Raw genomic sequence first — 72089 nt, forward strand, 5'->3', positions numbered from 1 at the left:
CAGGGGACGCACGGGGGGTGCGTTCCCTGGTTAACACTGACAGACATCTCAGCCAATCAGGGTTACTTGTTCTGGTTACCGGTAACCTGATTGGTTGAAGCGTCATCGAGGGCAGGAGAAGACATCGAGGGATCGTGGAAGGAGGATGGCTGACCCCAGAAAGGTAAGTGCCGGGCGGGGGCAATATGGCAGCATTTTACAGGGCACAGTGGCGACAATTGATGGGCACAGTGGTGACAATTGATGGGCACAGTGGTGACAATTGATGGACAATTATGCACATTATATACAACAGCAGTATTTGCACTGTAAACCTTTATTATTTATATAAAGTGTGGGTGAACTTACACTGTGTCGCAATGCTGTGGTTCTTGTACGCTTTGCGTGCATGCGGGTTGGGGGGCCTCCATGTCCATTTTGCTTGGGGTCCCCAAATTTCTTCAAATGGCCCTGGTTAAGCCTATAACAAGACTTACCTGTATATACCTTGAATATTTCCTAAACTTGCACAGTTTACATGATATTCAGTATATGTGATGCTATCGACATCATTGGCGCATGCGCACTGAAGAAATAGGTCGCTGGTGCAGTTCCTTCAGTAGCTGTGCTGTGACATGTGTGGGAGTGACGTCATTGCAGTTCCAGCCAATCACAACGTCAGTGCCGTGAACCCGGAAGTAACTCCGGTGGAAGATGTCCGCACTGTACTCGGAGGGCCAGCGCCAATCCAGGGCATCGTTCTAAGGTAAGTATTTCATAATGAGCTAGTATGCGATGAATACTAGCTCATTACGCTGTTGATTTGCAGTGTTTGTTTTGTTTTTTGTTTTGTTTTTTTTCGAAGTTTACAACCTCTTCAACCACTTGACAACTTAAACCCCCTTAATAACCAGACCAATTTTCAGCTTTCTGTGCTCTCCCATTTTAAATGACAATTACTCAGTCATGCAACACTGTACCCATATGAAATTTTTGTCCTTTTTTTCACACAATTAGAGATTTATTTTGGTGCTATTTAATCACTGTTGTTTTTTTTATTTTTTGCGCTATAAAAGAAAAAAGACTGAAAATTCTGTAAAAAAAACGATTTTTTCTTTGTTTGTTATAAATTGTAGCAAATTAGTAATTTTTCTTCATACATTTTGGCCAAAATTTATACTGCTACATATCTTTGGTAAAAAATAAGTACAAATTGGTGTATATTATTTGGTCTTTGTGAAAGTTATAGAGTCCACAAGCTATGGTGCCAATATCTGAAAATTGATCACACCTGAAGTACTGACGTCCTATCTCATTTCTTGAGACCCTAACATGCCAGAAAAGTACAAATACCCCCCAAATGACCCCTTTTTGGAAAGAAGACATTCCGCAGTATTTAGAAAGAGGCATGGTGAGTTTTTTGAAGTTGTAATTTTTTTCCACAATTTTTCTCACAAAATTGTCATATTAGCAGGTTATTTCTCACACACAGCATATGCATAGCACAAATTACACCCCAAAACACATTCTGCTATTACTCCTGAGTATGGTGATACAACATTTGTGAGACTTTTACACAGCGTATGGCAGGGTATTGCAGAGTATGGCAGGGTATTGCAGAGTATTTCAGGGTATTGCAGAGTTGTGCAGGATATTGCAGAGTATGGCAGTATTGCAGAGTATGCTAGGGTATTGCAGAGTATGGCAGGGTATTGCAGAGTATGGCAGGGTATTGCAGAGTATGGAAGGGTATTGCAGAGTATGGCAGAGTATGGCAGTGTATTGCAGAGTATTTAAGAGTATGTCAGGGTATTGCAGAGTAGTTCAGGGTATTGCAGAGTATGGCAGTATTGCAGAGTATGGCAGGGTATTGCAGAGTATGGCTGAGTATTGCAGAGTATGGCAGGGTATTGCAGAGTATGGCTGAGTATTGCCGAGTATGGCAGGGTATTGCAGAGTATTGCAGAGTATTGCAGTGTATTGCAGAGTATTTCAGAGTATGTCAGGGTATTGCAGAGTATGTCAGGGTATTGCAGAGTATGTCAGGGTATTGCAGAGTTTTGCAGGGTATTGCAGAGTTTTGCAGGGTATTGCAGAGTATGGAGGGCATTGCAGAGTATGGCAGGGTATTGCAGAGTATGGCTGAGTATTGCAGAGTATGGCAGTGTATTGCAGAGTATTGCAGAGTATGTCAGGGTATTGCAGAGTATTGCAGGGTATTGCAGAGTTTTGTTCTGTTACATTGGTAAGAAATCACTGCTATGTTAGAATATATTGAGGATAAATCTATTGGTCAGCAGTTTGGTGGACTGCATTCCTATTAGCGTTGCTGCCTAATGATGCTATAACCTCCCACTTGGCTTGCTGGCTGCTCTATCACCCACTTAACTGCATGGTAAAAACCCTTATTTAGGGCTTATGACCTAATGGACTTTCTATCAATGTCTATGCATAGAGTAGTTGTTTAGTGAATATTGCCTATATAACTATCAGCCTTCCTTGGACGTTTAGAAGTGGTATTCCTGGACCAGTAGCCCGGGCGCAACTTAACTTTTCCGATTTAAGTTACACCGCCGCAAATTTTCTGCCCGATCCACAAAGCACTTACCTGGAAATTTGCAGCGGTGTAACTTAAATCCGTCCGGCGCAAGGCGGGCCCAATCGAATGGGGCGAGTCCCATTTAAATTAGGCGCGCTCCCGCGCTGGACGTACTGCGCATGCTCCGTCGGGTAAATTACCCGACGTGCATTGCGCTAACTGACGTCGCACCGACGTCATTTGCTTAGACGTTAACGTAAATGGTGTCCAGCGCCATTCACGGACGTCTTACGCAAACGACATTGATGTTTAAATTTCGACGCGGGAACGACGGCCATACTTACCATGGCTTAAGACAACTAGGGCTCAGCCCTAGTTTTACGCGGCGTAACTCGACGGAAACTACATAGATTTAGATCGACGGGCCGTTCGGGACGTTCGGGGATCGCCGTAAGTCTTCATTTGCATATTCTACGCCGGCCGCAATGGCCTCGCCACCTAGCGGCCAGCCTAGAATTGCATCCTTAAGATCCGACAGTGTAATTCAATTACACCTGTCGGATCTTAGGGCTAGCTATGCGTAACTGATTCTATGAATCAGTCGCATAGTTAAAAACAGAGATACGACGGCGTATCAGTAGATACGCCGTCGTATCTCGTTTGTGAATCTGGCCCCCTGTGTCCATTAGTAATGAGTATATTTTTGACATATGTGAGGTGTTTTTTAGCATTCTGGGTATTGTGTTTAACTACTTAAGGACAGGAAGGATTTGCCCCCTTAAAGAGCAATGACAATTGCGCTGTCATGTGACACTGTACTCAAACGTCCTTTTCCCCCACAAATAGAGCTTTCTTTTGGTGGTATTTGAACTAAATATAAAATATAAATAAAATATAAAAAAAAGAACGAATTTCTTACTCAGTTTAGGCCGATATATATTCATCTACATATTTTTGGTAAAAAAAAAAATGCAATATTGATTGGTTTGCACAAAAGTACAGCGTCTACAAAATAGGGAATAGATTTATGGCATGTTTATTTTATTTTTTATTAGTAATGGCGGCAATCAGTGATTTTTATCAGGACTACGACATTGCGGCAGACAGATCGGACACTTTTGACAAATTTTTGGGACCATTGACAGTTATACTGTAAATGTATGCTGTCCTGTGCAAATCCACTGCTCAGAGGAGGTAAGTAAACCATGTTTGTTATTTTTATGGGGGGAAAAAAAATACTTTTCAATCACTTTAACTTGGCTTTGAATCGGATCAAATTCCCCCTGTACCCGAGTAGAAACGTTGTATTTATTTATTTGTTTTTGTTGGTGAACTTGAAAGTGTGCTGGGAACCCCATCTGTACTGCAGTAATTTATTTTACTAACCCCTGAAAGACAAAGAGGATTTAAATTGAAAGAATCTTTGATTTGTATTGAAATAAGTATGCTCTATGTGTGTTTAAAAAAGTAAATCTGTACTGAAAAAGTATGTCTCCTTTTTAAATGTATGCTAATCCAAAGGCTGCAATATTTTCAGATTTTCTAGGGATTACTGACTACAGGAGAAGACAACAAGGTTTATAAAGTGAATATTCCCTTTGCTATGGAAGGTGAAGCTCTGGTAACTTTGAATAATCAATCATGTGCAAGGGAAATAAAAACAATGCACATGATTGGATAGTTGAAGGAAACACAACTTTAGTTTATACACTAAGTTAAGTGACTATCCACCATGTAAAATCATTATTTTTTTCTTTAGTAAATGGACCCCCCTGGCTAGGAACAAGTATGCAGATTATGAGTTCTAATTAGCTGTAATGTTGTGTTTGGTCAGACAATTCTAGCGGCATCAACAGCCACATAGCTGGTATTTGGTCAGCAAAGGTAGCCTATATATTTTTCTCAGTACAGGTTTACTTTAAGAATTTGTATTGCTATCCATAAGCTGGTAAAGATACTGCACTAATAAACTGGGCGATCTTGGCCCCTTGTCTCATTTCAGACATTCCTAGATTTGCACCACAAAAAGCTGAGGGTATAATACTGTTATATCTGTACTTACACTGCCAGGACTCCTGCTGGCAAAGTGGCACAAAACCATGACGCTCAAGGCAGACTGGACCCAGCTGTCAAGACCCACCAAGAAGGATACTGTGCTGGAACCAGGTGGCAGCAAAAAGAGTTTTCAGCATATTAATTTACGTATTATGTGGATTATGTGTCATGGCATACATGTAGATACATGTCGTTTTTAAATAAAACTTCTATTTACTAATCAGTAAGTAAAATGTGAAAAATAATGTTATGGATTGACAAATTACTTATTTGAAATATTTTACAGAATGATATTCATCTTGTAAAACCTACCAGTGAAAGTAAAATACACAAACATCACCATGCACAGGCATCTTGCATTGTTTCAAATTAATTAGTGTGCAAAATAATTGCTGAGACTACAGGAAAAGCTATATGGGCAATATTGGGAAAAGGTGGCTTGCAAGGTAGGGGATTTGTGGCCCCTTCCAATGAAGGCATATGATTTAGTATAGTTAAGGGGCAGGACAGGCGCATGCTTGACCCCCCCCCCTTCCATTTCCTAGCCATCCACGCTGTATGACAGGCTAATGATCCTTTCATAAAGGATCCAGTCATGCAGTCTAGGTGATTAAGAAAGGGGGCAGTTAGCATTCACCCCCTCCTATACCATACCTGGCCCCATGCCTTCAACCTTGCAAGTCCCTAGTGCTTAATGTCCCTAAAAAGGGATATAGGGTCTGCGGAGGGGGAGAGCCTACTGACACGACAATCACTGACACAATGGCCCGCTAAGTCCAATGATGTTCTCCTGCCACAACTCCTGTCACAAATAACAGATCCTTGGCCAACTTCTGTATGTGAAAAAATTTGCTGGAGATACTGAATAACCAAATATGGTTAATAATTAACAAAATAACCATATTTGGCCAATAACGTCACCCAGGAGCCTTAGCCTGTTTGTTAAAAAAAATCTAAATTAATGAAGATCTGTCACTTAGGCCCGTACACACGATAGAATCCATCCGCTGAAAAATCCCAGCAAATGGGGTTCAGCGGATAGATCCTATGGTGTGTACACTCCAGCGGATCTGTTTCCGCGGATATTTCTCCCCTGGGATGGATTCCAGCAGATCGAATATTTGCTGACATGCCAAACAAATCCATCTGCTGGAATCCATCCCAACGGATGGATGCGCTGGTCTGTATAGACTCACCGGATCCATCCGTCCGAAGGGATCCCCCGCATGCGTCGTAATGATTCAACGCATGCGTGGAATTCCTTATATGACAGCGTCGCGCACGTCGCCGCGTCATAATCGCGACGACGGCGCGACACGTCATCGCCAGAGGATTTCGGCGCGGATTTCAATGCGATGGTGTGTACACGACATCGCATAGAAATCCGCGGAAATCCTCGAGAGGATTTATCCGTGGAAACGGTCCGCTGGACCGTATCCGTGGATAAATCCTCCCGTGTGTATGGGGCCTTTGCAGCAGGAGTGCTACAACCTCTAAATGACAGATTCCTGTCCCTATTTGTAAACAATGTCACTTTTACAGGAATACATCCTACTGCATCCACAAATTCATTTGCAGGTTAAGACACCCCCAAAGAATCTTTAAATGATTTGTATATTTTAATGTTGACATTTAAAAGACCCAATCCCCACTGAATGCTGCTTAAAAAAAATCTTGCATTGGTACAGGTACCTTAGTGGTCAGAAACCCATGACCTTTTTTTTTTTTTTTAAATAAAAGCTTGCATATTAGCCCTGGAAAAGACCAGATAAAATTAAAAAAAAGATTTGATTCCCATAGACTTCAATTGGCTTCAACACTATTCTGGTATTTGCGAACTTCCTGACATATAATATAAATTACTGAGCACTGAATTTCTAATAAACAACTAAGGTTTCTGCAGAGAATTTAAGAGCAATATTTTCAGAACTGAACCAGAATCTACAGTTCAGTGTCCTTGGTTTTCAAGAATACTACATAAGGGAAATCAAAGTAATGCCTTGTACACACGACCGGTTTTCCTAGCAGGAAAACTGCCATGAGAGCTTTTGGCCGGGAAGCCCGGCCATGTTTATGCTCCATTGCAGTTTTCCCGACAGGAAAACCGCTGGGAATCCCAGCGGGAAAAAAGAGAACATGTTCTCTTTTTTCCCACCGGGATTCCCGGCGGTTTTTAAGCCAGCAGTTTCCCTATTGGGAAAACCTGTGGTGGAGCATACACACGGCCGGGTTTCCCAACCAAAGCTCTCATGGCAGTTTTCCTGTCAGGAAACCCGGCTGTGTGTCGGGGGAAAAAGCTACCAAGCAGGTTCTCAGTTTTCCCGGCTGACTTTTTACCGCCAGGAAAACCGATCGTGTGTACAAGGCATTAGGGTCAAAACTTTTAAACCCCATTACATCCTTCTGCTGTCCAGGTCAGTTTTCAATGCTGTGATACTTTAACTAAAAATTACTACTTCATACAGAACTGTACCTAAATACATTTTGAAATTCTTTTTCTAGACAGATAAAGCTTTCACTTGGTGGTATTTTATAACTACTTTTTTTTTGTTTTTTTTTTATGTCTAGTATAAAACATATCAAATACAAATGCCAGGACCAGTATAAACACCACCAAAATTAGCCTTTTTTGGAAAGTGCATTGTTTGTAATAGCTAGATGACATGGGTAAAAACAAAACACTTTAAATGCCCCTCCAAAACAATACCACGATTAGGTCTCATTCACTGTGTCAATATCAAATATGCATTTGTATGTGCTTAGAAGACTTTCCTAAATGCATTTAAATGTATTAAATGATTCTTCAATGGTACCATTTACACCGTGCATTTATCTGTGTTTAGGTACAATGGGCCAGATCCACAAAGAACTTACAGCGGCGTATCTATTGATATGCCGCGTAAGTTCTACGATGCGCCATTGTATCTTTGTTTTGTATCCACAAAACAAGATACGACTGAATGTGGGCTAGATCCGACTGACGTACGTCTTAGTACGCCGTCGGATCTTAGGTGCATATTTACGCTGGCTGCTAGGTGGCGCTTCCGTTGATTTCCGCGTAGAGTATGCAAATTAGCTAGATACGCCGATTCTCAAACGTACATCCGCCCGGCACATTTTCTTACGCCGTTTACGTAAGGCTTTTTTCGGCGTAACGTTCCCCCTGCCTCTATGAGGTGTACGCAATGTTAGGTATGGACGTCGGGACAGCGTCAAATTTTCCGTTGTTTGCGTAAATCGTTTGCGAATAGGGCTTTGTGTAAGTTACGTTCACATCGAAAGCATTGACTATTTGCGACACTGGGATACGTCCACGGACGGCGCATGCGCCGTTCGTAAAAAGCGTCAATTACGTGGGGTCATACCAGATTACCATACAACAAGCTTACTTTGAATTATGTGGGCTTACACCGACAGATTTACGTTACGCCGGCCCGCATATGGGAGCAAGTTCTTTGTGGATACCCTAGGAGCCACTCTGATTTACGGCGGCGTAGCGAATATGAGATGCGCTACACCCGCCTAAATATACGCCCGTTTTTGTGAATCTGGCCCAATCAGTTTAGCTGTGTTTGGAGATAATAGACTATGGCATCTCCAAGACTCAAAACATGGTTAAACCCACATATACATGGTTAAGACTGCTTTAAAGTGTTACTAAACCCACAACAGGAAAAACAGTCTGTATATGCAGTAAAGCATACTTGTTATACTCACTTTGTAACCCAAGGGGTTAATCATGTGTATTGTGTAAAAAGGCTCTTTAAACCAGTCTTTTCTGATCATCCCCTTTTTCCACAGTGCCCAATCCATCTCCTGATAGTACAGAGCCTTGGGGGCACTCTGCACATGCTCAGTTTGATGTGTATTGCTAGAGAGTTTTTATTTTATTTTGTTTTTTTGGTGGGTGCATGTGATCAGCACAGGGCCAATTAGCACTGTCCAGACAGAGGGTCAGGGGTCCTGCAGCCTCATAGAACAATCAGAAGAGAATGAAAACTCCTACTACAAGCTTTAACTAGTGCTCGGCTGGACACAGACAGAAGTCAGAAGTCACTGCTTTATACTTTATACTGCTGATAAGAAAACTTGTTCAGCAGTTACTAAAATAATTGCATTTCCATTGACTGTGTAATGTGGCAGACCCGATATAGTGAATGCAGGGTCCTGGGCTTATGTTAAGGCAGGGACATCCAAATGCAGGAAAAAGTGATCCAGAAGGCATAAAAGTTGCTTATACTTCCCAAATTATTTTTTCTATGTATAGAAAAGATAAATGCAATAATGCCAATGTGAAAGAGGCCTTATTAGAGGTCAGTGGCACTTTAACCCAACACTATCTTTGGTGGTTAGTGACATTCTACTCCCCAGGCCCTTACCATCCCCATCCTCCATTACTGATGGTTAGTGGAGCTTTAAAACAATCCCACAACACTAGTGGTCACAGGCATTTTAAACAGCCCGTCCCTTTTCAAAATCATGACATCCTTCTTCGCTTCCTTCCTGCTTTGTGGGATGAAAGGGAGGATTCACCAATGTGAACAGTACTACATTGTTCATTAATCATTGGTGATTAGTCTAACTGGGGTGGCTCTGTGCATTTAACAAATTCTCTCTACTGTTCAATGACAGCAGGAGCAGTGACTTGTTTGCATGCCAGGCGCGCACGCATATGTAAAAAAACAAGGACCTACAAGTACATCCACCGCCCTAGTAAGGGTACGGACCAGCCTTAAGTTAAACTATTTATATCTTTTTTTTTTTTTATATTTTCAAATAAACATATCATACAGCTTATACCTGTGACAAAGGATTACCAAAGCACTATGGGTTTTCTAATAGGAAAATGTACAGCATGGGATAGGATGACGCAAATAAATCACTGCTCTGACTTATTCACTTGTGTATACATTTCAGCTTATGCTACAGAGCTCTGCAAAGCAGCTTCTTTCACAAAGCAAATAACAATGGACCAGTAAATAAAGTATTCATATACAATATTTAATTTTAACTTAATTTTTTTGGTCCTGACTAAAATAAATAACACATATATATGGAAAAATATTAGCTTTATAGTAAAAATATGAGGACCATGAACACAGCCTTCCTTTCCTTTTCTCTCCTTCAAACAGTCACCAGAATCCTGAACTTTTTATTTTGTTTACCTATAACACTAGTTTCAGTTTTACAATGCACCACTAGGTGGAGGTATAACCACATTTAATTTTACCTTCAGCAAGAACGCTAAGAATAAAAGATAAAATGTATGTTCATTTTGTTAGGTTTCTAAACGAATACGGGTCCTGCTTCAAACGATGTCATGGAGACTGCATCCTCCAAAATATTTCCACTTATTACCAATTTCGTTTTTTGTTTTTTTTCAGTATTTTCCTAACAAATGTTATACAATAATTTATTTTGTAATCTTTAACACTGATCCAAAGGTGGTATGTTTTTTTCTTTATGTATAATAATCATGTTCTCATAAATGTTATCATGAAGTACTGTATATGTATGTTAAATAAAAATGAAAAGGAACAGGGTTATCTGCTATTTTACTTGATTATCTGGATTTAAATAAAACAAAAAGGGGAATGATTTTGCGAAAATTGCAGTAGAATAAAAACTAACGATTTTGAAATTGTGCAGAAAACCTAAAAACACCCAGAAATAGAACTACAAAAGCTGTCAAAATTGGTCAATTAGCAGACAAAAGTACAACATTTTTTTTCCTTTTGCGAAAACAAAAACTGAAAAAAAAGAAACTTGCTTACTGTGCTTTATATATATATATATATATATATATATATATATATATATACTAGCTGAATACCCAGCGTTTGCCCGGTCTTCCTATCTTAACCTTTTGGGGAGGAAAATCATAGTAATATAAATATACCCATCTTTTATATAAGGGTGTAGGTAAGGGTTAATTTAACTGTCATATATTTTTATTTGGCATATAAGTAATATGTGTACCAGGTATTATTGAAATATCTCCAGGCGTACAGAAGTTATGTGGGAACATACATTTCCCATTGATTTGCATGGGACTTTAAACAAAAACCCCGACCCTCACAAATGGGGGTAGTTAAGGGATAAATTAACTATCCTATAGTTTAAGTGGACATATAAGTAACATGTGACCAAGTGTTATCGAAATATCTACAGCCGTTTGGAAGTTATGAAGTAACATGTATTTCCCATAGAGTTGAATGGGACTTTAAAGGAAAACCCCGACCATGGCAAATGGGGGTGGGTAAGGGTTAAACCACCTATCCTATGTTTGTTGCTGACATATAAGTAACATGTGTGCCAAGTTTCATGTTAATATCTTTAGCCGTTTGGACGTGATGCTGGAACATGAAGTAACATGTATTTCCCATAGAGTTGAATGGGACTTTAAAGAAAAACCCCGACCATTGCAAATGGGGGTGGGTAAGGGTTAAACCACCTATCCTATGTTTGTTGCTGACATATAAGTAACATGTGTGCCAAGTTTCATGTTAATATCTTTAGCCGTTTGGACGTGATGCTGGAACATGAAGTAACATGTATTTCCCATAGAGTTGAATGGGACTTTAAAGAAAAACCCCGACCATTGCAAATGGGGGTGGGTAAGGGTTAAACCACCTATCCTATGTTTGTTGCTGACATATAAGTAACATGTGTGCCAAGTTTCATGTTAATATCTTTAGCCGTTTGGACGTGATGCTGGAACATACATACATACATACAAACACTTGAGTTTTATATATATATATATATATATATATATATATATATATATATACATACATATATATATATATATATATATATATATATATATATATATATATATATATATACATATATATATATTGTACAGGACACCGGGGTTGGGTCCTGGACGGACACTATGTTGCACCAATATTTGGAGTGTGGTCCCTTTAAGGCAATGGTATAGTGTTCAGGAGGTCACCCAGAGGCAGTGATAAATTCCGGGCAATAAAAGTTAATCCAGAGAGGACTGGCCTAGAGTCCTCTCTGTCCTTGTTAGAGTGTCGTTTGGGGCCCGGAATTTCGGAGGCTCTAAAGTGACGATCGGGAGGGAAAGAGCCTCCTCTCCTGACCACTGGCAGTCAAGCACACAGGGGGTTAGAACTTCCAGAAGAACAGCTTAAAAGACAGGAAGTGCTGATAGAGGGTGTGTGGAGGAGTATGGGAGTGCACCTGTCTGAAGAAGCTGTGTACCTCTGAGAAGCTGATAAAGGGTCAGCAAGGACTGGAAGTTCTGGGGTGAAGACCTGCCTAAAACCGTATGTGCCTTTGCTTTGTCTTATTGCTATGCTGAAGAAAAACAGCCTTTTTTGTTTATGCTGGAGACAAGCGGACTTTTACTTTAATATTTTTCCCTGTGTGCTGAATAAAGCGTTGTTTTTGGTTTGGTTAGGCTAGGTTCACATCACGATTTTTACATCCGTTAAATCGGATGGAATCGTATATGACAAAAGCGTATGTAATCGTATATCAAAAAAAAATCGGATCCTGATTTTAAATAATGTCTGGCAATGGCCACAAAAGAAGATTCTTGAAGTTTCTAGCTCGTTCCAGTGTCTAGTGCGCATGCGTAATAAAAAATCGGGTACGATTTATCGGATAAAAACGCACAGTCATCCGATTTATTACAATTTAGATTGACCACAATATAAAAAAAATCGGACACGATTTTAATACGATTTCAAATCAGGACCAAAAATGGTGGTCAAACACGATTTTTGATGCGATTTTAAATCGTATCAAATCTGATGCGGATCAAATCGGATGCACTTGGGGACCTACATTAATGAATGGAAGTGAATGGATACGTTTTGCCATACAGATTTGTACGATTTCAAACCTAAGAATCGTGAGAACAAGTAGGATGATAAAATCGTGGTGTGAATGCACCCTTACAAATAAAACCCTTTTTGGTTCAACGTTAACAGTTTACGCACTTAATCCCGCAGAGCTAAACAACCCCCAAAGTTCACAATATATATATATATATATATATATATATATATAGCCATAGTTGCAGCCTTTTCAAAGTAGTACAATAGGCAGTACACATTAATGACTAGCGTGCATAAAAATATTAGGACCCCCCACTAAAACATTTGTTTACCTTTAAATTAATAAATAAAACCCTAAGCAGTTCCTAAATAGCATGACAAATTTTGATACCTGTAGACCATTTTCACAATGCATGCCCCAAAACAGTTTGCTAAGTTCCATCCTGTCTTCTTTCTAGGACATAGCAGCCGTTAGTACAAGCGCCCTCCCTACAGGAGCAAGTGCCATCCTACACCTGAGCCTACACATATGCAGTGCGATCTCTACCCTTTTACAGCCACTAAGGTCAGGCACAGCAACAGAAGATTTCACTACATATGATGGCTACTCTGTCCTAGAAAGAAGATTGGGCAGAGCTTGGAAAACTGTTATGCCCCATACACACGATCAGGCTTTAGCCTGGCCAAACTCACATCGGAATTCCGACGGAATTCCATCGGAGTAAAAGAGAACATGTTCTATATCTAAACTCAGATGGAATTCCTTGGAAAAAAGTCAGATGGGGCATACACACGGTCGGAATTTGCGATGGAAATAGTCCGTCTGACTTTTTCCATCGGAAATTTCCGATCGTGTGTACGTGACTTTAGGAGGTTTTTGGGCAGGCTGCACTCATTGTGAAAATAGTTTACAAGTATTGGAATAGCATTAAAACATATTTTATAAAGCTTATACGTTTAGGTTCGTGTAATGGTATTTGGTAACATCTTAGGGTATTTTTTGATAAAGAAGAATTCACGACATCAGAAAGTTATACATAGATATACCATACCTATCCAACCCCTCTGGAAGCCAATGTTCCTGTAGGCTGATGCAGTTGGAAGCTGGAAATTACTGAAGTAGACAATGCTACTTCAGTGATCCCCACTTGCTTCCGGGTCTTCTGCATTTTGAACACAGGTCATTGGCCGCTTGGCATGGGCGCCATTTAGAGAATGCTCTGCTTTTTTCTGAACGGATCGTTCTCTGATTAAATGAGATGGAACAGTGATGTCATGCTCTTCACCTCATCCAATCAAAAAGCACGGTGCATACTTTCAGAAAATTAAAAACATTTTCTGAATGGCGCATGTGCTGAGTGTCCAACCTCCTGTATTCACAATGCATCAGGCCAGCTTCTCAGCACAGCAAGTGGAGATCACTGGAGTAGCGGTATCTACTTCAGTAAATTCCAGTTTCCAGGAGTATCAGCCAGGTATGGTATATACATAGTTACATTGGTCCAAGCTAGAGCAATGTAATTATGTATAACATGCCAAAGTCTGGAATTATTCTTGAACCTCAAAGTGTCAGTCATCAGAAGCTTCAGTTCTATGACATACAAATTGTTCGGTTCAAAGTGGCCATCAGCCAGCTTTGCACACTAATGGGTGGGTCTTCAATACAAAAGTGTTCAGGCTCCTGCCCAAAAATTTAAGTTCAGGTATGATTACATGCTTGTGGCACCTATGACTGCAGCACTGGGACCAGATGCATATACAGTAAACAGTAGGTAATGTTTTCATAAAAAATTTTTTTAACAATGATTCTATTTACATGTAAATACTGCCATTTCATTTGCCCTTAATGTACCTATTTCACAAATAGAATGTCGGTGACTTTGCTAAAGCTGACAATTCTATAAAGAAGAGTTTGCTTAGAGTGACATCTAGTGTGCAAAGTTATAATAGGACCCAAAATATATTATACAAAGCCAAGACCCATTACTCTATTCATTTTAACAACTAAATAGATTAAGTGTCTGCTTACAGTCCTTTATTATTCTTACATCTATGGAGAAGTATACAGGTAATCAGGCAAAATACTGCACCTCAGGGCTTTTTATAATGAAGTTATTGTTATAAGTTACGAAGGTGGGGAGTTTCCTAAATCTGCATCTATGGTGAGGACGCTGGGTGTCCACATTGATGAGGGCCTAACCCTGGGACCACGCGTGGACCAGGTGGTCAAAACTTGCCACTTTAAAATGCGGCTGCTTCACCGCTTTCTGCCCTATCTGACTGATCAGGCCAGGATCGCTGTGGTACGCGCTCTCATCCTTCCGCATCTGGACTACTGTAACGGGCTGCTGGCTGGTTTACCTCTCTCCCAGATCAAACGCCTACAGAAAGTCCAGAATCAAGCGGTAAGGTTAGCCCTCAATCTGAGAGGCCACTGCCCGACCTCTGGGCACCAGGCAGCCCTTCATTGGCTGCCTGTGGGGCAGCGGATCAGATTCAAGGTCTTAACCTTAGTTTTTGAGGCGTTCAATAAATTAGGTCCTACTTACCTCCAGGCGAAATTGACAAGACATCTCACTGGCCGTTCATTGAGAGCGGCCACTCAATTCCGCCTGGAGGTCCCAAAGTTTAGATTATAAAAGTGGGGGGGCAGAGCATTCTCGAGGTTGGAACCTAGAGAGTGGAACCTCCTGTCGTTGGCTCTTAGGCAGACCTCAAACCTGCTACAGTTCAGGAGGGGACTGAAAACCCTTCTGTGGACTGAGGCTGGGTAGATGGCTGTGCGACAGGGGGTGGAAACTGACGGGCTGATAGGGTTTTTTTTTTTCTTCTCTGGGCTTTTTTATTCTTTTACTGTTTTTTTTTAAATTTGATTTAGGTTATTGTTTTTTAATGTTTTAATGTTTGTTTTAATGTTTTTTTTTTGTTTTAACGGTTTTGATGTTTGTGATTTTATTGTTATTGTATGTACGGCGAATGGCACCTGGTCCCGTCGCCGGGTAGCGTTTTTGATACTTATGTGATTTAACGCTTAACAAAAATATTCAATATTTAATAAGTAAACGTGCCAAACAGCACAAACAGGTACATTATGAGGCATATTTAGCTGTTTAATTTGTCTATGTGCATGTATAGTATGTAGGCCAATTTCCCCAATTCCCTGCTTTTAAAAATGACTTGCTAAGCTATTGCTAGACTCACCAGGCTACACAAGTTTGTTGCACATTTGCAGCAAATCCGCATTGCATGACTCCAGATCAACTTTCTTTGCAAACATTCTGCATGTCTTCTGCAAGTTCTGGTTCAGTTATGTTGTTCAATAGTCATCCCACCACAGGGGTCACTGCGACTTGAAGAACTCTTGCTGTAGACTCACCACTGCAACTTTGCTCTTGCTAGAGACTTGCCACACAAATTTGCTACAAATTGGAAAAGTTTAAATTGGAACTTGTGCTTCAAGTGCTCTGCAAGTCTACAATTTGCCAGTGAAATTGTGCAGCAAGTTATCAGACTTACAATTCAACACTGCCACAATTGTTTGGCAATTTATCCTTGCTATATGGGTAATCAACTTTGCAGGCGTTGGAATGGCTACATCCTGTCCATTTTTGGTAGTTAAAACAATGTTAAAAAAAATGAGCATATCTATGGTCAAAATATAAAATCATATATTTGTTTCCACATTGTATTTCAATTATCTCTAGCCTGCTCCTATTGCTCTAAATAATCTTGAAGTTTGTAAAAACTTACTTTGTGAAGATCCCCACACACTTGCTTCCTTGAATTCTGTGACACGTATTCACTATGTCCTGTGAGTAGGCATTAGACATGTGCATTCGTTTTCGTTAGAATGCATTTTCGTCCGAAAATCTGTTTTTTTCGTTATCGTTTTAACAAACGATAACGAAAGTGCAAGAAAAAGAAAACCGAAAGATCCGACATAAAAAATGCTTTATTTTCGTTTTCGTTGCGGTAAAAATTCGATATAGAGAGATTCCACATTATAGGGAAAAGATTCGACATTATAGAGAAAAGATTCGACACTATAGAAATAATAGATTCGACATTACAGAGAATAGATTTCGATTTATGAGAAAATTGATTCGACATTATAGAGAATAGATTCGACATTTTTACTAGTCATACAACATTAGAATTCTTGTAGGCGGAATATTCGAACGGAAATGTACGATTCGGCGTAAAGATTCGACGTTCCGTCGAATATTTTTGACCATTAGCCCGAAACCAACAAAGATTTGACGTTCCGTCGAATATTCTTTTGACCATTCAAGAGAAACCAAGTATTATTGGATTTTCGGACGAAAGCTATTCCCCAACGAAAAACGAAATAAATCAAAACGATTTTCGGGAGTAACTAAATAAATTTATTTTCCAAACGAAAACGAAAAAACTAAACGAAATATTCCAGTCTGCACATGTCTAGTAGGCATTGGTGTGTCACACATTTCCCAGAGCCTGTCTTCTGAACTACAGAGGTGCTGAGAGGAGTAGTTTCAGGAGGCTAAGTCAGTACAGGAATCCCTGCTTGCAGGCAGCAAGGTACCATTGGATATATAGTCCTTTGATAGTGAAGGTAAACAGTAGAGGAAAAACAGCAAAACCTGCAGGAAATCCAGGAAAATGTGCAAAGAGATGACCAGCAGATAGGCAGAAACAACATGAAAGGAGATTTTTCAAATAAGATTATATTGGAATATGGTTGGATGCGCCCCATGAAATGCCTCCAAACCCCTTACAATATATAAAGAAACCCGTGGGACTTTAGATGTGGCGCAACATATCTACAAAGTAAAGATTTATTGGTAAATACGATTACCAACAGATCAACAGTGATATAATTGGCATATAGTCAAGCAGGTCATTATATACATATTCGTTCCGTAGCCAGAGATCGTGCAGGACTGATGCTTCCCCGCCCGTTCTATTGATATCTGCAGGGCTCCAATCGGACCCCTCCTAACGTCAGGTGGGGAGAGGGGAGAAGGAGGAGAGGAAATCTCCACCATTCCCGACCATCTAGCAATCTAAGTATGGGTCCCTTTTTGGTTGATACCCAATCTTTGCAATAACAGAATACATTGTATTATGTTTGTCATATATTCCCAAACTATTTCTACTTTATAGACTTATTAATTGTGTGTGCATCAACCCCTGAGGAAGTGACGCTATGTCACGAAACGCGTCTAGTTACATAGATGCAAGTTCACACCTTTTATGGATTAATCTTTGAAACACTGCAACTGGCGATGGAATTAATTTGTATATATTGACTTATCTGCTTGACTATATTGCAATTATGTCACTGTTGATCTGTTGGAAATTGTATTTACCAATAAATCTTTATTTTATTGATTTTATTGCGTCTGTTGCCCCTCATGCAAAGTCCCACATGCAATTCACGTTTCTTTGTATAAGGTTATATTGGATTGTCAAATATAATTAATGTTAGTGTTGCTAATACAATCCTCATGTTATCAAATTAAAGTGTAGGTTGAGACCACAGATCTCCTTTAAATGGGTTGTAAAGGTACATTTTTTTTTCCTAAATAGCTTCCTTTACCTTAGTGCAGTCCTCCTTCACTTACCTCATCCTTCCATTTTGCTTTTAAATGTCTATTTCTTCAGAGAAATCCTCACTTCCTGTTCTTCTGTCTGTAACTCCACACAGTAATGCAAGGCTTTCTCCCTGTCGTGGAGTGTCGTGCTCACCCCCTCCCTTGGACTACAGGAAAGTCAGGGCGCTCTCTACATTGCAGATAGAGAAAGGAGCTGTGTGTTAGTGGGCGTTCTGACTCTCCAGTAGTCCAAGGGAGGGGCGAGCAAGACACTCCACACCATGGAGAAAGCCTTGCATTACTGTGTGGAGTTACAGACAGAAGAACAGGAAGTGAGGATTTCTCAGAAGAAATAAGCAAAATTTAAAAGCAAAATGGAAGGATGAGGCAAGTGGAGGACTGCACTAAGGTACAGGAAGCTATTTAGGAAAAAATATTGTACCTTTACAACCCCTTTAATTCAGACAGCTTTTGCAAACAATGTTAGAGGAAAGAAGTAAGCACTAAGCATGGGCTGGCATGCTGCAGAAGCTGATCACAACCTGCCTATACTGTAGAAAAAATTATTTGGGTGTAAGCAATGAGTAGTATGTGTTCAGAGACAGCATTAAAAAGTCACTCTCAAAGGGATGCGATGAAAATCTATGTATACTTTCAAGATATTCTGTTTATGGATTCATCCCACAATCATTCTAATAATAAAGCCCCAAAAGTATAACTTATTTTGGGGATTTAAATGCACATTTTTCTATTCTGGACTCAAATAACAACTAATTGATAACAACATGTATATTTAGCCTTGTTTTTATTTGTTTTAATATAATCAATGTTAAATGGATTTTTTTTTTTTTTTTTATCCCTCTTACAGCTTCTCCTCTTCTCTCCTAGCTCTCTACAGACTCAGACACAGGTTTCAGGCAAGCAAGTAATGCCATAAGTTAACATTATTGCACTCCACAGGGTACCCAACAACTCACTCAGCCTTCTAGCCTAGGACCTAAATCACCATAGCAACCCACCCAGCTGTGCACATCAGAAACTAACAAATTTAACTCTTTCTCAGCTAAAACCATATGTTCAATTTCCTATTCTGATTGCTTTCAGCAACATAGGATTTTCAACTACTTAGGAGACAAATTCATTAATCAATGTGTGTATGTATGTATGTATGTATGTATATATATATATATATATACACAATAGCCATGCTGACCAGTTCATTAAAAAGGGACATCTATTTATGGAGCGTCTGATATAAAATGTGTAAAACTCCCCGGTGGAAGAGGATACTCAGCAAGTAAATGTTGAGATATGAGCTGTGCAGGAGACACATTATAAACCTTTTAGCACCCTAAGCAAACCATTAGCAATAATTTCAGGTTGCTTCATATTTGTGTTAATGCCCTTAAGGTAACTGTCACTTTTTTTTCAATAGGGTTTCTTTACAGTATATAAATGATAGAAATGGCTTGCCTTGCACTTAGTAACACACATCAAGGGTTCCCTGCTGCTAAGACTAGCTTTTGCTATACTTGTACAAAAAATAACTTTACTTTCCAGTGTTGTCTCTGCAACACTCATAACTGTGGCTCTACAAGGAAACCCTGTAACCCAGGGAAGCATTAGCATTTGCCCTGAAACCATTTAACATGTATTTATGCTGAAACAGCAGAAAACTACAGGTAATGCATCAGAATCCGGCAAACACCACTGACATCCCACATTTCTGTGTTTCCATCTAGTATCCACTTCAATCTTCCAATCATGGTCAAGCCAAAATCATATATTTTTTTCTAAATTTCTTTTTATGTTATTGAGTACTCAAATTAACATAGCTTTACTAGCTATCCGAGCATGCAGCCCTCTTCCCCCGGGGGGTGAGCACTTGCCCTCTTCCCCAAACCATACCAGGCCACATGCCCGCAAGGACAAGGACCTCTTCCCAACAACCCTGGGTGGTAATTGTGGGGGTCTGCGGGCAGGGGGCTTATCGAAATCTGGAAGCCTCCCTTAACAAGGAGGCCCCCAGATCCTACTCATTCATCAAAAAAAAGGGTCAAAAATAAATAAAGACAGGAGGCAGTTTTTGACATTTCCTTTTTTTAAAACACAAAAAAACAATGTCCCCCAATGTAGATTCATCATTAATCACGACCCCCGCCATACCCGGAAAAAAAAAAAAAACGATCTGCTCTCGATGAAGGCAAATGCCTGTTATGCCATTTGACAGTTCTTAAATAGGTAAGGGATGGGCCACCTGGTGGCACCACCCCATTTGTGACGTCACCGTCAGAGCCCCCCTGCCTCAAAGTACCCCCATGTTGAAGGCATGTGGCCTCGTATGGTTGGGGAGGGGAGCTTGCTTGCCCCCCCTTTTTTGAAATACAGAGGAGGTCTAGGGCTAGAATTATTGCTCTACCGATCGCGGTGATACCTCACATGTGTGGTTTGAACATGTGTGGTTTTTGACGCAAGCTTGGCGGGATGGGGCGCGTTTACATTTTATACATTTTTTCTTATTTATTTTACTTTTTATTTTTACACTGTTCTTTTAAAAAAACGATTGTGTCACTTGTATTCCTATTACAAGGAATGTAATAGAGCATGATAGGAACTCTTAAATATGAGATCTGGGGTCAAAAAGACCTTTAGATCTCATATTTACACAAAAATGCAATAAAAAATGAAATGTCATTAAAAAAAATGAAAAATTATGTTGATTTAAGAGCATTGGGTGGACGCAACATTTTTGACGTCGCTTCCGCCCTGCAATAGTATGGAGACGGGTGGGGGCCATCTTCCCCTCATTCGTCTCCATGCCACAGAGGAAGAAGGACACAATCGCCTCCGATGACGGCTCCGGTATGTGGCGGAGGGCACCGAAAACCGAAACGCTCACTGAAGAAGAACTAGCTGCTGCCATAACAAAGATATCCCTCTTCAAAGTGCCAATGTATATCGGTGTGAGCTAGTCCAGAAGTGGGTAATGATTAAAGTGTAAAAAAACATCTAATATAATGCAATAAAGATGAAAACTTGAAAAAAGGGAAAACTACTAATTATTATTAATAGTCCAAATGTCCCAATTCCACATCCATAAAGTGAACTCAAAATGTGTGCTGATCCAGTGTTCAATTTGTGAAGACACCCAGTGCTCCCCACAGGTCAGACAGGGTAAGTATATCTGCTTAGCCGATTTTAAGACCCTCCAGGGTCTATCTGCACATTAGTGAGCTTTCACCCCTCTATGGGCTCAACTGCATCCACTACCCAGCCTGCTTAGTTGGATTCCACCGGTGTATATTCCACAGTTATCATCAGTTAAGGAAACTTAAGTAAGCTTACTGCCACGGAGGCATGGAGCAGCGGTGACAACGGAACACTTATTTTTTCAATTTTGAGCCTAATTTTATTGTTTTTGTTGTAAGTACAACTTTTAATAAACTCCTGTGTGCTAAAAAAAAGAATGTTGCGCAAAGAGTTTATCTTCCTCTTTCATAAGATGAATGTGTGACCGGACTCTGTAACTGATGATATCTGTGGAATATACACTGGTGGAATCCAATTAAGCAGGCTGGGTAGTGGATGCGGTTGAGCTCATAGTGAGGGGTGAAAGCTCACTAATGCGCAGATAGACCCTGGAGTTTCTTAGAATCTGATAAGCAGATATACTTACCCTGTCGATCATGTGGGGAGTACTAGGTATCTTCACAAATTGAACATTGGATCAGCACAAGTTTTGAGTTCACTTTATGGATGTGGGATTGGGACATTTGAACTATTAATAACTTTCCCTTTTTCCTTTTTTCATGTTTTCATCTTTATTGCATTATATTAGATTTGTTTTTGTATTTTAATCATTAAGGTCATGGTTTGACAGCGCTACACATTTTTTATTTTGACTTTAATTTAAATAGCTATGTTTGCTAGCACACCTCCACCCACCCAGTAAAGGACATGGGACCACATGCACCAAACGCAACCAGGAGAACCCAAAACATGCATAGAGTGAAATAAAAGACACCATAGACCAAAACCATTTTATAAATTGTTTATTAATCAGTCCATATATTAAAACAACATATATGACCGTTCAGAAAATTATTATATAACAATAAAATAACTTCCAATTTTTTTTTTTTGGAATAACTTGGCCACGGCCTGGTTCACTGGTTTCTTGAACACTGATGTTTAACTTTATTCAACTTTAATACTGTAAAACCAACTTTAATACCAACACTTCCCAGCCCAGCCACTTGAGACTCAGGCTGATCCACCATATAATCATCCAACTTAACTCAAATCTCCCAACCGACAGAAGGGGTGCCGTTTGCAGCCCTTCTGTCACCACCCCCCCAGACCACGGCCGACTCTATGCATGTTTGCAGGTTCATGTTAAAGATGTCTAAACCGATCTCTGCTAAGTGGACCCCATCATTCCTGTACAAACCCTGCACACCTCCCTCTAACTCTAAATGGCGAAAGGAAAGTAGGGAAGTATCGTCTTGCCCTCTGCAAGAGGCACCCCAAAATATTTGAAACTGCCTGAAAAGCTTTCAGTAACTTCAAACAAGCGTCCAAATCTGCTGGTCCTAAAAACAAAAAGTCATCCAAATAATGAATCAAACAAACCGAAACGGTCACTTCACCCACCACCCATTCCAAAAAAGTAGAAAAAGCTTCAAAATAAAAACAAGATAACGAACAGCCCATCGGTAAGCTTTTATCAAAATAAAATTTGTTCTCAAAATGGATTCCTAACGAGTTAAAACAACTTGGATTCAAAGGGAGGAGCCTAAATGCAGATTGAATATCTGCCTTTGCCAAAAGCGCATGCCTACCCAAACGGCCAATCATATCCACCGCAGAATCGAACGAGGTATATGATACCGAAGACACGGAGGAATCAATCTGGTTGTTAAGGGAAGCACCCACAGGAAAAGACAGATGGTGTATTAACCTATACTCATTTGGTTCCTTCTTAGGAACCAAACCCAGCGGAGAAATCCTGAAATTTTGAAATGGAGGTAGCTCAAAAGGACCTTCCATCCTTACAGCTTTTACCTCTTTCAACAATTTTGCTCTTACCAGGTGAGGTGCGACTTTTACCGACTGTAAATTCTCAACTAAACTGCATCCTGACCCGTTAAAAACTGGTAGACTAAAACCTACCGAGAAACCCTCAGTTAGCAGGCAAGCCATCTGCTTGTCTGGGTAAGCCTGCAGCCATGGGAGCATTCTTGGTAGCATCACTGGTGAAGTTGCTTTTTGAAAAACCCTCTTTTGGGTGAGACTGAAGTTTACAAAAGCACTTTGATACCGGGTGAGCCCCTGCAACAAAAAGCACACTCGTGCTTAAACTTGCAGGAATTCATCCATTTGCATTGAGAATCATTATATGCGAAACACAAACCCTTCCTTTAACCTGAAGGGGATGCAACTGTGGGTGAGGCCGAGCTAGACTGACGAGCAATTGGTTGCCTTTGCGGTAAAAATAAATTCAACCACAAACTCACATCCTTGGCACCCCAGCTAAGGGATGGCTGTACCGCCAGCTTCTGTCTAAAGGCCTCGTCATAAGCCAGCCATGCAAAACCCGTAAAGCTCCTATAGGCTTCCAGGATTATATCTACATGCTGGAACAATGAACAACTTTTCTCCGGAAACTTTTCACATAGGATACTCGCATAAACCATAAACGCTTGTAACCAACTGTAAAATGACTTAATAATAGGTTTGCGCCGCTCCTCCTCCGCTTTCTCCTCTTTTTTCTCATATTTATAAATATCTCTGGAAGGAGGAAGAATCAAATTTAAATCGATAAATTCCCCCCCTCCAAATTCTTTCTTTCAATGTGTTTGTGACATGAAAACCAAGGGGGGAGAGCAGACAGGGCATACATTCTTTTGCCATTTGGTCATGTGATTTTTCAATTTCAGGAGCATTCTGTACAGTAACAGAGGGAGAAGGAAAGATAACCTTGGTATCTGCAGCTACTGCTGACCAGACACCTGCTGTACTAGGGGGACACCCACCTGACCCCTCCTGCTGAGGGTCTGTTCGTCCCTTGATTAAAGATATTAACTGCTCTAAAGAAGCAGACAAAATTGAAAACTGAGCTCCAGTAATGGACTCACCTGCCAACCCCTGAGCACGGTTTGCTCCAGGGGCTGCTGAAGGGGATGAACACCTTACTGGGATGGGTCTGGCTGCAGGCTGAGCCGCTGGCTGTGTGGATAACACTGGCTCCCCTCTTCCTCTTCCTCTGCTGCGAGTGCCTTGCTTCATGGCCGTGGTTCCCTGCTGGGAATAAGCGTGACCTCTCCCTGCACTTGCTGACGCCGTTCCGCGCGCCGCCCGTCCTCGTCCGCCCCCTGCTGGCATGGCGGCGCTGCGCTGGGACCTGAAAGATAAAAATGGCTCACCGCGCCCCTCACCGCCCAGCGTGGGCGGAGCGGGGCTGTCTGTCAGCTTCGGTCCACGCTTTCGTTTGCTCAGCCTCCGCCTCTCTGCTGCTTCCGACGAGACTTCTTCTATTCTCGCGACGTCAGGCATCCAGAGCTCCGCGACCTCCTCCTCTGAATCCAGCCCGACCAGACGCTGATGCGGGCTGCCGACACTGCTGCCACCCGGGACCGGTTTCTCTAATTCTCCTTCCTCCAGCAGACGAGGTCCAGGTAGGGAGAGACACTGGCGCAGCCATGCTTCGCCACCTTCCGACTCTGCTTTTTCCAACAGCTGTCTTAGCAAGGCGTCCATTGCGAGGGATAACGGCGGGACCCGGCGAGCTCCTCCTGCTGATTTTTGTGTCAGTCTGGCACCGACCCAAGCCAGACTGGACCCTTAAATAGCCTTCTGGCTGGGTTCCAGAATTTTCTTAGCCTCACCTGACACCTCTGGCCCAATAGCTGGCTACCTCTCAGTACACCTGAAAGCTCCATAGCACACCTGAAACCTATTAGCCCTGCCTCAGCTCATTATTAACCCTCCACAGTTACCATCCCTCCTGACTTTTAAATAACCCCCTGACCGCTGCATGACCCCTGCCAGCTGATTTCTTAATATGCAGCTCCACTAACTAACTAAAACTACATACTATCTAATGCTGCTGCAGTGATCCCATACAGAAAGGAGGGCCTATGACAGACACCCCCTTTCATTCCACTCTCATCAGTGTAATTGTTTCTGTCTCTTGAGGTTAGCCTCTAGTGCTTACACCTGTTCATCAGGAATACACACTCTTTACAAATGAAATAATGCATCAGCATAGATATCAGTGCAGGGTAAACCTCAAAATAACAAATGTCCAAAGCTCTGTCCATGATCGGTGATCCAAAAAAATTCCAAATTAAACTTGCACATTGTTGGATATGTGGAGGGTACAAAACAGGAAATTACAACTTTGTGATGGCTGCTTCACACAAATTGGTGACAAAGCGCATTCATCATTCATCAGCACACAACATTAAAATATGTGTGCAGGATCACACCAGACTGATATGTCCATATCTGTTCCAAAACACCACAGTTCTAGATTTGGTGCAAACCCACACTTCCTTGATTTATAATGTTATTTCTTGGAGTTCCATTATGTGAAACACATCAAAAATGTAATCACTGGTGAAAAAAAAACATCTAACCAGGTAGCGGGATTGGGTTTCAAACGAAAAACCAGAGTGCTGGCAGGCAGAAGTGATAACCAGTTAGCCACTGTTCTGCCACATTTATCTAGTCTGCATCCCTGTTGTGTGAAACAGTCTTTTTTTTTTTTTTAAAGTGTATTTTGTGCGTGTACTCGAGAGAAGAGCCGGACTGCAGGAGTTGGGAGTAGGCAGGCCTCCCCCAGAGGCAATCTGCCATCTTTCTCCATGCCCCGGGTGGCAATGGCAGGTGTGTGAGGGGGTCCTGCCACACAACCCGCCCTACCTGCTCCGCTTTGAAGCCCAACGGGGCAGAGGTACTCCATATAAGGGAGTGAGAGGATTTGCCCGCTCAACCAGCCCCGTTAGTCCTTCGCCTCTCTTTTTTTAGAGACCGCATGGTCAAAGTGCGTGCATGTTAACCCAATTTCGAGTGCGTGTAAGTGTGGTGGTTTTTGTGGGAGGGGGGTGGGCGTACTAAGCGCAGGCTTACCTCGCATAGCACACCCACCGGGAGCCGGGCCGAGACCACCAAACTCAATTCACATGTAGCCGAGGCCGGGATCCGAACCCCTAGCTACAGAGGTGAATGGCTTGTCAGCGCAGTGCCAATCGCGTTGAGCCACCGCAGCTCCATTAAGACTGTGTGAAACAGTCTTAAAGGGGTTGTAAAGACAAAAATATTTTCCTCTTAAATTAAAGTCTGACAGTAGCGGATAAAGTAAAAAGTAATGTTTTGTATTATAACTAGTTTGATACCTGTTGAAATCGAGCTGTTTTATTCACCTCCAGCACTCCTGAATCGTTATTCTCACTGACTTCCTGGTTTGCGGTGCGCATTCATTCTTGCTACATCACGGCCTAATGGGAACTACAGTTCCCATTAGGCTTAGCCTCCATGCCTGTGAAGGATAAGAGAGCATCTTCACGCAGGGCTGTAGTCATAGGGAGGGGGTGAGCACATTCTGCTTTCCACCATGCAAAACGGCTCAGATGCTGGTGGAAAGCAAGAAGAGGAGTGACAGGAAATGGCATTTTCAAACCTGGATTACTGTATTTTGGAGGTCAAAAGGAAAAACGAGGTAAGTGATATTTAAATGCTCTAGCTTACAGCAATCAATTAATCTAATAAAAAACGAACCTTTAGTGTTCCTTTAAGTCCCAGGGGTGCAAGAAGTTATAGCGGGAGTTCAACCATTTATTTATTTTTTGCCCTTTTCCCCTTAGATTCCTGCTTGTTTTGTCTAGGGGAATCGGCTAGTTGTTTTAAAATATGAGCAGTATTTACCCGTTTTCGAGATGCATCCTCTCCGTCGCTTCCAGGTATGGGTCTTCGGGAGCGGGCGTTCCTTCTTGATTGACAGTCTTCCGAGAGGCTTCCGACGGTCGCATCCATCGCGTCACTAGTAGCCGAAAGAAGCCGAACGTCGCTGCGGCTCTATACTGCGCCTGCGCACCGACGTTCGGCTTCTTTCGGAAAATCGTGACGCGATTGAGGCGACAGTCCGAAGCCTCTCGGAAGACTGTCAATCAAGAAGGAACGCCCAGTCCCGCAGCCCATACCCGGAAGCGGCGGAGAAGATGCATCTCGTAAACGGTAAGTACGGATCATATTTTAAAACAACTAGCCGATTCCCCTAGACAAAACGAGCATTAATCTAAGGGGAAAATGTGTTCTCTATGGGTGAACCTGGGTGAACCTCCGCTTTAATCAATGCAGATGTACTGTGGAAGGCCAGAGAGCGATTGAACAACCTGTTTCTTGCTGGGATCAGTAGTCCATCATCAAATATCCTCTTCAAATAACGTATGCGGCCAAAAAAGGGGTACTGCAGGCCTCTGTTCTATTCAGGAACATCATATGACACTACTAGGACTTATTCAGAGTGAGGCCTAGTCAGCTGAAGATGGTGGGACAGGAGTACTAAGGCTGTGACAGAAAGTGATGTGCAGGAGGAGAAGTGCCCTGAGGTAAAAGTCTGCAGGGAGAGTGCAGAGGCGGGAAATGTTCTGAGGTAAAAGTCTATCAAGCTTGGGGTCCGCCATTTTGTCCTATCTTAAAGGTGTAATGCACTATCTGAAGAAGTGTGACGCATCAATTGCTATAACAAATCAAAGTATCAATTCATTCTATAGGCATCTCATGTCCCTATTCCCCAACCAAGTTATCCCCTAATAAAATAACAAAAACAAGGAAAATACTTTTCATTGACTGAAAGAGTGTGTCTGATGGATGTCTGGCAGCAGGGTGAAATGTGTGGATGTAGTACCTAGTAGCACCCGCTACATACTGCACACATAGCAGATCTCCATGCAGACTTTGCAAGGCTTCTGGGCCAAGGGCTATAGCCCTAGTTCCTAGGACAGAAAGGTTTCAGAGATTTTTACCCTAAACTTTTCATTGTCCCCAGCTCCGAAGGGACACCAACCCCATCTTGGATCTCAAGGCCCTAAATGTCTGGATTTGGGCCCAGAAATTCCGCATGGAACCCATTAATTCTGTCATAGCCTCACTCCAACAAGGTGCCTTTATGGCCTCTGTGGACATCAGTGATTTGTACTTGCATGTGCCTATTTTTCCAGAGCAACAGCATTACCTTTGCCTTGGTGTGGGCACTAAACATTACCAGTTTGTGACCCTGCCATTCAGCCTGTGTTTTGCATGCGCACTGTTCAGGCTTTGACTCTGGGATCTTCCCAATGTATGCCAGCCTGACAGGTTAGTGAGGAGTCCTAGACACCTTGTTAGTGCAGGGCATTTGGACGGAGGAGGAGTCTCATCTCCCATTCAACATTCCAGAGCTCTGGTTGATTTGGCTGTTCCTACAATGCTGGACATCTCGACTGGCGGTTCATCAAGCTTCATTAAGACAATACCACAGCAGGTGGGTACATCAACCAACAGGGGGGAACTAGAAGTCTTTAACAACAATGTGAAAAAATGTGTCTCCAGGTGCAGGTGGATGTTCTGGTGGTTCAGCTGTCCACCATAGAACGTGGAAGAAACACTTCTCTTGTTGCATTAAAGCTTTCATTCCAGAAAATATTCTTTGGGATATTTTTTGGCCTTTTGGCAATTTTTTGACAATGACCAGGATCTGGCCCTGAGTATCATTAGGATTAAATGTTGGCACTTGCAATCTTTTTCCAGAAACCTATAGCCTCCTAATATTTAATTAAGCGTTTTGTACAGGGCGTCACTTTGTGGGATTTCAATTTGGCTATTATAGCATTTCAAAAGCAACCTTTGAAACTATTAGATAGTTTTCCCTTTCCACACTTACTTTCAAGGTTTCTTTTCCTATTCACTATAACCTCTGCAAGGCAAGTGTCTTATGTTATGTCCTTGTCTTGAAAAGCACCCTTTAAGGTCTTACATTTGGCCTAGGAGCCCTAGTTCTTCATAAGGTGGTTTCAGCCTTTCGTTTTAACCAGGACATGGTACTTCCATCCATCTGTCCAGCTCTAGTACATCAGAAAGAGATTTCCCTTCATTTTCAGGAAGTAGTTTGTGCTGCACATGTCTATCGTGCAGCAACTGCTTTTATTAGGAAGAGAGATTCTTTCTTTTTCATCCCAGATGCTCCCTGCAATTGGGAATTGGCTTTTCATTCCACAATTTCTCGGTGGCTCAGACATATTATTATTCAAACCTATTAAAAATAACAAATATGTTATAATTACCTGCTCTCTGCAGTGGATTTACACAGGGCAGCTTGGATCCTCTTCTTCTAGGTCCCTCTTTGGTGCTCCTGGCCCCTCCCTCCTGTTGAGTGCCCCCATAGAAATCAGCTTGCTATGGGGGCACCTGAGCCACATCTCCCTTTGTCCATTTAGACAAGGAGCCGTGGCCCTGCCCTGCCCCCTTACTCCCTTTATTGGCTGACTGACTTTAACAACAGCGGGAGCCAATGGCGCCGTGCTGCTGTCTCAGTCAATGAGGAGGGGAGTCCCGGCAGCTAAGACACTCCTACAACATTGTTGGACTTAGATGGGGCTCAGATAAGTATTAGGAGGTGGAGGGGGGCTGCTTCACATAGAAGGCTTTTCATCTTAATGTAAAGAATGCAGATAAAAACCTTATTCCTTTACAGCCACTTTAAAGATTGCGTTTCACCTCTTCCTGTAAAAGCACACTAGATCTCTGAGTGCTTCTTTAGCTTTTCGGCACAAGGTAACCTTTTACCAGATTTGAAGAGCCTTCACCTGGTCTTCTGTTCACATGTTTTTGGTGGATGTTCGGGTTTTATCTGATGCCAGCTTCTGGTGCAAAGTATTTCAGGCAGCAATTTAAGCTGCCAGAAGTATCCTTTTTTTTCTGTTGTTCATTAGTGGGCCTGTTGGCATTTTGTTTGCTGTGTTGCCCACTCCTCCCAAATGTCTCTAAATCCTGTGTCCCTCAATAAACAAACAAGAAAAAATCATCTTTGACCTCACCATAAAATTGGATTGGAGTACAATTAGAGATACAGGTTCTCCCCCAAAGTGTTCAATTTTTACTTTCTGCACTGTTTTGTTACAAAATTGAGAAATGCTGGGAGTGGGAGGGGTTATACCATGCCATGTGACTGTTTTTTTGTTTGCCAGTGTCCAAATTCTCCTGTACGTGGCAGTATGACCCAATTGTCTCTGAATCATATGCCCCATAATGAACACCAAGAAAAAGATTTTACGCTGAGTACAAAAACCCTGTTTTAATAAATTCAAAGTGCGTTTATTGGTATATTTTTAAACCTGCCTGGAGTTCAGCTTTAACAAAGCGAAGGCGATGAGCAACTGAAACCTGAAAATGATCAATCAGGATTTGACCCAGGTCTCTCTGATTTATAAACCTACAAAAAGCAGACACAGAAAATAGCCTATTATAGTAGTGGACAGTATAATTATTTGGCAGTAGGTAATGCATAACAAGTTTTCCAAATAGGAATGAGATATCTATTATAAAATAAAATAAAATTTATGTCAAATATAAAGTGCATTCCTCTTGTTTAATTCACTGCATACAAAACATTTGAAAGTGAGATTACTTTAAACTGCTTTTCCACTTCTAGCATGAAAAGTAGGAAAAATTCCCTGCTATAATAAAGTCAGTTTTAAAAATGTAATAACATGAGAAAGGTGCTGCTGGACTATCTGCTCACCCGCTGGAAATGATTACAGGACCAGGGTCACCCACATGCAGATGATCTTTCTGGCTGTCATTATTAAACTCAATCTAGGATTTCTGTGTCTGAAAAAAGGGAGTTGATGAAAGAGTTAAGTAACATGTTCAAATAACTCGAGCAGGAGATTTGAAGCTTCTTTTCTCAGAATACATCAAAGCAAAAAGTGACACGCGGTGCCCTAGAGCTCTCTGCTGCATACTTTTAGGTTTTGGAAATTTCATTTTCTAGCTTATGGTGATTACATGAGAAAAGATAAAATGCCTGCTTTGAGCTTCATTTTGGAAGGCGATGTAATAAGAGTTTTGGCTTCCTACTGCTATGGATGAGGATGCAAGCTGTCTGACTGCACATATCACCAGATTTAAACACAGGTGCAAAGCCTTGTTTTGTGGATATTCACTATGAATCAATATATTTCATTATTTAAAAAAATATCTATTAGCTAAGAAACATAATTTAAAGCATTGCTAAAAACAACTTGGAGTAATATTCTAATCTGACTAATCTGTTACAGATTTTTGCTACTCACAGAGCTGCAGCACTCAGAGCTAAAAACAAAGCTTTGTGTACAGCTAATTATAGTATGCAGGAAACTATTGCTCTTAGTATGGAAAGGATACAGTGACAATTTTGTATAAAGAAAAAAAGAAGAAAATGGCAGACTGCAATATATACTGTATATATAGATACTGTATATATTTGTATATATACGTGTACTAATAAGGTTTCGAAGCGTAGCCTGTTCAGCACCAATAATGTTGATTTTTGACTTAAATTTGGCAACTCAGGACTAGTCATGTGTTGTCATCACAATTATAGCATAGTTCTTGGGACATGGCAGATAGGTAACCTGATGAGTTGGGGATGTGTTGAATTAACCCACATGGGAATATGATAGATGGGTGCTATTGCAGCTGTTGGCTGGGAATCTGTATCAACATAAAACGGAAAAGAATTCCCCTGGGTGTACTTTTTAGGCACTGGTTAAATTGATTAAAAAATATACAAGATTTTGAAGTAAAGAGGTTTTTATTCATAATTGAACACAATTAGCAAAAATTAAAATGTAAAAGTTAAAAATATACAAATCCAATGAATATCATCATACAAATAAGTACATGAAGAACCTTCTTAACAATCGATGCGTTTCGAAATAAGACTTCTTCAGGGGTGTGTAGAAGAAGGAGAATAGTTCATCTAAGTATAAAAATACATATAGTCAGTTACATGCATTCAAATAGCTATCAGAACATATAGGAAACAGTGTAATACATATGTATACAATCAGGGGTCAAGTCCTAGGGAGAAAGGGTGGGAACTCCCATCCAAGATCCACTCCCCCACCAAAAAATAAATAAATGATACGCTCATATGCATAATTACTAAACTACATGTTTTTCTTTTTTTTTAAATAAGCAAGTTCTTTCTAAATCCCGCGATAACTTGCGGCAGACCTCCGCAATGTCTCCTGGGAACAACGACAAAAGCTCCCAGGAGACATTGTGGCATCGAGGAAGTGATGGAATACCCGCACACTACCTGATGAATCCATATACAGGAAGCGGCCTGTAACATAAAGGATTACTAAGGTTCGCCTGCCCCTGACAGTGACTCGAGCTGGGCATCGCCGCTTAGTGAAGGATTGGCTCGGGCGGCTCAGCTGCTCTCGGCTGCTCTAGTCCTGCAAAGGGAACTGAGTTCCTGCTGTGAAAAAAGTGCAGGAACTCCGTTCCCACGCGTTCCCGCAGGACTTGAGCCCTGTATACAATTTGTTATAATTATTCACTTACGTATTATAAATGTAGCAAGAGAGTTGTCAATATTTCATTGGATCTAATTTTAAAAGAATTCAGAAATAGACAGCAGGCTGGATTTTATCAATGGGGCTGCCAATTAGACAAGTGGGACATCAAGGTGAACAGTCAATACAAGTCTAAGTAGGACATGTATATGGAATATTTGTTCATCCCTTGAGGAAAAAGTTATTCCAAGATCCAAAGAACAAGGCGAGAGGGATATGCTGGGACTGGGGTGGAAAGCCCTATAAATACACAAAGATAATAAAATATATATTGTGCCGTATTATAATTCACTAGTGAATATTGAAACAAAATATGGTCCAATGTACAACTATATATTCAGAAAATATATTTATTTTCTGAATATATAGTTGTACATTGGACCATCTTCCGGTCCTAGCAGCATGTACTGATATGTGACTCTCAGTGAATTTAAAGTGAATCTTTGCTTAAGAATCGCTCCTACTATTTTCTTCTTTTTTTTACATATGATCAGCGCTATAACAGACTTCCTGCCACTTAAATGGATATGAGAACTATTGCCTATCTAGACTGACATCTCACTACTTGCGGGAATTCTGGGCATACACTGTAATTAATAATAATGGCCGGCCAGTCAGAGGTTTAGGTTACTCCTGCAGGAGGTCTGTAACCTGCATGAATGGTTGTGGTGGCCACCTGAGTTCTCAATTAGACTAGAGTCTAATTTTAACGGTGTTTAGAAGATGAGTGTATCTACTGTTGATATTTTGTAAGTGATTTTATATGTGGATAACAATAAATAATCAAAATAACTCGGCAAATCCTCCTTGATAAATTCTTTGAAATCTTTTCACTTTTCTTATAACTCTTCTGGGAAGGCTGTTCACAAAGTTTAGGAGTGTGTCTATGGGAATGTTTGACCATTCTTTTCAGAAGCAAATTTGTGAGGTCAGGCACTGATGTGGACCAAAGGTGTTCTATCGGGTTGAGGTCAGGACTCTGTGCAGGCCTGTTAAGTTTCTCCACCCCAAACTCACTCATCCATGTCTTTATGGACCTTGCTTTGTGCACTGGTCCAAATCATTTGGTGGAGGGGGATTATGGTGTGGGGTTGTTTTTCAGGGGTTGGGCTTGGCCCCTTTGTTCCAGTGATGGGAACTTTTAAGGCATCAGCATACCAAGACATTTTGGAAAATGTTATGCTCCCAACTTTGTGGTAACAGTATGGGGATGGTCCCTTCCTGTTCCAACATGACTGCACACCAGTGCACAAAGCAAAGTCCATAAAGACATGGAGGGAGGGAGGAGCCTGATGTTGGCATCGGACAAGATCAGCTGCTAAAGGGCTGGAGGTGTCAGAAGGGACTCCAGAAGACCCCAGATGAGAAATATCAGGGTTGCTCTGGGCAAAACCATTGCACAGAGCAGGTAAATATAACATGTTTGTTATATTTAAAAAAATATTATCACTTTAAATGGTACTTACTAAAACAAGCTAAACAAAAAACATAGTACAGTAGTGCTCAAATGATGTCGAGTAAGTGACAGTTTGAGATTCAAATGGCTGTTTTTTGTGAGAGTCCCGCTGTTGGACTGGCACATTGTTTTCCTAACTGTCGGTCTAGTGGCGGTGCGAAATGTAGGTAAACATTAACAATGGTGCGTGTGTTAACAGTTCAGGGGGCGGTGTTAGCATGCAGTATAAAAAACGGTGACCACGTCATGAAATCATGCCCTCAGACGAAGACCGGAAGTGACGCAACGCGTCAAGAACATGATCTCAATGGATAACCAGAAGTGATGCGTGCGGTCCACAGGACGCCGAGGAATCAGGAAAAGGAGTAAACGACTAACACAGACGTCTCTGCCTGGCCTGAACGGTGATCCGGTGACTAAAGATTGCATTTGCACTTTATTTTGCTTCAATGTTACCTAATTATTGTACGTGTAGCACTGACCCCCGAAGGAGCTGCTGGTTTAATTTTGGCCTGCACTCTACCAATAAACCGCACTAACTTGGCTCGATCCCCTTGGCACAGCTGTGATGCAATGCAATACAATACAATGTAAGACAATACAAAATACCTGTATTATAACCCCAGGATCCACTGACTGCACTTGGAGTGAGAAAAACAGTACGCCACAACAACTGGATACTTAACCAGAGATATATTTTACTGTGAAATATGCAAAAGAAGTGATTACAGTAATTTTGCTGTCATCCCAACGTAAGACGACAGCACAATTGATTTAAACATAAGCTATTTGAAAACAGTATACATAAACATAGGTTTATACCTGGGAGCTCCCCCTACTTTATAAGCTATGCGTGAGATCTCACTTAAAGTACTTAGTCTTGGATCTTCTTTTCTTCGCTAGCTAAAGTAATTCCTTGTGATTTGTAATCCACAGTTTTGATGAGTCAAATTGAAGTGAAAATTCTCCTGGTGTAACTGCAACAACTATTTTAAAATCGCTTGAAACGTCAAATTAGATAGGCCTCAAGCCTTCCCAGTGTCAGTTTCTCTGCTCCTCTGTGGAACTATAAATCCCAGTGAGGCCTGTATATGAGCCTAACTGCGTGTAAACTTAGCAAACTGTGGGTCGTGACCCGCTCACCCACTGGATCGCAGCTCCGGGTAGTAACTTTTGTTCAGGGTCCTGTGACTGCAACTTGCTTCTCCGTCAGCTCCGTTCAGCTCCGATGCTCGCATGAGTGTCTCTCGGTCTCTGCAATCCGGCCACCATCCCTCGGGTACCCTCAGATCACTTTCCCCAACAACTGGGATTGTTTTCCCCTGTGTCCTCTTGTCTCCAAGGCAACCAAAATACTAAACAAAACATCTCTCTGCATTACCAGTATTTGGTCACTAGATGGCTCCAAATATTTAAACATAGCAATGTCCATAGACGTTGTATTAAAGTATGCAAACACACATCAATATACAAGAATGTCATCGCTACACACGTTTAACTTGTAAGGGGGGCTTTTTTGGGGGTTTATTAAAACTTTTTAAAGCAGTATCACGCTATGTGCCAAAATATTCCTTTTACATGTTTTACTGGATCCTTGCAAAGTACGATTAAAAGTTTGGTGAAGGTTCAGCTTGGAATGGTGGATGACCAGTTGCTGATTAAAGGTGTATTTTACCCCGGTTTGTGGTGAGTGCATCCCCAAAGGGGAGAACTCCTCACGTGGTGAAGCGTTTTTTCTGGTTGAAGGTGTTTGGTTCAACACAATACAAGTCACTACTGATCCTCTCCCACTACCATCTTCCTGATATGAACATTATATGCAAGCTTGTCAAATTTCAATATTTGGACAAAAGCGCTGTTGCAATATTTCTGAGGATTTTTTTAAGCTTTGAGGACTTTTTTATATTGTTTTTTCATATTTTATGTTTATATTTTAGTGGCTGCTATTTATGATCATTATCATCTTTTACCTTTTTTTGAATAATATATTACTTGGAGAACCTAATTGCCATACTCCTGAGTGCTGAGCGGTGCTTTTTTTAGGTGGGGTGTCCAAAGCATCCTTTATAGATAGTACAGTAGTTACTGGTATACAGCTGGGGCTTGGAGACTGTCTTTTTTCTACAAAATAGATATGTACACAAGACCAGTTGACGTACTAATAAGAGTTCTTATAAGTACGAAATTGATTTAAAGGATGGGTGTTGTGTGGTCGTTTGCAATATTTAGAACATTGGTATTAAATGGAAGAAGGAAATACCCAATCTCATCCAAAAAAACATAAGTTACACTGTAGATTTAGCGTGCCTTTATATAAATTGTTGTAATTAACTCAAGTAGTGTCAGCTGGATAAATGGAGCTAAATAAATGAGGGTGATTCAGAATAGAAAGGATTTGACTTGTTACAGAAGTACAGGATGAAAACATTTAAATACATCTGGAAAAAATCCACTCTAATTAAAGTGAACTTACACTCAAAATCAAAATCTGTCCTGTTATAGGGAAAATTACCTTTAAAAAAGGTAGACACTGAATTAAACAAAAATCCTCTCACATAACTAATATTGAGTCCAGTGGCGGCTGCTCCATTAGCAAAAAGTTTCTCCTCCCGGCCAATCAGGAAACATCTCCTGAGACCCGATTGTCCGGGAGTCCTAAGACACGATTGGCCGCAAGTCCTAAGTCCTGATTGGCTGAGAGGAGAAGCAACCTCCGGGGCTCGGGAGGAGACACAGGGAGAGAAACCACGACCTGGATTGGGTAAGTGCGGGGTTGTCAAGGGGGCCTGGCAGGCGATAGGCGAGCAAAGCTGCGAGCAATCGAGCTAGCGATGGGAGGGAAATTAGCGATCGATCAAACGCAAGGGGTGGGGGTGGTTGGCTGGCTGGGTGGGGGCTGCGGGTCACTGATTATGTTTCTTCCCGTGGAAGGAAAGATTATTGTTTGTTAGGTGCAACTGATTGGTTGCTTCTGCCTAATCATCAGTCTTCTAAGCCTCTTCAGCATAGACCACTATATGATCAATTCTGCAGCCACCAGACCAAAGGGATCCTGGGGTCATGTTCTTTTCATTTGCAACAGGTACATTTAGCATTTATTGGTATATTGAAGTAGGATTCAGACTTACCCTGGTTACATAACAGTCTGCTTTTTTCCCAATTTCTCTATATCAAACATAATTTTTTTATTAATAGGTATCTTCATCCCAATAATTATTTATTTCAGAAAAATATTGTTCTAAAACAGAATACATTTATTGATGCAACACATGATACAGGTACCGAATTAAAACAATAATAACTGCATTTTACAGGTTTCAAATATCTTAGACTTCTTGAATTTCCATTTCGCTTTTGGTGATAACAATCACCAGCACAAAAAGGGAGGGTGAATCTCCCTAATGGGGACACATACAGAAATAAAAAACCGACAGGTGTTCCAACCGTTGTCTACTTCATAGTTGTCTATACTCCCAGTGCACACGTTTCTGGATTACAGGCTTCTGCTGCAGTGATCACCAGCTGGACACTGGATACATCACAGATAAATACACATTTGTCAGCACACCATGGAATCAATAACTGTAAGCGCAAAGACAGTGAAGCTGTAAACATTAGATGAGCAATAAACATGTTAGTCCATAAGTCCATATAAAGTCAATACTTTGTTGTTATTGGCGGCAGCTATCCACAGAGAAAGCCAGCTCAGTAAACAGGATGAGAAAGGGGAAAGATGACATAGTGATCATCATATGGGATGGCTCACCCCAGGAAATACAGGCTTTCGTTCAGTTTTGCAACCAAAATACATTAGGTTTATAATTTATTCATGTTCTGGACCAAAATTCTTTAGCCTTCCTGGACCTTGAATTATGCCATGACAACTGAGTAGTGATGGACAAACATCCGACGGGACGGTTCGCGAATGCTAACCGCAAACGATCGCAAATGTCCGCGAACCGCAAGTTCGCGGCGGGCCCCATTGACTTTAATGGTAGGTGAATATTAAAAACCTTCAGGTAATATTTGCAGACACAAAATACTTACTAGCTGTGCACAAATAGTCCCACAACATGGACACTGACCTACCAAAAGTATTAAGTGAAAAACCGGATACATAAGTAAGTGCCGGCCATTACAAGCCCCAAAAATTAGCCGACAGGCGTTCACCTGACAGCAAACAACTTTGTATTCTGTGGCTGGAGGTACATTAAGCCATTCACCGGATACAGAAGTAAGTGTCGGCCATTACAGGCCCTAAAAATTAGCCCACAAGCGTTCACCTGACAGCAAACAACCTTGTATTCTGTGGCTGGTGGTACATTAGGCATTTACCGGATACAGAAGTAAGTGTCGGCCATTACAGGCCCTAAAATTGGCCCACGGCCACAGGCATTCACCTGACAGCAAACAACTTTGTATTTTGTGGCTGGTGGTACATTAGGCATTGTAACAGCACTGGTGAACGGGACTCAATGCGATTCTCTATGTGACAACTCATTATTAGGCCCCAGGCGTCACTCCTCGCAACAGGAGTTTGGGGGATCTATACATCATCTCTGTGTCACATAAAGAAAGGCTTGAGCTACTAAGCATGGACGCATTACAACATGCGACCAAGGCTTAACGTTTAAAATTAGTTCAAGGTCAATATCCCAATACACAACTACATGCAGGTGATTATCAGTAAGGGACCCCAAGCATCACTCCTAGCAACAGGAGTTTGGGGGTTCTCTACATCATATCAACCTTAGCATGAAGAGATGTACAGTATTTAGGCCACTAGGGGAGATGCTATGAAATAGCATCAACCCCTAGTATAGAAAAGTTAGAGCAAACATGTTCAACAATTAGGATGAGGCCTATAAGTATTTTATACTTCTGTCAAGCACGTAGTAAATTGTATTTGTAGTAACAAGTATTAATTGCATAGGAGAGATAGTGTAGCTCAGGTACTTTGAGGATACACGTATAATACACAAGTTGTACTGGCAACTAATAGAAATGTATGACAGGCAATATAGCTCAGCTACTTTGAGAGTACATATAGTATTTGTAGTAACAAATATTAATTGCATATGAGAGCCAATATAGCTCAGGTACTTTGAGAGTACATATAGTATTAGTAGTAACAAGTATTAATTGCATATGAGAGGCAATAGCTCAGGTGCTTTGAGAGTACATATAGTATTTGTAGTAACAAGTTTTAATTGCAAATGAGAGGCAAAATATCTCAGGTACTTTGAGAGTACATATAGTATTAGTAGTAACAAGTATTAATTGCATATGAGAGGCAATATAGCTCAGGTACTTAGAGAGTACATATAGTATTTATAGTAACAAGTATTAATTGCTGAGAGTACATATAGTATTAGCCCACAGCCACAGGCGTTCACCGGATAGCAAACAACTTTGTATTCTGTGGCTGGTGGTACATTAGGCATTCAGTGGATACAGAAGTAAGTGTCGGCCATTACAGGCCCCAAGAATTAGCCCACGGCCACAGGCGTTCACCAGACAGCAAACAACTTTGTATTCTGTGGAAGGTGGTACATTAGGCATTCAACGGATACAGAAGTAAGTGTCGGCCATTACAGGCCCCAAATATTAGCCCACGGCCACAGGCGTTCACCGGACAGCAAACAACTTTGTATTCTGTGGCTGGTGGTACATTAGGCATTCACCGGATACAGAAGTAAGTGTCGGCCATTACAGGCCCCAAAAATTAGCCCACAGGCGTTCACCAGAATTTGAATGAAACATGGTCTACTGGTCACATGTGTTGAATTCCTCCGAGATCCATGCTTCATTCATTTTTATAAATGTGAGGTAGTCAACACTGTTGTGAGCTAGGCCAGTGCGCTTATCGATCACGACCCCCCCTGCTGCGCTGAATGTCCTTTCGGACAGGACACTGGATGAGGGGCAAGCCAGCAGTTCCATTGCAAATTGTGCAAGCTCTGGCCAGAGGTCAAGCCTGCCCACCCAGTAGTCAAGGGGATCATCACTTCTGAGTGCATTCACATCGGCCGTTAACCCGATGTAGTCGGACACCTGTCGGTCTAGGCGTTCCCTGATGCTGGATCCGGAGGACAGCTGTCGATGGGTCGGCTGAAAGAATGGTCTTGTATCATTAGTGACTTAAGCCCCATATACACTATCAGTTTTCCTGCAGGTTTTTTCGTCAGGTTTACCAAAACCATGTAGTGCAAGGGCCTGCCTGATTGCATACAAATTTAAACGTTGAAGGTTTGATCTCATATTAGATGGTTTTGGTAAACCTGAAGAGAAAAACCTGCAGGAAAACTTATAGTGTTTATGGGGCTTAAGACATCTTCAAACCGCCCTCTTCTTGCAGGTGCTGTTGGATTGGTACCCAAAACTGTTTCTCTGTGAGTGGAAATTCCTTTGCCAGCGGACGCAAAAGCAGAATGCAGAATTTCTCAAAGCAAGGCCTGGAAGTGCTGCATTCTGATAGCCCTCTGTGATGGTGGTAACATTTCTGCCATGTTTTGTTTGTACCGGGGGTCTAAGTACGTTGCCACCCAGTACTGGTCCTTGCCCTTTATGCTTTTTATACGGAGTCCATCTTAAAATACCGGAGCATGAAGGCCCCCATTTGCACAAAACTGGAAGCGCTGTACTGGCCTGGCTCCTGCTCATCATCCAGGATAATGTCATTCTCGTTCTCCTCCCCCCATCAACGGACAACACCAGGGATCCCAGAAATGTAACAAGCATGCTCTTCTTGCTCCTCCTACTCCGCCCCGGCATCATCCTCCTCTGACTCCTCTTCAGACTCCCGTTGTTGACTTGTCTGAGGTGGAGTAGCCCCCCCTGGGAATTCATCCAGCATTGAGACTTCCTCATCTTCCTGCTCCTGTTTCTCGACGGCTTGATCAATGACACAAGGCAATGCACGCTCCAGAAAGAAGGCATAAGGTACAATGTCACTGATGGCGCCCTGGCTGCGACTGACCAGTTTGGTGATCTCATCAAATGGCTGCAGAAGTCTGCATGACCAGCCACTGGCGTGGTGCAAAAAAACCAAGCTCCCCAGAACCTGTCCTGCCGCAGAGTTCCTACAGGTAGTCGTTAACTGCATGTTTCTGCTGGAGCAGCCTATCAAGCATATACAATGTTGATTTCCATCGCGTCGGGCAGTCACAAATAAGACGTCTGACGGCAGGTTCAGGACGTGTGCCCTGTTTCAGAGCGCTCAGCAGATTGGCATCGTTGTCGCACACCACTTTACCAACTGTCAAATTGAGTGGTGTTAGCCACTGATCTGCCTGTGAATGCAAAGCTGAAAGGAGTGCAGGACCAGTGTGGCTCTTGTCTTCCAGGCACAACAGACGCAGCACAGCATGGCAACGTCTCACCTGGCATGTCGAATAGGTTCTGGGGATCTTGGGCGGCGCAGCGGAAGAGACGGTAGCATCGGAAAATGAGGAGTCAGCCGAGGAGGAGAGGGAGGATGGAGTAGGATGAGGAGGAGAAGAAGAGGCAGGCCTGCATGTAATCCATGGTGGTAAAACCAAATCTACATGGGTGCCACGGGTTACATGCTTGACGGCCGTCAGAAGGTTCACCCAGTGAGCAGTGAAAGTTATATACCTTCCCTGCCCGTGTTTGCTAGACCCCGTGTCTGTGGTCAGATGTATCTTGGCACCGACACTGTGTGCCAGAGATACATTCACTTGCCGCTGAACATGGCCATATAGCTCTGAGATGCCCTTCTGTGTTTTATGTTTTCTTCCTGGGACCTTCCATTGAGGTGTTCCAATGGCCACAAATTTTTGAAAGGCCTCCGACTCCACCAGTTTATATGGCAGTAGTTGGCAGGCTATCAGTTCCGACAAGCCAGCGGTCAACCGTTGGGCAAGAGGGTTATCCAACGTCATCTTTTTTTTACGATCGAACATTTGGCCCACGGAAGCCTGCCTTTTTGCAGAAAACCGTGAGGAAGGCATGATGGAAGGTGGAGTGGAGGACAATTGTGAGCATAGAGGGGAAGAAGAACGGAGAAGAGGCTGGACGGTGAGAGCCTGGAGTGTGGCTTTATGGGTTCTGATGGCGTTGCTCCCACTGGGCTCGGTAATGGGAGGCCAGGTGCCTTCTTAAGGCGGTCATCACTAGGTGAGTGTTGGGCTTACCGCGACTTATGCGTTGACTGCAAAGGCTGCAGATGGCAAAACTATTGTCTGCAGCGGACACGTTAAAAAAAGCCCACACTGCGGAGTCATTGGCCGGCGTCCTGGGAGCGCCAGATGTGACCATACATGGTTGATGGCTCGCTCCTGATACATTAGGAGTCTGGTTTGTCCCTCCTGTGCAATGTAAGTTCGGCCTGCTTCTCCTCCCTATTTGTTGGTCCATCTCTCCCTCTGAACTCCCCTCCTCTTCCTCACTTGTGGGCACCCACGTGACGTCTGTAGACACATCATCATCGACGTCACCTTCCCCATCACTAACAGTAGAGATCTCGTAGTAGGCAGCAACAGCGGGTACCAACCTCCTTGGGCTGATCTGAGTCGTCAGACTGTTGAGTGCCAGCTCTTGCTACCTCCTCTTCCTGATCCAATGCCAAGAATGGCTGCATATCCGAAATGTCTTCTGATGGATCGGAAAAAAATTCCTGTGACACAAGCGGAGGGTATATGGTGGTGGTGGCGGTGGTGTTGGTGGCGAGCCACTTAACCAAGTCTGGTGCGTCCTTTGACGTAATCGATTGAACATTGTGCCACTTCCCACTTTGGCTCCGGCCTGGTGCTCCTGCCCTACCCCCACTACCCCTGCGGAAGGGCCAGCCTCTTCCTCTGCCTGTCATTTTTTAAATGACCCTGTGACAAAAGTCTCTAGAGAAGCACAGTATATGTGGAAGAAGGTATATAACAAAATCTGTCGTTTTGGGGGGCCACTGGTTTATTTCACCAGTTTTGAAACTTTCTTTTCAGGAATGTTTTTTAACCACTAGAGGGCCGCGCTATAGACGAAAGACCTCCACAGCGCGGCTCTCAAGTGCCGAGTGGACGTCTTTAGACGTCCTATTGTTGTGATTCCCCGTGCGCGCCACTGGGGGCGCGCAGTGGGGAAACAACGTGCCCGGCGCATCGCTCGGGAGCCGATGCGAGTGCCTGGCGGCCGCGATGTCCGCCAGACACCCACGATCGTCGGTGACACAGCAGGACGTGGAGCTCTGTGTGTAAACACAGAGCTCCACGTGCTGTTGGGGAGAGAGGAGACCGATCTGTGTCCCTTTACATAGGGACACAGCATCGGTCACCTCCCCCAGTCAGTCCCCTCCCCCCACACAGTAAGAACACAATGAGGGAATACATTTAACCCCTTCCTCACGCCCTAGTGTTAACCCCTTCACTGCCAGTCACATTTATACAGTAATTAGTGCATTTTTAAAGCACTGATCGCTGTGTAAATGTGAATGGTCCCAAAATTGTGTCAAAAGTGTCCGATACGTCCGCTGCAATATCGCAGGCCTGACAAAAAAATCGCAAATCGCAGCCATTACTAGTAAAAAAAAAAAAAAAAACATAAATCTATCCCCTATTTTGTAGGCACTATAACTTTTGCGCAAACCAATCAATATACGCTTATTGCGATTTTTTTTAACAAAAATATGTAGAAGAATACGTTTTGGCCTAAACCGAGGGAAATTTTTATTTTTAAAAAAAAAATTTGGATATTATTATAACAAAAAGTAAAAAATATTGTGTTTTTTTTTCAAAATTTTCTTTTTTTTTATGTTTATAGCGCAAAAAATAAAAATTGCAGAGGTGATCAAATACCACCAAAAGAAAGCTCAATTTGTGGGGAAAAAAATGATAAAAATATAATTTGGGTACAGTGTTGTATGACCGCACAATTGTCATTCAAAATGCGTCAGCGCTGAAAGCTGAAAATTGGTCTGGGCACGAAGGGGGTTTAAGTGCCCAGTAATGAAGTGGTTAATGTGTGTAGCAGAGGAAATGCAGCGAAAGAGGCAAAAATCCAGCATTAACCAAATACACCGCCAGTCACAATGCTGCACAATACAAATCCACTATAATATGCTTTCTATATTCAAAAGTATATTATAAGTGTATATTACACCTATATACTGCAGTGCACAGCAAGTAGCACACCTATACCAGTGCTTGAAAGGACTTTTGTGGACCTGTTAGGTAGCGATTTGTGTCGCTAAACTCTGTCCCTGCTCCAAACAGCACCCTGTCCCTACACTGACAAAAAGTATATGAATGTATTAGACACCTATTTACTAGAGCAAGTAGCACACCTATACCAGTGCTTGAAAGGACTTTTGTGGACCTGTTATGTAGCGATTTGTGTCGCTAAACTCTGGCCCTGATGGAAACGCCAACCTTTCCCTAAACTGACAAAAAGTATATGAATGTATTAGACACCTATATACTAGAGCAAGTAGCACACCTATACCAGTGCTTGAAAGGACTTTTATGGACCTGTTAGGTAGTGATTTGTGTCACTAAACTCTGTCCCTGCTCCAAACAGCACCCTGTCCCTACACTGACAAAAAGTATATGAATGTATTAGACACCTATATACTAGAGCAAGTAGCACACCTATACCAGTGCTTGAAAGGACTTTTATGGACCTGTTAGGTAGTGATTTGTGTCACTAAACTCTGTCCCTGCTCCAAACAGCACCCTGTCCCTACACTGACAAAAAGTATATGAATGTATTAGACACCTATATACTAGAGCAAGTAGCACACCTATACCAGTGTTTGAAAGGACTTTTGTGGACCTGTTAGGTAGCGATTTGTGTCGCTAAACTCTGTCCCTGATGGAAACGCCAACCTCTCCCTAAACTGACAAAAAGTATATGAATGTATTAGACACCTATATACTAGAGCAAGTAGCACACCTATACCAGTCCTTAAAAGGACTTTTGTGGACCTTTTAGATAGCTATTTGAATGAATACAGCCTGTCCCTGCTCCAAACAGCACCCTGTCCCTACACTGACAAAAAGTATATGAATGTATTAGACACCTATATACTAGAGCAAGTAGCACACCTATACCAGCCCTTAAAAGGACTTTTGTGGACCTTTTAGATAGCTATTTGAAATAATACAGCCTGTCCATGCTCCAAACACAGCACCCTTTCCCTATACTGACAAACAGCAGAATGTAAGATGGATGCCAGATCAGGTCTATTTATAAGGTAGGGGGTATGTCCATTTTCTGAAATGTCTTAATTGGCTGTCCTGCACCACCTGATGGATGTGTCATAGGTCAAAGTTCTTACACATGTAACATTGCGGACCACAGCGAACATCGCCAGATATCCAACGGTTTGGCAGACCGCGAACGACCAAAGTTCGCCGCGAAACGACCGCCTGGCGAACCGGCAGGCCATCTCTACAACTGAGCCATTTATGCCTAAACATGTGTTAAACCCACTGCGGGTAATTCCTTTACCCATTTTGATAGTTGCCATCATCCCAGGTGGGTCGGGAACATCCCACGTAGCCAGTTTTGTCGCCTTCGTAAAAACTGTACCAGGGATACTGATTACAACAGCCATGGTCTGCACCTTACACAGAAACTTCTGGATAAGGGTTATCCTGCTTCTCTAGTTGAGGAAGCCTTCAATAACTACCGCCACCAGGCCACCGGCCCCCGTATAAATATATCCACTGAAACTAGACCACCCACACGATTCATTACCCAATTTCATGTTAATATAAGAATATGGAAAAAATTCTATCCTCCCATTGGCCAATACTGCTCGAAGATCCCCACTTAAAGACCCCTTTGGCTACCAAACCAAAAGTGGCATATAGGAAAGCCTGAAATATTAATAGTACGATTGCCTCCAGCAGAATTAAGTTTGCCCACCTGCCTCAGCTCCCTTGGTTCTCATCCCATTGGTAGGGATGTACCAGTGCAATAACAGCTCTGTTTGACATGCCAGTTAGTCCATCATGGTCAGTAAACCTTCTCTGTTAAGGGGAAGACATATATCCTCAAAGTTTTCTTCAATTGTTCCACCGACTACATCATATAGTGACTAACTTGTCCTTGTGGGCTGCTTTACGTAGGGAGAACAATCAGGGCCCTTAGGGCACGCTTTGATGAGCACAGACATTTTATTGACATAGTGACCCCAAACATTTTTTAGAACATCACAAAAAAATCTACAGTTGGTCGCAGGGTGTGGATGATTGAATCCATTTCCAAATCGCTTCCTGTGGCCCGAACATTTTAAACTCCTATGCCAATAGGAATCTTTTTGGACCTATTCCCTGGGTACTTTGGCACCAGGGGGGTTGAGGGGGGTTGAATGAGGACGTAGAGGTACATACCCTCCTGTAAACCCTCCCCGTCATACAGGGCCCCAACCTATGTATACGGCTTTTGGCTTTTTGGCTCCTCTGTTATGGGCACCCGCCTAAATAACCTGTTTGTTTTTCTTTCTAGCGGACCCTTATGGTTCTCCTCTTCCCTTCTTTTTGCACCTAAGATCAACAGCCATAGTAAGTACTGCACCTCCAAGCCTCATGTCCCCTATGGTAATTGGACTTGGATGCAAAGAGGGGTTGTGATATAAAGCAGGGGCTTTATTTTAGGTGCTCTGATATTGTAAAGGGGGGTTCTGTGATGTAAAGAGGGGGTTTTGCAATGTAAAAGGGGTGTAAAGGGGGGCTGTGATGTAAATGGAAGGACTAATGTCGTTCCTGTTCCTGTCCTGAACCCAAGTGAGATGCTACTATTTCCCTCCATGGATACATGGAAGCAATTAGTGTAACCAGTCCGGGACAAGAAGCATGAAGAAGTGAAAGAAGGAAGCAGGTCAAAATAAAGGGAACGGTTTGAGCACTGTAAAAGGCAGGCACCTGCTAGAACCTGCTTTGTACTGACAGTGTTGGATTAGATACTGGAAGTATTTTTCACTTATGGTTTGTTTTAAAATGTATATATCAGCAAATAAAACATTAACCATTATTAAGGTAGTTGGGCCATACTTACCATCATCCACATGGCTCTAACAGGTAGTGCAGATGGGGAAACTCTGTCTGTCTCTCTGCTGATGTGAAGGACCTTAACATTTCTGAGCCTAAAGAAGCATTGGGTCACATGAGGTACTGCATGGAGCTGGAGTTGAAGAGCATACTAGTATCTGCAGCAGAACAGCCAGAGATAAGTGTCAGCTTGCTGCTTACCACTGCTTTATCCCTGCAGGGATGTCTACCTTACATTTTCTTTCTTTGTCATTTTCATAGTAGTAGGTAAGTTTTGTATATACAGTACTTAAACGTTGAAAAATAGCAACTAAGGCTATTAAATGTTTATGTAATTTCAAACATAAAGGCATGGTGCGAGATTGCTTATCAATTCCCTCGGGTTGAGCGAGGGCCTATATATAATTTCTAGAGATCTGTTGATTTATTTGACAAGTTAGTTCTATGCTGTGTGGAGCCTATATATATCCTTTGGTGAAGTCGTATGTACTAATGTTATATAGAGTCGCACTTGCGAGTATTTTTACATGTTTAGTTTCAGGGTTATACAGTAAGTCCAGAGCTGAGGACTGCTATGTCTGTGTTAATACAAGAAAAAACTGCGCTAACCAAAAAAATTAATCAACAGGTGTAAAAAACAGAAGGCTGCAATTATGTGGTACAAACACAAATACAAATGGAAAAAAGAAAAACTGGGCAGTGTTAAGGCTGTCATATACTGTGTGTTTTGGTATATGTATTGAAATTCTTAATAAACAGAATTTTACAAAAAATAAATAAATACACATAAAGGCATATAGCCAAAATGGCTAAAAATTGTGCAAAAACTGAGTTTTGATGATTATTTCTACAAATACATTGAAATCACACCCATTTTTTATTGATAACGATGTTGTCAGATTATCCTCACATTAACAGCTCTTGTCTGTTTCATCATGTATATCGTTAGGGCCAACACTTTGTTACAGATCAGGAAGCAGGAGAACAGAGGTGAAGGCATTACGATAAATCACAAACCCATTATTCTTCTACACAGCTGAATAGGGTTCCAGAGAGAGCATTGAAGTATGACACAAAAGAAGAAAACTGACAAAGAGGAATAAAAATGAAAGTGTCTACAAGCTGATATTTTATAGTCACTGGGGTCAAAGTTTTACAGAATCCAAAAACCAGGCCTGATAAATTTCCTGATTGCAAAAATTTGTAAACTATAAGCGGTAAGACACTTAGACAACATAACAGCATTGAAGATAGTTATATAAACACTCCACTTTGCTCTTATTTCATAATTTTTTCCATATCTGTAAAGGGTATAAATTCCACTGGACAACAAAGATTTTGATTCCTTAACAAGTTAAGTTTTTATACTTTTGACAAAAATAGCCTGTATTTTAGTCTATCATGTACCGTTCTATAAATCTCCTTTGTTTTAGCAATTTATTTCTTATATTTATATATTTCTATATGTATATGTGTCATAATCGAGACCCTAGAGGCACTGTGTTTCTCAGGATTGACTGAATTACTATCAATTGGAGAGGTAGTAATGTGATAAGAGAAGTATCACATTTAGAAACTAAGTGGATCTATCAGGTTAAGTGCTACACCCCACATGGTATGAACATAGAGTGGGATATTAATTCATTCATCAATAATAGCTAAATAGTTTGGAGATTTGTATTATATAGCATAACCCAACTCTGTTTCCTCCTCGTAACACACTTAATATAATTTTCTTCTCTGTGTATATGGAATTGCTATTAATATTAGTTTGATTTTACATTGGTCTAATGTATATATTTATGTACCACAAGATGGCGCTGCTTCCCAGTTTGGTAGCTGTAAATTTAAACTAAAATAATTGTTAGACAGACCATTATGCCGCGTACACACCATCCTTTTTCCTGACGTTAAAAAAGACGTTGTTTTTCACAACGTGATTCCTCTCCAGACTGACTTGCATACACACTTTCATGCAAAAAAAAGTCTGACCCTTTATAGTCACGTACAACGGTACTATAAAGGGGAAGTTCCTTTCAAATGGTGCCACCCTTTGGGCTGCTTTTGCTGATCTTCGTGTTAGTAAAAGTTTGGTGAGAGACGATTCGCTCTTTCAGCCTTGTGCTTTTCAGTCTGTTATAGCATGACAAATGTGCTATCTCCATTCTGAATGCTAGTTTTACCAGAACAAGCGCTCCCGTCTCATACTTGATTCTGAGCATGCATGTTTTTTTTCCCCTCTGAAAAGCATACACACGACCATTTTTCGCGACGAGAAAAAAGACTGATGGGAAACACGACGAGAAAAAAGAGAGCTGGTTTCAATTTTTTTGCGGGCAGTTTTTTCGTAGAGAAAACTGCTAGGGAGCATACACACAACCGGTTTTCTCGACCAATATAAAAAATGGCAGTTTTCTCGTCGTGAAAACCGGTCGTGTGTACAAGGCATTAGTGTTTGAGATTTAAGTTATTGTCAGGTATGTAGGCCGAGATGCCGAGAGCGGCTCACCTTTGCAACTTGGCGCACTCCGCCCCCTGGAGGTGAGACAGAGGGAGGATGGCGCAAAGAGGCACTGGTAACCAGCAGGGAAGCAGAAGCTTGCTAGCAGATCAGGTGATGCTGGACAGAGAACCAAGTTGGTGGGAGGTCGCTGAAGACGGGCCGTGGCTCAGGTACCAGAGACAGTTCAGTAAAACTGAGTGCAAGTTCAAGGGCTAAGACTGAAGACGGATCCGGAATTCAAGCAGAAGGTCAAGGGCTGGAGAGAGTAGCAGGTTTTAGGTGCAAGCCAGAGGTCAGGGGCTGGAGACAACAGCAAATCCAAAGAAGCGAGCCAAGGGTCAGGTCCAGGAGAGAGAGCAGAGTCGTCAAGTCAATCCGGGTCAAACGAGTTCAGGCACAGGTACAGGAAGTCTGGTAAAGCAGGCGCTGACAACAAACCAGCAACCCGTCATGGGACTTGGGCTGGTTTAAATAGGCTGGTCAGGATTCTGATTGGTGCGCATGTGTGCACGCCGGGGCATGCGCCACCCCGCCGGACCGCGCATGCGTGCGCCATTCGTGCACGGACATGGGCCAAAGCACCGTTCCACTGCGCATGTGCGCCATTCGGGGCTGGTCATGTTGATTCTCTGACAGTTATAATACTAAGATAAGGTGGTTACCAAGTATGGTGTATTCCTAGTTCAAATTATCTAATGGTTTTATCTACTTGTGGAGCGCAAAGGTTCTTTCCTATATTATTATCTAAATGATGCTTCCTGTCAGCAGAATGCATAATACTTCATGCTTCCTGTCGGTGGAATGCAGGTAACATCCGCCCATCAATAAGCCGCCCCCCTATATAAACTAGGCATATCACACGTCTAGCCACGCCCCAGACAACATCATTGATGACGAAACGCATAGGGTGAGTCAGGGACGTGTGACGTGACTCGTTTGCTGGGACACAACGGACATTTAGTGGGTTGGAAATGCTGGACGTTTTCTCTAATGCCTCTTTGTCTCTCCGAAATGTGAGTGTAATTGCCTTTTGGCTATTTTAAAAATAAACGACTGTTTGGATGTTTGCACTATGAGGAGTTCTTTTCTCTTTTAACTGGGCATTGAATACCGTGGAGGAGCTTCAGAGTATATCCCCAGGCCTCTGAGGAGCTGTCACTGATCATTATTATCTATGCTTGCTATTATCTACCTAAGGGTAAGAGGCAGTGTGTTTGGGTGATGGTGGCAGTTTCTCACACACTTGTGATACCTCAAGACACATCCCTTCAGTTCATCTATGGACTATTTAATGTGAACTATACCTACATGTTTTTTCTAGTAGAATTAATTTCAGCAAAATGCAACTGGTTTACGTTGGACTTTTCTTATGAATAAAATGTATTAGCGCTACACCTTTCCCTATTTATTTATATATATATATATATATATATATATATATATATACAGTAGATTTTAAGTTTACCTCTTTTCATTTGTGTTATATGATGCTATGTGTAGCTTTTGCATGTTTCAGCATGCACTCTGGGCAAATTAAATAACATTTGAGGAACAGGCAGAGTTTGGGCATGTCTTGCTAAGGCTGTATGGATGCTACATGGAAAGGCTATAAAAACAGTGTGCATGCACAGATGCCACTCATTTCATTGTTATCAGTTTCGATATATTTTGATGTGATTGTTTCAAGCACTAGCATGGTCTATGTACGTGTAATTTACATAACAAGTAGGGCAGTTATACACTTGCTATAGGATGATTGGTGGCTGCAGAAATGTTTTGCTAATGTCAGAACAGCCATGATTTGTTCTGCTACATTTGTGGTAAATACACATTTAAGCTTCAAAGATGCACCATGACCAACCTTGTTAAAAAAAAGCATATGAACTGTACTTTGGTTGTAAGATTGGTGATCAAGAAAATACTTGGGCTTCTCACATTTCTTGTGCAAAATGCACTGTCGATCTTAGAGCTTTGCTCAGAGAAACTCAGAAGCCAATGCCATTTGCTATCCCGATGGTATGGTGAGAACAGAATTATCACGTAACATATTGTTACTTCTTTCTGACTTATGTCACTGGTTTCTATGCTAAACATAAGAATCAATTGAATACCCTAATTGGCCTTCAGCCATGAGACCAGTGCCACATGATGGAAATCTGCCAGTACCAAAGAAAGCCACCAGAGAAATGGAGCTTAGAGGAAACAAACAAAGATGCTGCAAAATACCAGCCAGGCACAGACAATGACAATGATCAGGATTTCTAAACTGTGTATGTCTTGCAAGCCTCATTTCATAACAGTCAGAATTAAAGGAGTTGTAAAGGAAAATGTTTTTTCACCGTAATGCTATCTATGCATTAAGGTGAAAAAACATCTGATGCTGCCGCCCCCCCCCCCCCGAGCCCCCTTATACTTACCTGACCCCTCGAAAGTCCCATGCGCGGTCCCGAGATCCTCTTCACTGTTCAGCCTGGCCGCTGATTGGCTAGAGCGGATGGATTGAGAGCAGCGTAGCCATTGGCTGGCGCTGCTGTCAATCACATCCAGTGACGCGGCGTGCCGAGGGGCGGGGCCGAGTGATACAGTGAGCGACTATGGCCGCTCGCTGTATCACAGGAGCGCGCCCGCAATTACTGACCACCATGCGAGCTCTCGCATGACTGTGGTGAGTAATTGCGGGGAGGACCAGAGACAGCAGCCGAGGGACCCCAGAAGACATGGATCCGGGCCACACTGTGCAAAACGAACTGCACAGTGTGGTCCCCCCAAATTCCATTAACAGGCCCTTCAGGTCTGATATGGATATTAAGGGGAACCCCGCCGTCAATTTAAAAAAAAATGACGTGGGGTCCCCCCCAAATATCCATACCAGACCCTTCAGGTGTGGTGTGGATTTTAAGGGGAACTCCACCCCAAATTTAAAAAAAAATGGCGTGGAGTTCCCCCAAAAATCCACACCAGACCCTTATCTGAGCACGTTAACCTGGCCGGCCACAGAAAAAAGGGGGGGGACAAAGTGCGGCCCCCCCTCTCCTGAACCGCACCAAGCCACATGCCCTCAACATGGGGAGGATGTCCCCATGTTGATGGGGACAAGGGCCTCATCCCCACAACCCTTGCCCAGTGGTTGTGGGAGTCTGCGGGCGGGGGGCTTATCAGAATCTGGAAGACCCCTTTAACAAAGGGGACCCCCAGATCCTGGCCCCCCCTATGTGAATTGGTAATGGGGTACACTGTACCTCTACCATTTCACGAAGGAAGTGTAAATAGTTAAAAAAAAACACACAGACACCGTAGAAAAAATTCCTTTATTAATAAAAAAAAAAATCCAGCGGTGGTAATCCACTGTTGATGCGGCTCCCTGCTCCAACGTTGTCTTCTATCCAGCAACGGATGATCTCTCCAGCGACGGGTGATCAGCGGTCCGGTCCAGCAATGAGAAGATCCATCCGTCCAGAGCGCAGCAGGCGAGCTCCTCTCTCCGGAATGACGCGCTGGAGCTTTGACATTTCTTTCATATGGGAAGCGGCCACCCGTCACGTCACCCCGCCCCCTCTGACGCACCCTCGTACGTCACTGGGAAAGACCGGGCTTTTTTTTTATTATTAATAAAGGAAATTTTTCTACGGTGTCTGTGTGTTTTTTTTAACTATTTACACTTCCTTCCTTTTAGCATTATTAAATTCACTGCTCCTGAAAAAACGTCAGTTTTTAAAACTTTTTTTTGCATTGATACATGTTTCCTGGGACAGGACCCAGGTCCCCAAACACTTTTTAGGACAATAACTTGCATATTAGCCTTTAAAATTAACACTTTAGATTTCATATATTCGAGTCCCATAGACTTTAACGGGGTTCTAAAGTTCACACGAACATTTGGTGTGTTCGAAAGTTCTGATGCGAACCGAACAGGGGGGTGTTCGGCTCATCCTTAGTTGTAAGCATAACCCACTAGATTGGCTTCTCTGTATTGATTCATCCGTTTAAAAGAAGAATTCCAGGCATGGTCTATTTTTACAAAGTTATATTGGTCCAGCTTGGACCAATGTAACCAAGTATATAAAATACCTGGCCGATGCCCCGGGAAGCTGGGAATAAGTGATAGTGATCTCCACTTGCTTCTAGACTCCCATGCTGAGCAGCCAGCCTAATGCATTGCGAATACAGAAGGTTGGTTGTTCAGCATGGGCACCATTCCTGAATTAATGCAAAGTGTTCTCAGATTAAACAAGGTGGAGAGTGTGACATCCCCATCACGCCTCTCCACCTTGTCCAATCAGATGTAAAAAAGTGGAGATCCTAAAGTAGTAATTCTGATGTACATAATACAGCTTAGATTGTAGCTCGGACATAGCATGTACTGTTGCGACATATGCCAAGGGAACAGTTGTGCAAATGAATCAGATTACATTAAAAGGAAATGGCCACTAAACCACTTGTTAAACTGAAAATATATTTTTCCCTCCACTTCACATAAAATTTAGACTGATGAAACATTTTGTGAAAGTGGTGAACATGGAAGGTGGAGGTTTTTGACTATTTACAGAGATATTTTTAAGACAAACTGATGTCAAGATTAAGGGAAGCATTTTTTAAATTGCTTGAAAAGCATCCATGGATGTTGTTGACCAAACTACATTCAGACAGTTAACAAACTCATTACAGCTTACACCATGAAGTGCAACACATCACTGAAGATTAAAATGGGTTTTAACCCACTTTAACAAAATCCTCCAATTGTCTCTGTACTCTAATAATAAGTGTCCCTGTGCCCATGTAATGTAAAAAAAATCTGCCGATCTGTACTTATATAAGCTTGGTTCCCGGTGCTCAGCTGATTCCTCTGCTCTCTTCTCTCTCAGGTTACAGTTCCAGTGGGCGGGGCCGAGCCCTCCTGCTGACATCAGCCAGGGAGCAGGGGAAGAGAGGAGAGGGAGAGCCGATGTGAACACCGATAGTCAGTTGAGCCTCGGGAGCCACGCTCATATAGGTAGAGATCGTCAGATTCTTTTCATTACACAGGCACAGGGACACTTATTATAATGGTACAGAGGGGATTACAGCATTTAGTTGGAGATATGAGAGTAGCAACATCGGGGGGGTGGGCACTAGTACGAGCAGACAGAGAGGGGAGGGGGTAGGAGGACAGAGGACACACAGGAGATCAGGCTGTGTATGACAGAGGCACGTACGCTGACTATGGTGTCAGAGCTCAGCAGCCCCGATATATCGGAGTCAGTATACAGGGGGAAGGGTATAGCCAGGCAGGATCAGCCAGGTATTTCAGGTGTTACAGGGGGCCAAATAACACAGAACAAGCACTATGCTGTATAACATGCTTTAAGGGAACATGATACATTTAACAAACACTTAATTTTCTCCATCAACACTTGGACTACTTTCCCAAAAATCTAGGCACAGTCAGTAATGAACATGGTGAAAGGTTTTACCAGGACATTGTCACAATGGAAAAATGCTAACAAGGAAAACTGGAACCCATAAGTGCCGGCACTGGACACTGCAGCAAGATGCCCTGGACACTGAGTACAAATCAAAATCCGCACCATAACATTGTTAGATTTATTGAACTCATGCAGCGGTTAGAGTCATTATAATCATTGGAAGTTAATTTCATATCTCTCAAGATTCCTTTGTCATACAGTCATTCTGATTGTTGTCCATTGTTAAATCATCCTCAATTTGTCCTATTCGGGTTTATAGTCATAGTTCTGCCACAGTAAAATCTGCCATACACCCTAATTTCTGCTATAGAGAAATCTATATAATAAAGTGATAACTCAAGCTGTTGCAAACACCTAAATGTGTTCTCACATTAAACCAACAAAAAAAGTAAGTATTTAAAGTGGTTCTAAAGTTAGAAGGTTTTTTTACCCTGATGCTTTCTATACATGAAGATAAAAAAAACTTGTGCAGCGGCCCCCCTAATACTTACCTGAGCCCCATATTGATCGAGCAGCGCCATTGGCTCCCACTGCTGTCTATCAAAGTCAGTGAGCCAATGAGGAGAGAGATGGGGTGGGGCCGAGCAGCGGCTCTGTGTCTGAATGGACACACAAAGCAGCGGCTTGGCTTGGGTGCCCCCATTGCAAGATGCTTTCTGTCTGGGCAGGAGGGAGGGTCCAGGAGCGTCAACGAGGGACCGAAGAAGAGGAGGATCTGGGCTGCATTGTGCAAAACATGTTTGCTATCTTTAAATGAAAAAAAAACAAGACTTTAGTATAACTTTAATAGTGTTGTGCTGCTATCACTAAAACAAACAAATCGAACTTCAGAAAACACCTCACTAAATAATATGTCTCTCTCAGATAATAATGCGTATTTTTAAACAATACACGGAAGGCATTAAAACTTGCCAGTACGTTTTTGAAATGTGAAAGAAAACTGCAGAGAACAAGAAAGAAAAGTATGGCTGGTGGTGGTGAGCGAAACCTTGCTCAAATTCTCTGCTTGCAAAACACTGATATTACTAATCAGGTCCCTCAATTTAATCTAATTGGAATTTTCTCTCTAGGAGATCAAGAGAAAGGTGTCACAGTTTTCATCTCTAACATGCTAACATTTAAGTGAAGATCTGAATTAAGATTACTGTGCAATGGCACATGTAGGCTTTGGGATGACATGTGGTTAATCACCACCTTTAGCTAAGGCTGGGTTCACACTACGGTTTTCCTGTCCGTCAGCCGCATACGATTTCAGTATTGAAAACGTACGGGCCCGGACGGGAAAACGTATAGATAGAGAATGCATTGCAAATCGTATGCACTCAGATGCATCCGGGTGCGTACGATTTGCTGGCAAAACGTTTTTTAAACGTACGCAAAACCGTGTTCAACCACGGTTTTGCGGTCGTTTTTAAAACAGTATGGCAAACGCATACGTTTTCCTTTAACATTAATGTCAATGGAAAACGCACATGTGTGCGGTTCCATACGTTCCCGTCCGTTTCAGCCGCATACGGTTTTTCATATAAATCGTATGCGGCTGACGGACGGGAAAACCGTAGTGTGAACCCAGCCTTAGACAGGAAATATGAACATTTTTAATTAGAATTTACACTATTTAAATTGCTATATGTTTTTTTGGATAAACTGTTTACTGATATCAGTAAAGGCACATGGTTAAATATACAGTGCAAGACCAGATATTCATTGTGTTAATTTCTTAAAATACTACACTTATTGAAGATGCGTAGTAGTACATGTGTAATAGTGAATGTGTCCGTTCAGTAACTTCTTTTTAAGCATTAGAAATTCTGTTCCACATGCTTCTGTGATGTCCTACTGTGCACTGAGCTTAGAAACAGCAGTCCTGGAATGAAAGTGCATTTTTCAATGTGCCGCAGTAGTAGAAGTCTACACAACTACATGCCTCTTTATTTTAATCAAGGGCATCATATATCTTTCTAAGCCATTACTCCATTCATAATTTAAATACCATTCTTAGTAATTACTGCTACATTCAACAGTGTTGTTATGTGTGTATAGTCTGAAATGCATTTGATGAGCATGCTAATAGATATTTTGAAACATCAAAATGATTCTGTAATTCGCACTTTATTTTTAGAACAAAATAGGATCACGTCTATGAACTACTTGAAAGAGAAGTATGTTTTTTTTGTAAATAACCACACTTACTTAGGTGGATGCAGCATCGCTCGAATGCTGCATCTGTCCCTGCCGACTCTAAGACTGAGAATCGAGCTATCAAACACCGCTGATTGCTCGGTTCTTAGACCTCCCTGAGCAGAGAGCTGGTTACTGTCAGTCAATGCTGTCTGCTCTGTCCCCCCACCCATGCCCACTAGAGCACTAAGCTGTGGAGGGGGCAGGAGCAGGAGTGGCCAGTGGGGTAAAGTCTCAGCGGTTTGCGAAAGGCTGAGCGGGGTGACGTCAGCCAGATCAAAGGAGTGCAGAACGAACAGCACTCCTGTAATCAAAATGGACCCATCTTCAAAAAACGTTTGACCCATAATTTTATCGAAAACTAGTTACATAGTTAGTTAGTCTGGTGTAAAAAAGACACAAGTCCATCTAGTTCAACCAATAGAAGCAAAAAATCTTTATTATACAAATACTGTACAATCCTATACCCGCAGTTGATCAAGGAAGGCAAAAAAAATCAATAAAGCATGATCCAATTTGCTGCAGCAGGGGAAAAAATCCTTCCTGATCCCCCCCAGAGGCAATCAGATATTCCCTGGATCAAGTTTACCTATAAATATTAGTATCCAGTTATGTTATGTGTATCTAGGAAAGAATCCAGGCCTTTCTTAAAACAATCTACTGAGCTGGCCAGAACCACCTCTTGAGGGAGTCCATTCAATATTTCCACAGCTCTTACTGGAGCCTTTCAGTATTTGGAGATCAAATCTCTTTTTATCCAGACGTAAAGAGTCACTAAAACAAAATTCATCCATGTGCCCTTTAGTTCAATATTCATGTGATAGATGTAAAGTCATTCGTAATAATAACAAAGTATACAATATATTCTGTTACATAATATAACCCTGAAAACAAAACTGAGCTCATTTAGAGTACTGTATTGTTTATTCCCAGTATGTTTCTATAGGGTTTGTAATTCTGAACATGTCTATAAAGTTATAGCAACATGATATTACAAACAAAATGCAACAACGTATAGCATTAAAATGGGGTAGAGCAGTGGTGGGCACTCCATTAGGGGTGCAGGGGGGGCCGCCCCCCTAGTCCATGCGCCCTGCACCTAATATACATGCAGGGTGCCGGACCATTGGTTTACAATTTTATTGTAAAGAGCCTTATGCCGCGTACACATGATCAATTTTCGGGTTGTAAAAAACAACGTTTTTAAGGCTCTAGAATTTTTTTTTTTCCAACTTGATCTTTAAATGGCCTTGCCTACACACGATCGTGAAAAAATATGCTCTAGCAAAGCGCCGCACTATAAAGGGGAAGTTCCATTCAGATGGCACCACCCTTGGGGCTGCTTTTGCTGATTTCGTGTTAGTAAAAGACGATTTGCGCTTTTCAGTCTGTTACAGCGTGATGAATGTGCTTACTCCATTACAAAAGGTAGTTTTACCAGAACGAGCGCTCCCGTCTCATAACTTGCTTCTGAGCATGCGCAGGTTTTTCACGTCGTTAAAGCCCACACACGAGCATTTTTTACAACCCGAAAAATGCTCTGAAGCCCACACACGATCGTTTTTAATGACGTAAAAAAAACGTAATTTTTTAGAACCCGAGTGTACGCAGCATTAGACTCTAATTGGCTTCAAAAAAGGGTTGGCTCCAGGCGCAGCGCACCTACATTATGGCATGATTGGCATCGGCATGGGTGGCTCTGTCTGCCCATAATGTATGTGCTGCCTGCAGAGACAGTGCCACCCATGCCGTAATGTGCTGCAGACAGTGCCATCCATGATGCTAATGCCATAACGCATGTGCTGCCTGCAGAGACAGTGCCTACCCATGCTGCCAATGGCATTATGCCATTGACGGCATGGGTGGCAGTGTCTGCAGCACAATATGGCATTGGCGACATGGGTGGCACTGTCAGCAGGTAGCACATGTGTTATGGCATTAGCATCATGGATGGCACTGTCTGCAGCAGAATATGGCATTGGCGGCATGGGTGGCACTGTCTGCAGCACAATATAGCATTGGTGGCATGGGTGATAGTTAAGCCATTACATATTGATTAGAAGAGGGGGACAGAAGAGAGAGGCCTGACATAAGAGGGTCATTCCTCTGCTCCTGTTTAACAGGGGCATGTAATTACAATTTTTTTAATAATATTTAACAGTAGGGACCCATTCCTGTGCCCAACAAGAGTAACTGTGAGGAGGAATTGCAGTGTTCTGGCACCACCAACACCTAAGGCCCAATTTTTCTGCACCGGTTCGACTGGGGCATGTAATTAAAATGTTTGAAATAATATTTAACAGCAGGGCCCGTTCCTGCTTCCAACAAAAGTAACTGTGAGGGGTTACAGTTTCCTGGCACCTTCAACACCCTAGGCCCAATTTTTCTGCAGCGTATATAGTTAAGTCTGTATAGTGTATATATACTGCAGTTCAGAGTACATAGTGCAGTCCGTATAGTATATATACTGCAGTTCAGAGCATATAGTGCAGTCAGTGTAGTATATATAATACAGTGCAGGCAGGGTATGTAGTGCAGTGTACAGTATATAATAAAGTGTATTGAAGTGGTTAAGGGGAACCCTATGACAGAATTAAGAAAAAACAGCATGGGCCCCCCTCTCCAGTCCATACCAGGCCCTTTGGGTCTGATATCAATTTTAAGGGGAACTCCACGCCAAATCTGGAAGGGTTGTGTGGATGAGCCCTTGTCCTCGTAAACATGGGGACAAGGTGCTTTGCGGGGGACCCCAAAGCACCCTTCCAATGTTGAGGGCAAGTGGCCTGGTATGGTACAGGAGGGGAAGCACTAGATCGCCCCCCCCCCTTTCTTGGCCTGATATGGCTGCTTGCTTGGATAAAGGTCTGGTATGGATTTTGGGGGGACCCTCACGCCATTTTTTTTAAAATTGGCATGGAATTCCCTTAATATCCATACCAGACCCAAAGTGCCTAGTATGGACTGGGGGGGGAGGGACCATGCTAATTTTTTTATTGATTTTTATCTATATTGCTGGGATCTGGCAATACATTACAGCCTGTCAGAAAACATGAATCAAACCGAGACAGAAGTGCAGTTAAATCACATTTGCTTAATAATAAAAAAAAAAAAGGAAACAGAGTAAACGTAGTCAAAACATAGCCAGAGTTCAGGAACCGGAATGGATAATCAGACAAGCCAAAACATCAGGGAGCCAGAGATCAGTGTAGTAGAACAGCAAGCAGGATCTGGAGCTAGAAGGAACGTCAGCCAAGCAAGTCTTTCACAGGAACACAGGAGAGCGCCTCTAGAGATGTGATGAAGGTGAAGGCAGAGACCATCTGGGCTTGGCGGCTTAAAGGGTCACTAAAGGAAAACATTTTTTTAGCTGAAATGACTGTTTACAGGGTATAGAGACATAATAGTTAACTGATTCCCTTTAAAAATGATTAAAAATAGATAAAAACCAATCATATAATGTACCTACAGTTTAGTTTCGTTTTTGCTGTTGTTTCCTGGTTCTCTGATGTACAGAGACAAAGAGCCAATAGAGGGCAGTGATGCTTTGTAAAACAAAACTGGATTGGTCCACACAGTAATCACACATCCTTGATTAGTCACCACAGTGAGAAATCTCCCAGTACTGTGGTGATCAGGAAACAGACAACCAGGAAGTGTCCAGAACAGAGAGGAATTACAGCAACATCAAAGCAAAAACGAACAATGAGGACATGAAACCAGGACTTCAGTAAGGTAAAGGAAGCTATTTAGCTAAAAAAAAATTCCTTTAGTGACCCTTTAACCACTTCATTACTGGGCACTTAAACCCCCTTCGTGCCCAGACCAATTTTCAGCTTTCAGCGCTGACGCATTTTGAATGACAATTGCGAGGTCATACAACACTGTACCCAAATTATATTTTTATCATTTTTTTCCCACAAATAGAGCTTTCTTTTGGTGGTATTTGATCACCTCTGCGGTTTTTATTTTTTGCGCTATAAACATTAAAAAACAGAACATTTTGAAAAAAAAACACAATATTTTTTACTTTTTGTTATAATAATATCCCAATTTTTTTTAAAAGAATAAAAATTTCCCTCGGTTTAGGCCGATACGTATTCTTCTACATATTTTTGTTAAAAAAAAATCGCAATAAGCGTATATTGATTGGTTTGCGCAAAAGCTATAGCGCCTACAAAATAGGGGATAGATTTATGATTTTTTTTTTTTTTTACTAGTAATGGCGGCGATCTGCGATTTTTTTGTCAGGCCTGCAATATTGCGGCAGACGCATCGGACACTTTTAACACAATTTTGGGACCATTCACATTTATACAGCGATCAGTGCTATAAAAATGCACTAATTACTGTAAAAATGTGACTGGCAGTGAAGGGGTTAACACTAGGAGGTGAGGAAGGGGTTAAATGTATTCCCTGGGTGTGTTCTTACTGTGTGGGGGGAGGGGACTGACTGGGGGAGGTGACCGATGCAGTGTCCCTATGTAAAGGGACACAGATCGGTCTCCTCTCTCCCTGACAGCACTTGGAGCTCTGTGTTTACACACAGAGCTCCACGTCCCTGCTGTGTCACCGATGATCGCGTGTGTCTGGCGGACATCACGGCCGCCAGGCACTCGCATCGGCTCCCGAGCGATGCGCCGTGCACGTTGTTTCCCCGCTGCGCGCCCCCAGCGGCGCGCACGGGCAATGACAACAAAAGGACATCCAAAGATGGCACTTGAGAGCCGCGCTGTGGACATCTTTCGTCCATAGTGCGGATCCCAAGTGGTTGCGTAAGCAGGTGTTAAATATGAGGGGGGGAGAGAGGGAGACATTTTGCAGGACAAACGTGCAGGATATCATCAACAGGTGAGTCACTGTGGAGAGATAGGAGCTGGCAATTAGCCGGCATTAAGCCTCTTCTAAAGAACATGCACAAGAAAGCCTGCAAACATATTTGCTGAAGACAAGCAGGCTAAGGACATGGATTACTGGAACATGTCCTGTGGTCTAATGAGACCAAAATAAACTTTTTTGGGTCAGATGGTGTCAAGCGTGTGTGGCGGCAACCAGGTGAGGAGTACAAAGACAAGTGTCTGCCTACAGTCAAGCATGGTGGTGGGAGTGTCATGGTCTGGGGCTGCATGAGTGCTGCCGGCAATGGGGAGCTACAGTTCATTGAGGAAATGCCAAAATGTACTGTGACATACTGAAGCAGAGCATGGTCCCCTCCCTTCGGAGACTGGACCGCAGGGTAGTATTTCGACATGATAAAGACCCCAAACGAACCTCCAAGACAACCACTACCTTGCTAAAGAAGCTGAGGGTAAAAGTAATGGACTGGCCAAGCATGTTTCCAGACCTAAACCCTATTGAGCATCTGTGGGGCATCCTCAAACGGAAGGTGGAAGAGCGCAAGGTCTCTAACATCCACCAGCTCTGCAATGTCGTCATGGAGAAGTGGAAGAGGACTCCAGTGGCAACCTGTGAAGCTCTGGTGAACTCCATGCCAAACAGGTTAAGGCAGTACTGGAAAATAATGGTGGCCACAAAAAATATTGACACTTTGGGCCAAATTTGAAAATTTTCACGTAGGGGTGTACTCACTTTTAATGCCAGCAGATTGTGTTGAGTTTTTTGAGGGGATATACTGTTATACAAGCTGTACACTCACTACTTTACATTGTAACAAAGTGTAATTTTTTCAGTGTCACATGAAAAGGTATAATAAAATATTTACAAAAATGTGAGGGGTGTACTCTCTTTTGTGAGATACTGTATACCTATATTGGTCCAAACTGGATCAATGTAACTATGTAAAAAGTGCCTTAAATAAATGTATGCTTTAAATAGTCTTTATCTATGTATAACATTTAAATAGCCTTCAACTATAAATAAAGGCAGCAGTTTATGTCGAACCCTTCATTTGTTAGATCATACATCTAAATAACAGTCATGCCAGTTTTAATGAGTGGCAGCTCTTGATGTATTCACTTTTTGCACAGCTACATAAATCCTAGTACTCGCATGGAGCACAGAATGGATAAAAAAAAACTGAAATATTAGCATCACATAAGCTAAATTAACTTTCTTTCACATTTACTTTTTAGATAAAACAGTAGGAAGTATGTACTTTCTACTTTGTCTGTGAAGTTTTGACATGGTTGTTTTCTTATGCCAGTGTGCCAAGACTTGTTGCTAGGCAACTACAGGTGCAGTCAGACATATTTTATACTGTTAGAAGCTAAGGATGTACTGTACATACACATCCCATTTATATAACAAAGACAGATGTGCTTTTATGATTACAATAGACCAGGGGCAGAATTTACTACAAGGTTTTGCTAAATAATTATCTTGTAGGCCATTTTTAATTTTCCTCTTGCACCGGCTGATATGATACTACGTATAAAACTAATAGTGCTATAGTTCAAAATGTGGTTTGAACAGACCATGTGACACATACCTAAGATTAGGTAATTACTTGAATGTGAGAAATTCTCAGTGAAATCATTAATCATTGACCATGTTTTGCTTAACTGTAGTTGCCACTGATTGCTTATTTTTAAGATGCATGTTTTGGGGCCATGATTCTTATCCTTGCTCACCCCCCTAATAATATTGAACCAGCATGCACTCTGACACCTGGCCTGAATGCTTGTTTCAGGTCAACGATTCACTGGGAATTGAAGCATGGATACAGGATTATAAGTTTTGGAGCTTGCATATTCAAAAAAGTCAGCAGTACCAGCTTTTTAGATTTCAGTTTTAACACTCCTTTCTCTTTAAAACCCAACTCCGGGTAAACAAAAAATTATTGCTTTCAGTGGTGGGAACAATAAAATAAGAGTCCTGAATTTACCAAGACTAGAGCAGGGTCAATAACCCTGCACTGTATAAGTGGACGGGGCAGTCCACCACCACATTGTGGGGGAGCCCCACCTGCCGGGGGGATAAGGTAAGTAAAACAGTTTTTCCCCTACCCTAGACAAAAGGAATTATTCACCCTGTTCAATGCAGGCACAGTTCCAGTGCATGGAATCATTTTTTATTTTGCTCAGAGTTAGGTTTTAATCTAGGATGTTCTAATGATAACACCAACTGCGCTGCTTCAGGCACGGTGTGTAAAAAAATATTTTGTACACAAAAATAAATAAAAAAAAGAAAGGAAATCAATATGTTGCTTACAGCAACCCAATATCTGGTCGTCATTTTTAGTAAAATATTTACAGGAAACCAATAAATAACCATATGAAATTCCAAAATTTTCTTCCACTTTGTATTTATCAGAACCATAACATCTGAATGTACTAATAAATTCCTCTTTTTTTATATACATTTAAAAAATAATTGAAGTGGAAGCACCTATAAATATTAAAGATAAAGGAACAAAACTGGTATATGAAGAAAAACACTATGGGGTTGATCTACTAGGAAAACCAAGAAGTAATGGTTACTCTATATTTAGTTACTCCCAATTAAGCCAATTAAGACTTCCACTAGGTGAACATGCGTCAGAAACCATGAATCAGACTGAGACAGAAGTGAAGTAAAAATCTGACTTTTTAATAAACAATAAAATGGTACAAACAGAAAAAACGTAGTCAAAACATAGCCAGGGATTGGTTACAAGAGCGGGTAGTCGGAACAAGCCACTGAAACAGGAATCCAGAGATCAGCATAGTAGAGGCAGTAAACTTCCCATTCACTAAAATCCTACTCCCAATCCCAATATATAACCCCTTTAATACCCTAATCACCTGCTGTGGTACACCCATCCTGCTTAATACCTCCCACAAAAAACACGTGATTGGCCTTATACGCCTTTTCTAAGTCAAAGGACGTAAGAATCTTTACATTATTTCTATCCTTACAAGATTGTAATTGTCCTTAATCAAAATCAAATTCTCAGTAATCATTTGCTCAAGCACGGCACATATCTGTGTTTCACTTACCATTTTTCCGACAGCTTTTGATAACCTTTGTGAAGGATGTCAGTGTAAATCTCCCTGCTTGGTTAAATTGTGGGTTAGATGGATTCATGTGTCACAAGCTATTGACATGTTAATGACCCTTCCTCAGCCAGCTCCCTAGTTCAAATGGTAATTGATTTATTGTGTGTGGGAAGGAGACCGGCCTTACTGTTTACAATGATTAGATAAATGGCTCATGTTAATTATTCTGATTGCTTCATTGTGGTCAGGCTGTTACACCTAGTAATTAACTCCGCTGATGTCTTTATCTAAAGAAACGTGTCTGCAGGGTCGGCTCCGACTTGTTTCCTATAATCTGTATGGGAAACCCCACTGTGTGAGGGGGGCGTTCCTAACAGGCTGTAACCACATATAAGCTGAGTTTTTGTGTCAATAAAGTGTCTTGTTCTAGCAGTAAGCTTGTCTCATGTGTGGCTTTCTGGGCGATTCCAGGGATATCCCTCCTCGTGGAATATTGGGGTGATTGTCGTTATGGGAAGAAGGGAACGTTGACGGGGATATCATACCGATACCGTCACAATTGGTTGGTAGCAGCGGGATCTTCCCTTCTATTCCCCTTCACACCCGGATTCCAAGCAGACACTGGAAGAACTACTGGAAGTTCGTGGAAGGATCGCTAGCAACAAAACCAAGCGGGTCATCATAGCAGAATTAATGGAGCTAGACCAGGAGAACGGGATTGCAGCAACGCCAGCAGTACAAGAGATGGAGACACCAGTGATTCAGGAGGAGTCACCAACCAACAAGCTAATGAGAGAGAAGCTAGCGTGGTTCGGCCCGAACCCAACGCCGGATGTGGTTCTGAAAGTGATGGACCTGTTAGCGGAGGAGGCTAAAGAAATAAGGGACGCAGAGCTACAGTTAAAACTGGCAGCAGTCCAACAAGCAGCCGCACCTTCTACGAACAGTGAGTACAGCACAGCAGACGCAAGGAAGATTCCGTTTAGCGCTTTTAAAGCTTTTGATGAAAAGGACTGTGAGATTGATAACTACCTGGCGGATTTTGAGCGACAATGTAACCTGCACCGAATAGCTAGAAGAGAGTGGGTTGCAATATTGTCAGGCAAACTGTCAGGCAAAGCTTCTGATGCTTTCCGGACCGTGCCAGATCAGGATATCCATAGCTACGCCAGGGTTAAAGAAGCGCTCCTGGCTCGTTATGCAGTAACCCCAGAGTCCCACCGACAGAAGTTCAGGGACTCACGCAAAACCACGAAAGACTCTTACGCAGAATGGGCATGCCAGCTGTCCCTGTCGGCCTCTAACTGGGTTAACAGCAGCCAGGCCACCACCGCAGAGGACATTTTGCAACTAATGCTCCTGGAGCAATTTTACAATCACATCCAGACGGATGTCAAAGATTGGGTGAGAGATCGCAGGCCCATGACTCTACCAGAGGCCGCGAAGTTGGCGGATGAATATGCGGATACTCGCAAGACAAACCAGGTCACACCACGGGTACAACCTCCACAACCAACGGCGCCCTCACACCCACCAGCCGCTAGATACCAACCGCCTAACAGACCGATGACATCTAGCCCTCGCTACCCACGCCAGGAGGACAACGAACAACGCTGCTTCCGGTGCAAACAGTTGGGTCACTTCAAGCAGAATTGCCCCATGAACGACAACACCAGGTCAAATTGGTCTCAACCGGGGTACCGCCCGCCAGCAGCAGCCCATTGTGTAGACTCGGCTTGGGATCCCCAGGAGCTGGGTCAGGAAGAACCATTGGGCACCCCTTACGAAGCCCTCATGGTACAATCTGTTATTACGGACAACAGGGAACACCATTGTCAGCTGGTCATGGGCGACCGCCATGAGCCGGAGGGGCCTTGGAGGGAGCTGGGCAGAAAGAGGCACCGCCAGCTACCCTCCAAGAAGAAGAGGTCCTGGAAGTCATATAACCAGCGGACCTGGGAGGAGAAGAAGCGACTGGAGGAGATGGAATCGCAGCGGGCGCCCCAGATGCGGGCCGAGATGTTCGCCAAGGGCCCACCGGTGGCCCCTTACACCACCACCCAGTTCCTGATGATGAAGGACCACGTAGAGAGCCTGCAGGACATGAGCAAGCAGGATCTGATCCGTGAGTACATAGAGCTGGAGGAGTGCATAAGCCGCATGGAGGAGGAGAACAACCACCTGAGGTCACAGCGGGCTGACCCCCCCAGGCTCCATGAACTGGAGATGGAGCTGGAGAAGCTCAAAGAGGAGAACCGGCGGCTGCGGAGGGAGCAGGGGGTGGCTGACCTTATGGGGCTCTGAGTCCCCCCCCCCCCCCCCCCCCGGACTCTGAGCACCAGTGCTACAGCATTTCAACAAATATAACTTTTTCTTTTTATGAATCTCCTGTGATTGTCACTTCAGAGCCATAACCTGCCCCCTCCCATAGCGGGACACCTAGACGGCGGCGCACAGACCCATTCGCTGTCTTCACACTGACTTCTGGTGACTTTGCAGATCGCACAAAGACTTGGGGACTGACCGGCGTGTGATCTGACGACCCGGTGGCATACCTGAGTCGGAAGCAGTTACCAATGGAGGTCAGTCACGCCAAACGGAGTTAACCTCGGACTAAAAGCTCTGAACCCGTCAACCCTACTGGACCAGGGAAGGTCCAACCGGGTTTGCCGGAGCAGGGAGAAAAAGGGGGGCCATTGTGAAGGATGTCAGTGTAAATCTCCCTGCTTGGTTAAATTGTGGGTTAGATGGATTCATGTGTCACAAGCTATTGACATGTTAATGACCCTTCCTCAGCCAGCTCCCTAGTTCAAATGGTAATTGATTTATTGTGTGTGGGAAGGAGACCGGCCTTACTGTTTACAATGATTAGATAAATGGCTCATGTTAATTATTCTGATTGCTTCATTGTGGTCAGGCTGTTACACCTAGTAATTAACTCCGCTGATGTCTTTATCTAAAGAAACGTGTCTGCAGGGTCGGCTCCGACTTGTTTCCTATAATCTGTATGGGAAACCCCACTGTGTGAGGGGGGCGTTCCTAACAGGCTGTAACCACATATAAGCTGAGTTTTTGTGTCAATAAAGTGTCTTGTTCTAGCAGTAAGCTTGTCTCATGTGTGGCTTTCTGGGCGATTCCAGGGATATCCCTCCTCGTGGAATATTGGGGTGATTGTCGTTATGGGAAGAAGGGAACGTTGACGGGGATATCATACCGATACCGTCACAACCTTCTAGCGATAACTTTTGCAAATACCTTATAGTCCATATTAAGAAGGGAGAAAGGTCTCCAATTCCAGACATCTTTCCTATCCCCCTTCTTAAAAATTAACACCACTATACCGTCCCTCATAGACTCCGACAAATAACCATTCCTCATGATATACTTAACCACTTCAGCCCCGGAGGCTTTGGCTGCAGAATGACCAAAGCACTTTTTAAAAATTGGCACTGCTCTACGTTACTTGGTAATTGGTCATGAAATGCTGTACCCAAACGAAATTTGCTTTCTTTTGATGGTATTTGATTGCCTCTGCGATTCTTATTATTTGCGATATAAACGGATAAAGACCAAAACTTTTTGTTTTAAAAAAATACAATAAACTCAATTTTAGTCATACATTTAGGCTAAAATGTATTCAGCCACATGTCTCTGGGAAAAAAATGTCAATAAGCGTATATTTATTGGTTTGCGCAAAAGTTATAGCGTCTACAATCTAGGGTACATTTTCTGGAATTTACCCAGCTTTTAGTTTATGACTGCCTATCTCATTTCTTGAGGTGCTAACATAGTAGGGCAGTAAAAGCCTCCCCCAAATGACCCCATTTTGCAAAGTAGACACCCCAAACTATTTGCTAAGAAGCATGTTGAGTCCATGGAATATTTTATATGTTGTCACAAGTTGCAGGAAAATTAAATTTTGTTGCACAAAGTTGTCACTAAATGATATATTGCTCAAACATGCCATGGGAATATGTAAAATGACACCCCAAAATACATTCTGCTGCTTCCCCTGAGTACAGGATACCACATGTGTGAGACTTTTTGGGAGCCTAGCCGTGTACAGGACCCCGAAAACCAATCACTGCCTTCAGGCTTTCTAATGCCGTACATTTTTGATTTCACTCCTCAATGCCTATCACAGTTTCGGAGGCCATGGAATGCATAGATGGCACAAACCCCCCCCCCCCCCCCCAAATTACCCCATTTTGGAAAGTAGACACCCCAAGCTATTTGCTGAGAGGCATGTTGAGTATTTTGCAGATCTCGCTTTTTCTCACAAAGTTTTGAAAATTGAAAAAAGAAAAAAAAATTATTTTCTTTCTTCCTTTTCAAAAATAAATGAGAGCTGCAAAATACTCACCATGCCTCTTAGCAAATACCTTGGGGTGTTTACTTTCCAAAATTGGAAAAAGAGAGATACCCCCCCAGATGGGACTTTCAAGGCCAGACCACAATATAGGTATAAAAAATATATATTTATTCGGACAAAGTGGACCTGTTGACATTGGCTCAGAACGCACATTGAGCACCTAAGTACATAAAAACATAAAAAACATATTCCATAGCCATATGGAATCGCCAAAAAATATAATAAAGCGTGTGCCGAGTGGCAAAAAGAAAAAACATAACACAATACAATGCACAACATAAACTGTAACATCAAAAACACTCTCCAAATGGTAGATAATGCCCTGTGCCACTCGGCACACGCTTTATTATATTTTTTGGTAATTCCATATGGCTATGTAATATGTTTTTTATGTTTTTATGTACTTAGGTGCTCAATGTGCGTTCTGAGCCAATGTCAACAGGTCCACTTTGTCCAAATAAATATATATTTTTTATACCTATATTGTGGTTTGGCCTTGAAAGTCCCATCTGGGGGGTATCTCTCTTTTTCCTATATACCAGAGATGTGGCCAACATCACTACTATTGGAATCAGTAGCACCTCCTCCTATAACTTTCCAAAATTGAGTCATTTGGGGGGGTTTGTGCTATCTGGGCAATTCAGGGCTTCAGTAACTGTGATAGGTAGTGAGGATAAAATCAAAATATTACGCATTTAGAAAGCCTGAAGGCGGTGCTTGGATTTTGGGGTCCTGTATGCGGCTAGGCTCCCAAAAAGTCTCACACACGTGGTATCCACATACTCAGGAGAAGCAGCAGAATGTATTTTGTGGTGTAATTCCACATGGCATGTTTGAGCAATATATCATTTAGTGACAACTTTGTGGGAAAAAAAAGTGTAATTTTCCTGATCTTGTGGCAAAATACAAAATATTCCATGGACTCAACATGCCTATCAGGAAATAGCATGGGATATCTACTTTTCAAAAAGGGGTAATTTGGTGGGGGGTTAAGCTGTCCTGGCATTTTACGCACAGCATTTAGAAGCTTATGACAGCCATCACCCACGCTTCTAACCACTTGAAGACAAAGCCCTTTCTGACACTTTTTGTTTACAGTAAACGCCCTACAGAATAAAATGGTGGGTGTTGCAAAAAAAAATTCCACACAGTATTTGCACAGCGATTTTTCAAACACAATTTTTTGAGAAAAAAACAAGTTTTTAATTTTAATGCACTAAAACACACTGGGGGTTATTTACGAAAGCTAAATCCACTTTGCACTACAAGTGCAAAGTGCACTTAAAATTGCACTGAAAGTTTTTTTGGAAGTGCAGTCGCTGTAAATCTGAGGGGTAGATCTGAAATGAGGGAAGCTCTGCTGATTTTTTTATCCAATCATGTGCAAGCTAAAATGCCGTATTTTAAATTTCCTTGCAAGTCATGAAATGCTCGTAGCTTCCGGCTTAGGCCATAGAGATGATTGGAGCCATTCTGATCTCTGATCAGCTATTTAGTCAGCTGTTGGAACCTCGGCTACATTCTCGGGTTTCCTGTTGGGACAGGAGAGCCCGAGAAAACTATGGAAGACGCTTGTAAAAGCAGTCTAGGGACTGATTAGCCAGTAGGGTTGCTTTTACATGAAAGCCGACTGCTGGCTGAAAATAATGATACCAAGATGATACCTAAACCCACAGGCATCATTCTGGTATAACCACTCAAGGTCCAGCAAAATACCAGTACGTTGCTGGTCCTTATTGGGCATACATTGTAATGTTCTTTTTTTCATGCAGCCTGTAGGTTGAACAAAAAAAGATTGATCGGTGGGTATGCCCACCATTAGAATACCCACTTCTAATGATGGGCATGCATGCATCATTTTTTTTTTTTAACTTTGGTGGTGGAATCACCTCATACAGCGCTGAAGTCGCTGATTTACATATAATGGGAGTAAAAGCTGTTGCTGTCAAGATGGATAAATCAGTGCTGCAGCTGAATGGTGTACCTGAAAACAAAAAATGGTTAACAATAAAACACAGTATATAGTAAAGTATAAAATAATTACATACCTGAGAAGGAAACATGATAAAACATAGTAACAACAAAACATTGCAGTTAAGCATAGAATACAGTAAACACGATCAGAACAATAGAAAGAGAATAGATAGAGAAAGTACAATAAAACAACAACTATTTTTGTTTTTTTATTTTATATATATTTTTTACACTTTTATTCGTAACTGTAACGGTTGTAGTGGTTGTAACGGTTTGGTTCCAGGTTCAGGTCTCTCAAAATTCGATGGCATTTTGACCAATAAACAGTCCAAAAATAGATTACAGCGCACACATACAAAAATGACATTTAAATCATGCAAGGCTATTTAAAAACACCTGATCATATTCCGAAAATATGGGTCTTTGGTCACACTATATGGTCATATAGTGCTAAGCCCACTTACTCCATCAAAGTACCCCATTATCAGTGGGTCATACACTAGTAATAGAATGAAAGATCCTGCATCTCAACCATGGCATCTCAACACTCCTCTTCATGGGAGAACTGAAGGGACTCCTATGAACTGGTGGACACTAATAAGAGGTAATGAGGGGGGGGTGCTCCCGCCCA

The sequence above is a fragment of the Rana temporaria genome, chromosome 1 (assembly GCF_905171775.1).
Source record: "Rana temporaria chromosome 1, aRanTem1.1, whole genome shotgun sequence".
Taxonomy (NCBI): Eukaryota; Metazoa; Chordata; class Amphibia; order Anura; family Ranidae; genus Rana; species Rana temporaria.